The following is a 72,089-nucleotide window of genomic DNA, read 5'->3' on the forward strand; positions in this document are numbered from 1 at the left end:
TGTTAAAATCACCCAATAAAAAAGGAATATATGGATACTTTCTTTGTTTGTATGTTCCATTGGAGTGAAGGGAAGGCATGAAAGCCTAGTGTTTTATTAAAACACATCTCTACTGTTTAATTTGCAAAGTATATGCATGTATATATTTCTGATAATTTTAAAATATGTATTATAAAATAAAATATCACTCTTGCTGAAGTATCAAGAATGCATTAGATAATGGCAAAGGATAATGTAAGCCCAGTGTGTAAAAGGATAGTGGCTTGCGCTAGAGTGATGATTTTTTTTTAAACTTGCAATTTTATGGTAGCGATCTCTTACTTGTTAGAACGTGTAAAAGACTGAGTTCCTTGGTCTTCAGATAAAAGCAGCCTTTAAGTTCTGCTCCATTTTATGCTTCTTCGCTTCTCAGACATCCAAAACCACGTCTCAGATTGCATCATATTTTGGAAACATCGGAAAATAAGAGGTGCACGGCTTGCCACCCTCTAGGAAGGAGTGCTGGCATCTCGCAGTCCAGATCTGTGAAGTGAGAGGAAGAAGGGAAACCCACAGCTTGCCTTGGATTTCTCAAGTGCAGTGTCTTCATCTGCTGGTACACAACACAATTAATACCCTTATAGCTGTCAATACCCTAGGACAGTAAGAGAGATCTTGAACTTCCAGTAGAATCAATGTGTTTTAGCAATTTTACATCAAAAGAAAAACAAAATGTAACTCCAAAATTTTTGAAATGTAATTTAGTTCTTTCAGGGTGTGGCAATGAGAATTTTGCCATACAGGGCAGGTTTTAAAATAACACGCTCCTTAGCAAGCCCTTTTGCCAGTATATAGTCCTCATGGCTTCTGCTTAGATTTTCCTCTTTCTGCCTTATCTCTCTTCCATCTCCCTACCCAAAAATCTCGTCTCTTACTCTGCCTTTCTCGCAACACCCAGTTTCTTGCATTAAGTTAGCCTCTTTGGTTTCCCATTGCTTTTGGCTTGTATGTCAGATAAGAAATCTGTGTCCTGTCTGGTTCCTGTCCTTCTGTGTATAAATTATTTGTCTGTTAGCTTGTTTATTTTCTTTCTTAAAGGTTTGAAAGCAATTTTTTTGTCATTGTTTGTTTTTTCTTTGTTTCTGGTCTTATAGCAAAAAAACTTCATCACTATATATGTGACTATTGGTATATTTTCATTATTCTTGCTTGATGCCTTTAAATTGCATGAATCTCATCCATCCAAAGACTAAAATCTTCCCTTAGCTCAGGAAAAGGGTCTTCTACTACGTCTTTCATTATATTCTTTTCTACACTTATTATGCAGCAATTGGAGGTTGCTAAATAGAACTTCCTCAATATACTTTCTCAATTTTATATGACTCAAGGTAGCTAGAACAAAGGACCAGTTTTTCTTTGTTCTGTCTCTCCCATCCACCTATATTTTTACGACTATAGGACCATTACTTGAGCAGTATAATTGATAACCCTTACGTAGTACTTCTTCACCTGCCTTACAGAGTGCTCCCTCATTACCTTCAAGAATGAAAGCACTTTAAAATGGAACTATTTTAGCATTATCTTATTCTTTCCTCTCTTCTTTAATGATTCCAATATACATATTTTGCCTTCTTTGGCCTGCCTTCTGTATCAATCACTGTATCATTGGGGCAGACACACTTCAGAAAGACCAAATGGCTGGAGAATTCAGTCACACAAAGGGCACTCTCAGGAGATTGAAGGTGTGCCTCACCCATCCTCTCAAGTGTTGTCCCTCCTACATCCCAGCAGGGACCAACACAGAGAAGTGATTGTCTCAGAAAGATCAGTAGATGTGGATTTTGTCTAATGGAGTGAATCCCCAAAAAATTCACAGAAGACACACAAAATTTTTAAGAACTATTGCTGCCTGGACTGAAAGGGAGAAAGTACAAACTAAAAGGAGGATGTCAGGCTCCCCTATTCCACTGGCAAGAAGCAGTCTGATAAAACTACTCAGCTGCCAACAAGCGCTACCTTTCATGAAAAAGAAAGATGACTCAGAGGGTGGAACCAAGAAAATAAGAGAGAGAGCCAGGGGCCACTGAGGATTAGTCAGGGAAATAAGAGTTGATTGGGTTGCCACGCTGTAGGAAGGAATGCTAGCCTTTCCCAATTCAGACCCGTGAAAATGAGAGAGTGGATTATTTCCAATCCTGTAAATCTAATCAAGGAACCCTAGCTGGAGTTTTCCTGACTGGAATTCAGAACTGCCATGCACCACTGACTCCTTTTTACTTTCCATTTCCCCCCTTTTTGAACAAGAATACTTATCGTGGTTATCCTATGCTTGTCCCACAATTGTAAGTTGGATATGTTGGAGGCAGGTAACTTGTCTCTAGTTTCATAGCTCCACAGATGGAGAGGAATTGTACTCCAGGAGTTGTAATTAAATTACAACTAGGAGCCTTGTCATCATCTGGACCTGATTTAGATGATGAGATTTTGGGCTTTGAGCTGATGCCATAATGGAATGGAACTTTGAGAGACCTAGGGTTGGAATGGATGCATTTTGCATGTGGGAGGGACATGAATCATTGGGAGACAGAGGTGGACACACTTGAAGGTTACCCCCAATGAGTCATGCTCTTGTATAATCTCCTCCACTGAAACTTAATGGAAGCTGTGACTTGCTTTTAACCAGCATAATATGGCAAAGGTGGGGCCGGCCCTGTGGCTTAGCGGTTAAGTGCACGCACTCCCCTACTGGCGGCCCAGGTTCGGATCCTGGGGTGCACACCGACACACCACTTGTCCAGCCATGCTGAGGCGGCGCGCCACATACAGCAACTAGCAGGATGTGCAACTACGACATACAACTAACTATCTACTGGGGCTTTGGGGAGAAAAAGGGGGAAAAAAAGGCAGAGGACTAGCAATAGAAGTTAGCTCGGGGCCAGTCTACCTCAGCAAAAGGAGAAGGATTGGCATGCATATTAGCTCAGGGCTGATCTTCCTCACAAAAAAAGAAAAAAAAATATGGCAAAGGTGATAGATGTCATGTCCTTGGTTAGTTATGTTATACAGCAAATGTGATAGGAAAACATTTCCTTGATTAGGATGTTATAGGGCAAACATCATGGGATATCTATTTGTAATTATGTTTTGTTGTATAAGACTTCTTTTTAGCATGCTGGAGAGAAAGACTCTTTGCTGGCTTTGAAGTACACTCCATATTGTCAGAGGGCCTAGAGAGGGCAAGTGACCTCCAGGAGCTGAGAGTGGCCTCTGGCTGACAGCCAGCAGGAAACAGTGACCTCAGTGCTCCCATCTTTTTTATTTTTCAACTTGAATTCTTTTTTTCTTTTTATTGAGGTAACATTGGTTTATAACATTATATAAATTTCAGGTGTACATCATTATATTTCGATTTCTGTGTAGATTACATCATGCTAACCATCCAAAGATTAATTGCCATCAATCACCACACATATGTGCGAATCACCCCTTTCACCCCTCCTCCCTTCCCCATTCGCCTCTGGTAACCATCAATCTAATCTCTGTCTATATGTGTTTGTTGGTTGTAGTCTTTATCTTCTATTTATGAGTGAGATCATATGGTATTTGACTTTCTTACTCCGACTTATTTCACTTAGCATAATACCCTCAAGGTCAATCCATGTTGTTGTAAATGGCAAGATGTCATCTTTTTTATGGCTGAGCAGTATTCCACTGTGTATATACCATATCTTCTTTGTCCATTTGTCCCTTGATGGGAACCTAGGTTGGTTCCAAGTCTTGGCTATTGCAAATAATGCTGCAATGAACATAGGGGTCCATATATCTTTATGCATTCATATTTTTGCATTCTTTGGATAAATACCCAGCAGTAGAATAGTTGGATCATATATTAGTTCTATCCTTAATTTTTTGAGGAATCTCCATACTGTTTCCATAGTGGCTGCACCAGTTTGCACTCCCACCAGTAGTGTATGAGAGTTCCCTTCTCTCCACATCCCCTTCAACACTTCTTACTTCTTGTCTTGTTAATTACAGCCATTCTGATGGGCGTGAGTTCATATCTCACTGTAGTTTTGCTTTGCCTTTCCCTGATAATTAGTGGTGTTGGACGACTTTTCATGTTCCTGTTGGCCATCTGTGTATCTTTGGAAAAATGTCTGTTCAGATCTTCTGCCCTTTTATTAATTGGGTTTAAGTTTTTTGTTGTTGAGATGTATGAGTTCTTCACATATTTTGGATATTAACCTCTTATCAGATATATAGTTTGCAGACATCTAGTCCCAATTGTTAGATTGGTTTTTGTTTTGTTGATGATTTCCTTTGTTGTTCAGAAGCTTTTTAGTTTGATGTAGTCCCATTTGTTTATTTTTTCTATTGTTTCCCTTGCCTGGTTCAACATGGTCCTTGAAAATATGCTGCTGAGACTGATGTTGAAGAACGTACTGCCTAGGTTTTCTTCCAGAAGTTTCATGGTTTCAGATCTCACATTCAAGTCTGTAATCCATTTTGAGTTAATTTTTGTGGATGGTGAAAGACAATGGTCTAATTTCATTCTTTTGCATGTGGCTGTCCAGTTTTCCCAACATCATTTATTGAAGAGACTTTCCTTTCTCCATTGTATGTTCCTGGCCTTCTTGTCAAAAATTAGCTTTATAGATGTGTAGGTTCATTTCTCGGCTCTTGGCTCTGTTCCATTGAATTTTGTGTCTGTTTTTGTGCCAGTACCATGCTGTTTTGATTACTATAGCTTTTTAGTATATTTTGAAATCAGGGAGTGTGACACTTCCAGCTTTGTTCTTTTTTCTCAAGATTTCTTTGGCTATTCGGAGTCTTTTGATGTTCCATATAAATTTTAGGATTTCTGTGAAAAATGTCTTTGGAACTTTGATAGGGATTGCACTGAATCTATAGATTGCTTTAGGAAGTATGGACATCTTAACTGTGTTAATTCTTCCAATCCAAGAGCATAGAATATCTTTCCATTTCTTTGTGTCTTCTTCAATTTCTTTCAGAAATGTTTTATAGCTTTCAGTGCATAGGTCTTTCACCTCTTTAGTTCAATTTATTCCTAAATATTTTATTCTTTTTGTTGCAGTAGCAAATGTGATAGTATTCTTAATTTCTCTTTCTGTTACTTTGTTCTTAGTGTATAGAAAAGCAACTGATTTTTGTATGTTGATTTTGTATCCTGCAACTTTACCATATTCATCTATTATTTCTAAAAGTTTTTTGGTAGATATTTTAGGGTTTTCTATATATAAAATCGTGTCATCTACAAATAGTGACAGTTTCACTTCTTCCTTTCCAATTTGGATCCTTTTTATTTCCTTTTCTTGCTGGATTGCTCTGGCTAGGACTTCCAATGCTGTGTTAAATAAGAGTGGCAAAAGTGGGCATCCTTTTCTGGTTCCTGTTCTTAGAGAGATAGCTTTAGTTTTTCTCCATTGAGTATGATATTAGCTGTCATAAATGGTGTTTATTATGTCGAGGTACTTTCCTTCTATACCCATTTTATTCAGGCTTTTTACCATTAATGGATGCTATATCTTGTCAAATGCTTTCTCTGCATCTGTTGAGATGATCATGTGATTTTCATTCTTCCTATTGTCACTGTGGTGTATCACATTGATTGATTTGCACATGTTGATCTAACCCTGCATCCCTGGAATAAATCCCACTTGATCATGGTATATGATCTTTTTAATGTATTGTATTCAATTTGCTAGTATTTTGTTGAGGATTTTTGCATCGATGTACATCAGTGATATTGGCCTGTAATTTTAATTTTTTGTGTTTTCCTTGTCTGGTTTTGGTATCAGGGTAATATTGGCCTCATAGAATGAGTTAGGAAGCTTACCCATCTCTTCAATTTTTTGAAAGAGTTTGAGAGTGATAGGTCTTAAGTCTTTGAATGTTTGTTAGAATTCATCAGGGAAGCCATCTGATCCTGGACTTTTATTTTTTGGGAGGTTTTTGATTACTATTTTGACCTCCTCACTGGTGATTGGTCTATTCAAATTCTCTATTTCTTCTTGATTCAGTTTGAAATGTTGTATGCATGAAAGAATTTATCCATTTCTTCTAGATTCTCCAATTGGTTGGTGTACAGCTTTTCACACTATTCTCTTATAATCTTTTGTGTTTCTGTGGTGTGCATTTTAATTTCTCCTCTTTCATTTCTGATTTTATTTATTTGAGCCTTCTCTCATTTACCTTGGTGAGTCTAGCTAAAGGTTTGTCAATTTCTTTTCAAAGAACTCTTTCTTTATTTCATTGATTTTTTTCTATTTTTCTTTTTTAGTGTCTATTTCATTTATTTCTGCTCTGAATTTTTTTGTTGTTGTTGTTTATTTTGGTGAGGAAGACTGGTCCTGAGCTAACATTTGTTGCCAGTCTTCCTCTTTTTGCTGAGGAAGATTTACCCTGAGCTAACATCTGTGCCCATCTTCCTCTATTTTTTTGTATGTGGGACACACCTCAGTATGGCTTGATCAGCAGTGAGTAGGTCCTTGTCTGGGATCCAAACCCGCAGACCCCAGGCCTCTGAAGTGGAGCGCATGAACTTAACCACCACACCACTGGGCCAGCCTCATTGCTTTGATTTTTATTATTTCCTTCCTTCTACTGATTTTGAGCTTTGTTCTTCTTTTTTAGTTCCTTTAGATTCACTGTTAGATCATTTATTTGAGATTTTTCTTGTTTGTTGAAGTAGGCCTTTATTGCTATAAACTTCCATCTTAGAAGTGCTTTTGCTGTATCCTATAAATTTTGGCATATAGTATTTTCATTTTCATTTGTCTCCAGATATTTTTCAATTTCATTGACCCAATTGTTGTTCAGAAGCATTTTTTTTAATCTCCACACATTTGTGGCTTTTCCAATTTTCTTCCTGTAGTTGATTTCTAGTTTCATACCTTTGTGGTCAGAAAAGATGCTTGATATTTTTTCAATATTCTTAAATGTATTGAGACTTGTTTTGTGGCTGAATATGTGATCTATCCTGGAGAATGTTTCATATGCATTGAAAAGAATGTGTATTCTGCAGTTTTTGGATGGAATGTTCTATATATATCTACTAACTCCATCTGGTCTAATGTATCATTTAAGGCCAATGTTTCCTTGTTGATCTTCTGTTTGGATCATCTATCCATTGGTGTAAGTGGAATGTTAAACTCCCCTACTGTTATTGTGTTACTATCTATTTCACCTTTTATGTCTGTTAATAATTGCTTTATATATTCAGGTCCTCCTATGTTGGATGCATAGATAATTACAAGTGTGATATCTTCTTGTTGGATTGTTCCCTTTATCACTATGTAATGCCCTTCTTTGTCCCTTGTTACAGTTTTTGTGTTAAAGTCTATTTTGTCTGATGTAAGTATTGCTACCCCAGCTTTCTTTTCATTGCTATTTGCATGGAGTAGCTTTTTCCAACCCTTTACTTTCAGTTTGTGGGTATCTTTAGGTCTGAAGTGTGTCTCTTTTATGTAGCATATATATGGGCCTTGCTTTTTTATCCAATCAATCACCCTATCTCCTTTGATTGGAGCATTTAGTGCATTGACATTTAAAGCAGCTATTGACAAGTATGTACTTATTGCCATTTTCTTACTTTTTTTCTGGGTGTTTTAGTAGTTCCTCTCTGCTCCTTTCTTCTTCTCTTGCTCTCTTCCCTTGTGGTTTGATGGCTTTATTTAGTATTATGTTTGAGTTGCTTTCTCTTAATTTTTTGTGTATTTATTGTAGATTCCTGGTTTGTGATAATCATGAGGTTCTTATATATAATAACCTACATATATAGCAATCTATATTAGGTTGATGGTCTCTTAAGTTTGATCTCTTGCTAAAAGCTTTACTCTTTTACTCCCCTCCTCCCACATTTTATGTTTTTGATATCTTATTTAATCTCTATTTTATGCATGTGTCTATTACCCCCTTATCATAAAATAGATAACTTTAGTACTTTTTTCTTTTGGCCTTCATATTAGCTGCGTAGGTGGTTGGTCTGCTACCTTTACTGTATATTTACCTTTACCAGTGATTTTATTGTTTTGGGGGGGGGTTTGTTTTTTGTGTTTTTTTGATAATTTTCTTATTCCCGTTTGTGGTTTTTTCTTTTCAACTCAAATAAGTCCCTTTAGCATTTCTTATAAGTCTTGTTTCTTGGTGATAAACTCCTTTAGTTTTTGCTTGTCTGGAAAACTCTTTATCTCTCCTTCCATTCTGAATGATAAACTTGCTGGGTAGAGCATTTTTGAGTGTACGTTTTTTGCTTTCAACATTTTAAATATATTGTGCCACTCCCCTCTAGCCTGTAAGGTTTCTGCTGAGAAGTCAGCTGATAGCCTTATGGGGTTTCCTTTGTATATAACTTGTTGCCTTTCTCTTACAGCTTTTAGGATTCTCTCTTTAATTATTGACATTTTTATTATAATGTGTCTTGGAGTGGGCCTCTTTGGGTTCATGTTGTTTGGTGCTCTCTGTGCTTCCTTTACCTGGATGTCTGTTTCCTTCCTTAGGTTAGGAAAGTTTTCAGCTATTATTTCTTCAAATAGGTTCTCTGCCCCTTTGTCTCTCTCTTCTCCTTCTGGGACACCTATATTACAGATATTCGTGCACTTGGTGTTGTCTCAGATGTCCCTTAAGACAGTCCTCATTCTTTTTAATTCTTCTTTCTTTTATATGTTCAGCTTGGGTGATTTCCTCTAGTCTTTTGTCCAGCTCACTGATTCGTTCTTCTGTATCATCTACTCTGCTCTTGAGTCTCTCTAGCGAATTTTTCATTTCCATTACTATATTCTTCATTTCTGATTGGTTCTTTTTTATATTCTCCAATTCTTTCTTCAAGTTCTCGCTGAGTTCATCCATTCTCCTCCCAAGATCAGCGAGCATCCTTATGACTATTAGTTTGTACTCTTTATCAGGCAGATTGTGTATCTGTATTTCATTTAGTTCTTTTTCTGAGGATTTATCTGGTTCCCTTATTTGGAACATATTGTTTTGTCTCTTCATTTTGTCTCTTTCTCTGTGCTTCTATCTACATATTAGGTAGATCAGCTATATCTCTCTATCTTGGAGAGGTGGCCTTATGTAAGAGATGCCTTATGAAGCCCAGAAATGTCCTTCTTTCTCATTACCAGTTCCAAATGTTCCAGGACTGACCCCTGTGTGGGCTACATGTGTCCTTCTGTTGTGGCAGGGTTGCTCTTGCTGCAAGTCCCAGGGAGGCTTGGCTGTCTCCCTGGCCAGCTGGTTGTAATGCTCAGCTGCATGTGGCTTCTATGGTCCCTTCAATCACTTTATCAGGCATGGGAAGCCTCAGCATAGTTGGCTGCATGGTCTAATAGCACGTTCGTGCTGCAGTTTTTCTGTTAAGTGTGTAGGCTCCCAGCATGGCTGGTTTCTAGGCTCAAGGGCTTACAATTGCTGTAGACCTCCAGACTGCAAAGCTGTTGTCAGGTCTTTCACGAGTGCAGCTGGGTGGGTCCAGCCCCAGCTGTGGCAGCACACAATTTTTTCAGGTGTTGGAAGGTAGAGCTGACCCCCTCTATGGCTGTTTGAGAATCACAAGTCTGCTGTAGCTGACAAGCACCACCATCTGCAGGCCCACACACCCTGTCAACACATTCTTGACTGGTGCACCCACCCCGACCCACTGATGTGGACCCACTCGCCCCTCTGCAGAGGCCCCACACACTCCACCAACACAGGCCCACCCCAAGCACATGCCTTGCCCTACAGAGGCTGACCCATTCACCCCACTGCAGAGGTCCCACACACCCTGCCTATGTGGGCCCACCAGTTGCCCAAGGGCTTGCTGTTGGGTAGGACCAGTCCCTACGGCAGACTGCCTCCCCTGTCTGAACTGTATTAAATCAGTGCTCTAGTGGGTGAGGCAGACTCCTGGACTCACCGGCCAGGGGAAGAACTCCAATAGTGGCTGCTAGTGTCTGTATCAACACACCTGTACTAGGTCACAACAATGGCTGCCACCAATGTCTCAGTCCCTGGGGAGTTGGTCCCAGCCTGGGGAGGTCTCACCTCTCACCAAGATGTGTCCAGAGCCTATCAAGTGAATAATTTTCACTAAAGGACTGTGCAGCTTTCTTTCTGAGGATTTTAGGTTGATTTCTGAAATGAGTGAAGTACTGCATGGGCCCTTTAAAAGCAGGTTTCTTTTACCCCTTATCTCTGTAAGATTTTCTGGGGATATTCCCCATTGTTGTTAATAGCCAGAAAAGTCAGGTATTATGACACTCGTCTTAGTTGTGCTGAGTCCAAGAGCTGCTTATTGTGGCAAATCTCTCACACTCAGATACCCCGTTCCTCCAGGAAAAGCTTCATACCTTAAGATTGCTCCCAGCTGAAGTGTCCTGGCTAAAATGTGGCTTTTTCCCCCCAGAAAGGAATTTCTGCCTCTTCCACCTCAGTCAGCACTGTCCCTTGTTGTGGGGGTTCTTTTTATCCAGTTTTCAGTTCTCTCTTGGGGGTAATTTTTCCAAGAGTAGTTGTAAATTTGTTGTGCCCATGGGAAGAGGTGAGTTCAGAGTCCTCTTACACTGCCATCTTCCCAGCAATCTTCATTGCTGCCATCTTGATTAGATGAAATCTGCCAACAACCTGAATGAGCTTGGATGTGGATTTTTCCCCAGTCAAGCTTCCAGTTACGAACACAGCCTCCTACATCTTGATTGCAGCCTATGAAACCCCGTGCATAAGAGCCAGTTAAGTTGTGACTGGACTTCTGACTCACAGAAACCATGGGAAAATAAATGTGGGTTATTTTAAGCTGCTGTTTGTGCTAATCTGTTATGCAACAGTAGAAAACCAATAGAATCACTGACACCTGTTTACTTATTTTATTTTGTTATCATTCTCTTGACTCTTTTTATGCTATTTTGCCATGTGTCTTGTGTTTTAATTTGAATATGTTATCCATTTGTAATTTTAGTTTTCACTTCTGATATGATTTTGTCTTCTCTTAATTATTATTTTCTTTCCTCAGTTCAGTTAACTCACATTTCATGACTTCTTGTTTTCTGTCCATTTCATTTCTGGGTCTTTAGTTTTGAATTGGAATTTTTTTTCAATTCACAAAAGCCTGATTCAGTCTGAGACATCGTGTTACAGTTCTCTTCTGCTTCACTGGTGTTGAATACGTTCTTGTTGATCTTATTCTCATTCTTGTTTTGGAGAAAATGTGCATCATCTGACAGTAGCGTTAGTGGATCTCATCTGCAGTTTTGTGTTCTTTCTGGAATGTCCATTTTCCTGGACCAGCAAAAACAGTTGTATGGGGTCAGGGTAAGAATGTTGTGGCTTACTAGGTTCTTAATCCAAGATCATCTTCTACTGTTAGTACAGTGAAGTGCAGTTTTTTGTAACAAGAATCGTTGGGGAGTAAGAGAGGTTGACAGATCTTCTGATTTTGTGATCCTCTTTTGTTTCTGAAAGTAATTTAATTCCCCCTACTTGCTTCCTTTTTCCCTTTATTTCCATGCTTCTTAGGAACCCTCCTAGATTTAAGTCACCACTTCACTCCCCATAAGAACACCTTCCCAAGACTATCCCCTCTGATTCTCTATATGTTAAAGTTCCTTTATTTGGATTCCATAGCAAGCAGTGCACTTGTATACTATGTCCCAGACTTGCTTTCCTAAATACTTTACTCAGAACAAAATGCATTTTTGCAGAATGATTTTCTCTCTGCTCATCTTTCCCAGTCCCCACTCCACAGTTTTCTTTTCCAGTCATTCTGTCCTTTCTGACATGGTCTCCAAATTTGGCTTTGCTAGATTTGAGTATTTATTTCCCTGCTTATGTGTTAATTCAAGGTTCATAGTGTTTTCTGTCTTCTAGTTACACTGTAACTGGAGTTTACACATGATTTTATTGTCTGCCTTAGAGCATAAATCATAAGAGTACAGTTGGATGATCGCTAACAAAGAATACATTAATTGGATCAACATTCACATCAAGAAATGGAATATTTACCTCAAGTTCAGGAGTCCCCTCACACCGCCTTCCAGTGACTTCCTCCCCAGGGATAGCACTATCCTGACTTTTAGCAGTATGAGTTAATTTTACCTGTTTTGAACTTTATATAAATGAAATCATACACAACATAGTCATATGTATCTGGTTTCTTTCATTCAAAAATATTTTTGTGAGATTCATCCATATTCTTGCTGTTAGAATAATTCTTTTTTCTTATAACATAAATATCTGTTGTATACATATTCCTAAATTTATTTATATATTTTACTCTTGATGTATATTTTTTAGTCTCCCATTTGAGTTTACCATGACTAATTCCATTATAATCATTCTTTTATTTGGTTATGGGTGAGCATATAAACACAATCCTTTTGGATATGTACCCAGTAGTGGAGTCACTAGGTTTTAGGATGTGCACATGCTCAGCTTTAGTAGATTCTGCCAAAGAGTTGTTTTTAATTTTTTGCAGAGGAAGATTTACCCTGAGATAACATCTACTGTCAATCTTCCTCTTTTTCTTTTTTTTTTTTTGCTGAGAAAGATTAACCCTGAGCTAATATCTGTGCCAATCTTCCTCCACTTCCTCCTGCCACAGCATGACTGGTGAGTGGAGTAGGTCTGCTCCCAGGATCAAAACCCACAAACCTGGACCACCAAAGTGGAGTGAGCAGAACTTTAACCGCTCGGCCATGGGGCCAGGCCCCAAAGAGAATTTTTTAAAACTTCTTGTACCAATTTACACTCCCACCAGTGGTATGTAAGAATTCTAATTGCTTTACATACTTGCCAAAGCTTAATATTGTCTTTTTTTCCTTATAGAAATTCTGGTGCGTATATAGAGATATCACATTGTGAATCAAAACAAACACTTGTTTATCTTTGCAATAAGAATGCAGTCTCAGTTATTGTAGTTTTTTAAATTGGTCTTGATTCTTGGCAGTGTAAGTCCTTCACCTTTGACATACACCTTCACGATTGCATTGGCTATTTTTGGCCACTGATTCTATGATTTTTGCATTTCTATAAAAATTTTGAATCACCCTATTGATTTCTACCAGGAATAAAATCTCTTCTGGGATGTTGTTTGAGACTGTGCAAAATTATAGTCTATTCATGGAGACTAGACATCTTTAAACTATTCAGTCTTCCAGTCTATATATGTGACATATTCTTCTTTTATTAAGATTTCTTTAATTTTTCTCAAAAATATTTTGTAACTTTTCGATGTAGAGGTCACATATCTTTGGTTAGATTTATGTCTAGGTATTTGATGTTTCTCAAAGCTATAGTAAACAAACATATTTAAATTGTATTTTCTATGTACTTTTTATAGGCATATAAATTTGTAATTTATTATTATATATTGACTGTATCCAGCAAGTTGAAAATTTCAGTTCTTAGTTCTAATACATTCTGAACTTTTTAATGTCACCTTTTTATGTCATGCTATGTATGTATTTATGTATTTATTTCCAATAATTGTGTTACATGTTTTTCTTGACTTACTTATTGCACTGGCTAGGGTCTCTAATATAATAGCAAATATTGTTTTCTATTATGTATAAAATACATATATTAAATATTATATTATATAGTAAATATAAGGCATGAAAATAGGGAACATTGTCCCATTCCCAGTCTCAACAGGAAAGAAGAGGACAAGGAAGAGAGCAAGAGGGGAAGAAAAGAATAGAGGAACTACAAAACAGCCAAAAAGCATTAACAAGATAGCAGTGAGTATATGCCTATCAATAACTACTTTAAATGTAAATGGACTAGATTCTCCAATCAAAAGACATAAAGTGGCTGAATGGATAAAATAACAAGACCCATCAATATGCTCCCTACAAGAAACTCATTTCTAATGTAAGGACACAAACACCAAAAGTGAAAGGATAGAAAAAGATATTCTATGCAAATGGAAACCAAAAAAAAGCTGGGGTAGCTATACTTAGACAAAATAGACTGTAAGACAAAGGCTATAATAAGAGACAAAGAAGGTCAATACAGAGTCATCTGCCACATAACAACGTTTCAATCAATGATGGACCACATATACAACAGTCGTCCCATAAGATTATAATGGAGTTGAAAAATTCTTATTGTCTAGTGACATCCTAGTCATTGTAACACCAAAGGTTTTCATTAATAGAGAGGAATGTTCATGGTGCATTATCTGCTTACAAGCAAATCTATGATGAAAAAAAGGAACAAACCAAGCAAACCACCATGGACATATTTCTGAAAAGAGTGACACCTCCTCAAGAAGAGCCTCAGGCAAATCCTTCAAGAAGTATTTCCATAGAAGGCATTATCAGGAGGTGACAGCTCCATGTGTGTTATTGCCCCTGAAGACCTTCAAGTGGAACAAGATGTGGAGGTAGAAGACAGTGATATAAATGATCCTGACACTCTGTAGGCCCAGGCTGATGTGTGTGTTTGTGTCTTAGGTTTTAAGAAAAAAAAATTTAAAAAGTAAACAAAATAAATTAATAAATTTAAAAATAGAAAACAGCTTATAGAATAAGAATATATAGAAAGAAAATATTATTGTACAGCTGTACAATGTGTTTATGTTTTAAGCTGTGTTATTACAAAAGAGTCAAAAAATTAAAAAAATTAAAAAGTTCATGAAGTAAAAAGGTTACAGTAAGCTAAGGTTAATTTATTATTGAAGTAGGAAACTTTTAAAAGTAAATTTACTATAGCCTGTGTACAGTATTTATAAAATCTACAATAGTGTACAGTAATATCTTAAGCCTTCACATTCACTCAACACTCATTCACTGACTCATCTAGAGCAACTTCCAGTCCTGCAAGCTCCATTCATGGTAAGTGCCCTATACAGGTGTACCATTTTTTATCTTTTATATCATATTTTTACTGTACCTTTTCTATGTTTAGATATGTTTAGATACACAAATACTTACCATCATGTTACAATTGCCTACAGTATTCACTACAGTAACATGCTGTACAGGTACATAGCCTTGGAGCAATTGGCTATACTGTATAACCTAGGTGTGTAATAGACTATACCATCTAAGTTTGTGTAAGCACACTCTATGATGTTTGCACAATGACAAAATCACCTAAGGATGCATTTCTCAGAATGTATCCCCATTATTAAGTGATGCATGCCTGTATAATAATAAAGAGTTCAACCCAACAAGAGGATTATATCTGTATAACATCTGAACATATTTATGCACCCAAAGTAGGAGCATCTAACTATACGAAGCAAATATTAACAGACTTAAAGGGACAAATAGAGACCAATACCATAATAGTAGGAGACTTTAATACCATAAATTCATCAATGGATAGGCCATCCAGACAGAAAATCAATAAGGAACTATTGGCCTTAAATGACAAATTAGATCAGACAGACTTAACAGACACATACAGAACATTCCATCAAAAAGGAACAGAATACACATCTTCTCATGCACACATATAACATTCTCCAGAACAGAACATATCTTAGGCCACAAAACAAGTCCTAATAAATTTAAGAAGATTGAAATCATATCAAACATCTTTTTTGACCACCATGGTATGAAACTAGAAATAAATTACTGGAAAAAAACTGAAAAATTCAGAAATATTCAGATTAAACAACATGCTACTGAATAAGCAATGGGTCAAAGAAGAAATCAAAAGAGAAATTACAAAAATACCTTAAGACAAATTAAAATGGAAATATAACATACCAAAATTTATAGGAAGAGGGAAGTTCATAGCAATAAATGCTTATCTCAAGAAACAGGGAAAGTTGCATATAAACAACCAAAGTTTAGACCTCAAGGAACCAGAAAAAGAAGAACAAACAAAGGCCAAAGTTAGTAGAAGGTAGGAAATAACAAATATCTCACCGGAAATCAATGAAATCAAGACTAAAAAGGTAGTAGAAAACATCAGTGAAACTAAGAGCTAGTTCTTTGAAAGAAAAACAAAATTGACAAACTTTAGTTAGACTCACTGAGAAAAAAAGAGAGAGGACTCAAACAAAAAAAATTCAGAAATGAAACAGGAGATATTATACTGATATCACAGAAATACAAAGGATGATATTACTATAAAAAATTATACACCAACAAATAGGAAAACCTAGAAGAAATGGATATATTTCTAAAAACATAAAACCTACCAAAAGTGAAGATACAGAAAATAAAAATAAAGAAATAGAAAATCTGAACAGACTGATTACTAGTAAAGAGATTGAATCAGAAACAACCCAACAAAAAAAAGTCCAGGACCCGAGGGCTTCACCAATGAATTCTACCAAACATTTAAATAATTAATACCAATCCTTCTCAAACTCTTCAAAAAAACAGAAGAGGAATGAACACTTCAAAATTCATTTTATGAGGCCAACATTAATCTGATAGCAAAACCAGAAAAAGAGACCACAAGAAAAGAAAATTACAGGCCAATATCCCTGATGAGTATAGATGCAAAATATTAGCACACCAAATTCAACAATACTTTTAATTGATAATGGGATTTATTTTAGGGATGCAAAGATGGTTCAACATCAGCAAATCAATTAATGTGATAGAGGACATTAACAAAATAAAGGATAAAAATCATATGAACATCTCAATAGATGCAAAAAAATAATTCAATATCCATTTATGACAAAAACTCTTTACAAGTGGGTGTAGAGGGAACATACCTCAACATAATAAAGACCATACATGACAAGCCCCCAGCTAACATCATACTCAATAGTAAAAAAGTGAAAGCTTTTCCTCTAAGATCAGGAACAAGACAAGGATGCTCACTCTCATCACCTTATTCTTGATAGTATTTGATGTCCTAGCCAGAGCAATTAGGTGAGAAAAAGAAATAAAAGGCATTCAAATTGGAAAGGAAGAAGTAAAACTGTCAGTAATTGCAGATGACGTGATATTATATACAGAACACCCTAAAGACACCACCAAAAAGCTGTTAGAACAAATAAACGAATTCAGTAAAGTTGCAGGATAAAAAATGAATATGAGGGTATTATGCTAAGAGAAATAAGTCAGACAGAGAAAGACAAATACCATAAGATATCACTCATATGCAGAAGATGAAAACACACACGCATAGATAGGGAGAACAGATTGATGGTTACCAGAGGGGAAGAAGGTGGGGGAGGGTGAAAGGGGTAAAGGGACACATATGTATAGTGAAAGATGGAAACTAGACTTTTGGTGGTGAACATGATGCAGTCTATACAGAAGCCAAAATATAATAATGTATACTTGAAATTTACATAATGTTATAAATCAAAGTGACCTCGATAAAATAAAAAATAAAATGCAATGATAAAAAAAAAAAAAAATGAATATACAAAATTCTGTTGTATCTTTATAAACTGATAATAACCTATCAGTAAAAGAAATTAAGAAAGCAATCTCATTTAAATTGTATCCAAAAGAATAAAAAACTTAGGAATAATTTAACAAAGGAGGTGAAAGACTTGTACACTGAAAACTATAAGGCACTGGTGAAAGAAATTGAAGAAGATACAAATAAATAGAAAGATATTCCATCTTGGGTTGGAAGAATTAATATTGTTAGAATGTCCATACCACTCAAAGCAATCTACAGATTCAATACAATCTCTATCAAAATTCCAATGGCATTTTTCACAGAAATAGAACAAACAATCTTAAAATTTGTACAGAACCACATAAGATCCCTAACTGCTAAAGCAATCCTGAGAAAGAGGAACAAACCTGGAGGCATCATGCTTCCTCATTTCAAGCTATATTCCAAAGCTGTAGTATTCAAAATGGTATGGCATTGGCATCAAAACAGACACATAGATCAATAGAACAGAATAGAGAGCCCAGAAATAAACACATGCATATATGGTCAATTAATTTACCACAAAGTATCCAAGAATATACAATGCGGAAAAGATAGTCTCTTCAATAAATGGTTCTGGGAAAACTGGATATCTACATGTAAAAGAATAAAACTGGACCCCTATCTTATACCATACACAAAAATTAATTCAAAATTGATTCAAGACTTGAATGTAAGACCTGAAAACATAAAAGTCCTAGAAGAAAACATAGGCTATAAGCTTCTTGACGTTGGTCTTGTTAATGATTTTTTGGATTTGACACCAAAAGCAAAGGCAACAAAAACAAAAATAAACAAGTGGGATGACATCATACTATAAAGCGTCTGCACAGCAAAGGAAACCATCAACAAAATGAAAAGGCAACCTACTGAATGGGAAAAAATATTTTCAAATCATATATCTGATAAAGAGTTATTATCTAAAATATATAAAGAACTCATACAACTCAATAGCAGAAAAACAAACAATTTGATTGAAAAATGGGCAGAGGATCCAAACAGACATTTTTCCAAAGAAGACATACAGATGGCCAACAGGTACATGAAAAGGTGCTCAACATCACTAATCATCAGGGAAACGCAAATCAAAACCATAGTGAGATATTACCTCACACCTGTTAGAATGGCTGTCATCAAAAAGAAAAGAAATAATAAGTGGTGGAAAGGATGTGGAGAAAAGGGAACACTTGGGCATTGTTGGAGGGAACATAAATTGGTGCAGCTACTCCGGAAAACAGTAAGGAGTTTCCTCAAAAATTAAAAACAAAACTACCATATGATCCAGCAATTCCTCTCCTGAGTATTTATCTAAAGAAAAAAAAAAAAAACTAACTCGAAAAGATTTCTGCACCTCCATGTTCCTTGCACCATTATATGAAATAGCCAAGATATGGAAGCAATGTACATGTCCATCCACGGATGAATGGATAAAGAAGATGAGGTATATATATACCATGGAATATTATTCAGAGATAAAAAGAAGGAAATCTTGCCATTTGTGACAGTATGGATGGAGCTTGAGGGCATTTTGCTCACTGAAATAAGTCAGACAGAGAAAGAAAAATGCTGTATGATCTCACATATGTCGAATTAAAAAAGAAAAAAAAAAAAACGTGCTCATAGATACAGAGAACAGAATGCTGGTTGCCAGAAGTGTGTTTTGGGCTTGGGCAAAATGAGTGAAGGTGGTCAAGAGGTACAAGCTTCCAGTATTTTGTGCTGGTCTCATCCTATGGACAGGGATGCTATAGGCTAGAAATGCCTGGGGGAGCTCACCTAGGCCTGTGGTGAGCTCCTAGAGACATTTCGCATTTCAGAACCAATGTGGTGGCTGGCCAGGCCCTGTGGTTCTTGTTATGATTGCAAGATGCCCTCAGCAATAACCATCAAGAAACTTTGAAAAAAACAAGGTTTATTACTCACAAGTCCTGGAGTGTACATGGTGTGTCTGGGACCACACAGCAAAGTCACAAGGAGAGAGAGAGAGAGAAAGCACAGGCCTGGGATACTGCTTTCATTGGGGTCAAGTGTGGGGGGCCTAGAGTTTTGCGGGTTTACTCTTTATTGGAGAATTTAAAACATAAGAGTGGGAATTAAAGCACAAGATGGGAAAAACAAGAGGTCAAAAGTCAGTATCTAAGTCAACCAGAGATCTCTAAAACAAGGAAACTTTACAGTTTTGGTGGCCTGGCTCTTTATCTAGCTGTGTAGCTGGCAATGGGTTTATTTGAGATTGCTGTCTTTGACGTAGATGCCTTGGCAGTCAAAAGCTTAATGTCAGGCACTTGTACAACCATACGAAAATAAACTGTCAGCTGCTAATACTACAACCAGGTATAAAATAAATAATTCTGGGAATGTAATATATAGTATAAAGACTATATTTAATAACACTGTATTATATATTTGAAAGTTGCTAAAAGAGCAAATCTTAAAAGTTCTCATCACAAGAAAAAAAATTTGTAACTATGTGTGGTGATGGATGTTAACTAGAGGTACTGTAGTTACCATTTTGCAGTATATACAAGTATTGAATTATTATGTTGCATAACTGAAACTAATATAATGTTATATGTCATTTGCATCTCAATAAAAAATCATTATTTAAAAAAAAAGTCAGACACAAGAAGGTACATACTATAGAATTCTATTTATATCAAGCAAAACTAACCTTTAGTGATATAAATCAGATCACAGGTCATTTGTGATGAGAGTAGGGAGAGATTGAGCACAAAGGGGCAGAGGTAACTTTCCAGGGAGATAGAAATAGTCTATATGTTGATGAGGAAGGTGTTTACCTAACTGTCTATATTTGGCAAATACTATTGAACTGTACACTTAAAATGTGTAGCTTTTATTGTATGCAATACATCTCAATAAAGTTGATTTGTAAAAATAACATAATGTACAATAATATACCAGGCAAATAAAAATTGAAAAAAATAGGGGTTATCTTCACAGCATTCAGAACAGAACATGATAAGTAAGACTAAGATGGATGTTTTGTGATGCTTAAAGGCCATAATTCACAAAGAACAAATAATATTTATTAATATCTATCCATCAAATAGTACAACAGCAACTTAAAAACAAATAAGATTTAATTTTTTTCTCCTTTTTTTTTTGAGGAAGATTGGCCCTGAGCTAACATCTGTTGCCAATCTTCCTCTTTTTCTTTTTTCTCCCTAGAACTTCAGTACGTAGTTGTATATCCTAGATGTAGGTCCTTCTAGTTCTTCTATGTGGGATGCCGCCTCAGCATGGCTTGATGAGTGGTGAGTAAGTCCGCGTCCAGGATCCAAACCAGTGAATCCCGAGCCGCCAAAGCAGAATTCACAAACTTAACTGCTGTGCCACTGGGCCAGCCCAAGAAGATTTCATTTTAATAAGAGAAGATTGTTACACACCTCAGTCAGTCAAAGACAATAAAGTAGAAACAATAGTGAGGACCTAGAAAATTGAAAGAACATAATCAATAATGTGGAGTTTATACATATATTTTCAACTTGGTATATCTGTAACAAAAAAAAATCTTCTTTCAAGAGTTTATGAGATATATATGAAAACTGACCATATATTAGGTCATAAAGAAAATCACTATGAATTCCATAAAGTAAAAATAATACAAACAGTATTCTCTGTGTAAACAGTAGAAATTAGAAAATAATAACAAACAAACAAAAAGCCCTAAATGCCCTACTGTTTATAAATTTAAGAGTTTCTGAAAAATAATTCTTGGTTCAAAGGCAAAACAGAAAATAAAAGTTTTTAATTTCTGCAGGAAACGAAATGAAAACGTGCCATATATGCTGTGGTATTTAACTAAAGCAGTGTTTAGTATAAAATTAATAATAGTTTTACACACATATATCAATAATCAAATTTCCAACTCAAAAAATACAAAATGAATAACACAGTAAACTGAAAGAGAATAAAAAATTAGTATGAAGCAGCTGGTTCTTTCATCCTCTCCTACTCAAATTTCCTTAGTCTGGTCTCTGTGTCTGATCATAAATTTCTCCCTTCCCGGCAGACACTGGACATAACTATCCTTTCTGCTGACAGGGGCTCTGGTATTATTTTTAGCTCCTTTAAATCTTATCTTGGTTCTGGAATTGTAGAGAATTATTTTTCTTATGTCCAGTCTCGTAGCCCCCAGGAAATATCCACAAAAATGGAATTTCAGAGAAGAAGCTGCCCTTAAACTTAGTAGAAAATTTTTTCCTGCACCTTGAGTACATTCAACTCCATCTGCTCCGCATTGAAAAGGGTCCTTAGGCATCTGCAAAAATGTCTTTCCAGATATGAAGAGGAGAGTTGAGAAAGAGAACTAGCAGTCTAGATAGTGCCAACAGAATGACCAATATTCCCACATCTCAAAGGTAAGAATTAATACTTGACTTTCTCAAGTGCACGGACAGGGAGGAGAGACCAAATGAGTTCTGGATCTTATTCCCCTTCCTCCTTATCCTCTCTCTTCAGTGTGCACTCTAAGCCTTCTCAAGCTCTGCCATCTCTCAGGTACAAGATTGTCCCTGTCCAGATGTGGCTATAGATTATTTTTTTGGAATGGGATAGTTTTAGAGAAATTCTCCAGCAAAGATAATTTATAATAAATTTTTATTATTTTAAACAGAGTTTTACAAGATATTTCTTTTGTTTGAAGTATTTTACAAAATTCCCAAATTTTGCATGCATGTGAATTACTTTTCCCTAGTATTGTCAGTTATTGAAACAGTAGAATTCTACTAGTGTTATCATTTGTATTTTTAAAGTTCTGGTTAAATTACAATTTAAAATTTTCTAGGTAAAATGATTTAAATATGTATGTTGACATTTGTTTTAGATATATGTAATTTAAAATAAACAGTTGCTTTTAAGGTTTTTATTTAAGATTCTTTTTCATTTGTTTTCCTGACTAATGCTAAGTTAAGAGTTCTGTACAGTGAATGTTCCTGACAAGTACATTAGAATTGGAGAGTTCCTGGGAAGAGAACCAATCACCACTGGACGTGAAGAACATCATCTGTCTCTAGGCAGTCAGTTCTGTAACCTGATTCAAATGAAATAAGAGCTTCAGTTCAACTCAACAAGCATTTCTTTATTATATGCTATAATCTCAGCACAAAGTCCTCATCAAATAACCTATTCAGTTTAGCTGAAGAGTACTCTTGAGCTATGATGAAAGTAGATCTGGACATGGAGGTAACTTTGCATATTTTTCAGTGGAAAACTATTAGGGAGCGGTTTATTTGAGAGTCATTTAAAGCAACTAGTTCATAACATAGGAGTTGCTGGTGGTAAAGAATTGGTGGGAATTATATTTAATAAAAAATGGAATCATTGTCTTTTCAAGGCCCATCTGCTTCATTAATTTTATCATTATGAGAGGACATGTGACTGAATATCAGTACACAGGCCTTGTTATCAGAATAACATGCTTGGCGATCTTCAGATTACTTACAATTCTCCAAGTCTCTGTGCTTTCATCTGTAAAAATCTTAAAATTTTTTCTGAGAACAAATCATAGCACCTTGTGCATATTGTAATTTATCAGACCTTAGTTCAAATGTCCCTTGAGAAAGCTGTGCTGTGCTTTCAATGGGTATAAAGTAACTGGTGACAGGAAGGTGAGTGAGTGGCATTCACTTCAAATATGGAGGCACTCCAACTCTTACACACGGAACTCATTTACATACACTCAAAAGCCAGAGGATATTTGTGGTAAGTTACAAAAATAGCCACAAGACCTTTGCAATTCATTCTATCAAGAAATGCAATGTGTTAACACACCTCTTGATTTGAGCTGGTGCTGTGACTTGCTTTGACTAAGAATGTAGTGGAAGTGATGTTGTAAATCCAAGTTTAGACTCAAGAGGCCCTGCAGTTTTTCTCTTGCACTGGGGAGCCTTCCAGTACCTTGTGAATAAGCTTTAGTCAGCCTTCTGGATGATGAATCCACATACAGAGAAGCCCAGTAGTCCCAGCTGAACCAACCGAGGCCACACACATGTGAGGGAGCCCACCTGAGAACATCTGAGCCCAGCCTAGGACTTAAAGACTATCCAAGCAGGCCTAGAACAACTTGATGTCTTACCAAACCATGAGATAACAATGAAACATTGTTTGAAGTCATTAAGTTTTGGAGCAGATTTTTACATAAAAAAACCTAACAGATGCAACATTTTTCCAAGAAATGCTATTTCCCAGCAATTTCTTTTTTTTTTTTTTTTTTTGTGAGGAAGATCAGCCCTGAGGTAACATCTATTGCCAATCCTCCTCCTTTTTTTCCCTTTTTCTCGCCAAAGCTCCAGTGGATAGTTGTATGTCGTAGTTGCACATCCTTCTAGTTGCTGTATGTGGGACGCCGCCCCAGCATGGCTGGACAAGAGGTGCATTGGTGAGCGCCTGGAATCTGGGCCCGGGCCTCCAGTAGCGGAGCTCCAGCTCTTAACCTGGCTTGAGCACTTAACCGCTAAGCCATGGGGCCGGCCCCTCCCAGCGATTTCTTTTTTTTTTTTTAAAGATTTTAAAGATTTTATTTATTTATTTTTTCCCCCCAAAGCCCCAGTAGATAGTTGTGTGTCATAGCTGCACATCCTTCTAGTTGCTGTATGTGGGATGCGGCATCAGCATGGCCGGAGAAGCAGCGCGTCGGTGCGAGCCCGGGATCCGAACCCGGGTCGCCAGCAGTGGAGCGCGCTCACTCAACCACCAAGCCACGGGGCCGGCCCTCCCAGCGATTTCTTAATGCTTCTGTAGCTTACAGGCTCCCATGTACCTAAACTGCCACAGGGAGAAGGTTGGATGAGTGGGGGGAAAGTTACAGGCTATCATTACTGTTATCATTATTAATATTTGTCATTATATAGTAGTTATCATTTGGAAACACTTGCTATGTGCCAAGCACTGGACTGTATTTAAACCTTATAATTTGTACTTATTTATAATTTCATATCATTATATTAATTACCATGTAATAGTTTTCATCCCATTTGATAGAATAGATCCCTGAGGCTCACATATTTTGAGTGACTTGCCTAAGGTGATGCAGCTGATAAAATCAAAAGCAGTATGGAATACTTATTTATTTGATTACAAAGTCCATCTTTTTTTGCTTTGCTACTCTGAACTCTGTTACTACTGTGAAGCACCCTTAACTACTGCAAGATGGTAAAAGACTTGGCCTTTATACTAAAACCTTACCAAAGTATAATAACTAGGATTGTATCAGAGCAAAGTAGTTGAAAGTCAGAACTAAAAAATTTGAAAATACACAAGTTTTTAGAGACTGTCATAAATGTTAATTAGAACTAACATGAGTTCTGTCTAAATAAATTCTTAGGGAGCTCTCAATGACATAAGTTAAAATGACTCATCCCATTTATATTGACAGTTTTAATCACAAAATCAATGACGTAAATCAGTACATTTTAAGAAAATTGTTGGACGAAGTTGTATTTTAAACTCCAAATTTCATTTCCACCATTAATTTATAAAAGGGTCTTTCATTTCCTATTAGACAAAGGTAACAAATTAGTTTTGTCAGAATGGTACACCATTCCTCTATCTCAGTCTAAATCACTAATAATTTTACTTTACATTAAAATTATGACCTGAAGACAGAAGCTACTAGAACAAGGCTCATTGTGCGATAGCTGGATAAAGCAGGAAGAAGAGAGACAGTCAGGCTGAAGACAGAGAGCTCATCTCTAATGTTTTAATTAATGACAGTGCCTTGCTTGGACTTTCCATTCATCCCATAGGATATGAGATCTGAGACTGGACCTTCAATTTCCCGTCCAAGAAACAATTCTGATCCAGCAAGTTTAACACCCTAACTTCCTAATAGGAGTTGATTTTTTAAAACTGTTATATTAATAGGTGAAATTTGGAGCACCATCAAGAAAGGTTTTGTTCATTTGCCCGAATCTTGAGTAATTTCTGCAAGATACAAGGCAGGTAAGTCTAGAACCAGGAGAAAGCATAGAAACATGTTACTTATGGCAGAAATTTATTTATTTACAGAAATTTATTTATAGAAAGTATGGTAAATGGAGCACATCTCAAGTGAAACCTCAAAAACCCTCTTGGTTCACAATGGCAGATGCTAGAAAGAATGATAAGGCCACGTATAGGATCAAATAGCTATCCTAGTTATGTTAGGGCGCTGGATTTTGAATCCACAACAGAAGGGGATCCCGTCCCCCACAAAGGAACTGTGGCTTACCCTGTCATATTTTGACTCTGCCACTTACCAGCTGTGTGACCCTGGGCAAATTCCTTCATCTCTCTAAGCTTCAATGTCCTCCCTATAAAATGGGGAGGATATTAAAGTATGACAAGTATATTTAAAGAGTCCTAGGAATTTTCCATTCCATGTGCAGTATATCTAATATTCCTAACAAGCACCTAACTAGGTATTGTAAATGTCTCCAGCCAAAGACCACCAGGAGCACACATATTGATAAATAAGTTGGTTTTATTCTTTGCTGCAGTGAGGGAGAAAACTCACCATGGGGAATCATGGGGAATCTCAGTAAGAGAGGGTTGGAACCAAAGATGTAGAACCAGGAGGAGTTGTCTATTTAGAGAATTATTGCAAGGAATTAGTTTACACAATTGTGGGGATGGAGCAGGTAAGTCCAAGGTCCATAGGGCAGGCCATTGTCGGGAAGGGCAGGCTGGAATTCTCAGCACAGGCTGAAGCTGTGGCCTGCAGTGGAATCTCTTCTCCCTCAGGGAAGCCTCAGCTCTGCTCTTAAGACTTTTCAGCTAATTGGATCTGGCTCACCCAGAGTATCTAGGATAACCTCTCTTACTTAAAGTTAACTGATTGGGGCCAGCCCGGTGGCGCAAGCAGTTAAGTGCGCGCACTCCACTGCAGCGGCCCAGGGTTCGCCGGTTTGGATCCTGGGCGAGCACCGACGCACTGCATGGCAGTGCACTGGCGCCGCACTGGCGGCATCCCATATAAAGTAGAGGAAGAAGGGCATGAATGTTAGCCCAGGGCCAGTCTTCCTCAGCAAAAAAAGAGGAGGATTGGCAGATGTTAGCATAGAGCTGATATCCTCACAAAAAATAAATAAATAAAATAAAGTTAACTGAGTATGGACTTTAATCACGTCTGCAAAATATCTTCAGAGCTACACCTAGATTAGTGTTTTATTGAATAACTGAAGACTGTAGCCTAGCTAACACATAAAACTGACCATTAAATATTTTAGGGTTTGGGCTTGTGTTAGGTGATTTTGAGGACGGTTTAAGAAAGAGGGACTTTGCCCTTAATTGTATTCTGTCAGAAAGTGGGTAGTGGGGTGGGATAATTCTATAATTGGACATCTTAAATCCTAGAAGGAAGAAAGACTGTACTGGGGCTAAACTATAATTGGTAAAGAAGCAGCAGTCATTCATATTATCTAGGAGAGACGTATGCTCAGCCATTTTTGTGGTTTGGGCAATGTTCATGTTTTGTCTGTGTTCAGACATGATTACTGAGTGGCCTTGTTTTCTGTCTTGATCCATCATGGTCACAACGTGGCTGTCTGATGCTGCTGTTCTATGAAATTGTTTATGTTCAGGAAGAAAACACCAGAACCTAGCTGTGAGTACCAGGCCAGCTCCTGGTATCACCAAGGCCAACTAAATAGTACCAGGAAGCTCCCAAATGCCAGGGCTTTTTCTGTCTCACCCTTCTTTACAATCTCTGTCACTGTGAGATAAGACAGAGTGCTGAGAAACTGAAGGCCATCTAACAGGGACAGGCTAATTGATTATAAATGGAACCCCCATTAATTTGTAGCTTCCAGAACATGTAGAAAATGGATTATTCTGAAAAAAATAAGTCTCCCACTAATGACAGCCTTTGACTTTACGTCAATCCTTAGTCCTTCATAAATATCTGGAATTCTAATGTGGCAGGTTAAAGAATATTAAAAGATCCAGTAGGTTAAAGGAAGAAAACCAATTTTCTGAGTCACAGCAATTTCCCTCATTCCACTCTCAACATTTGACTTAACATTCTTAAATTAAAAAAAAAAAAATCATAGAATGAGGCAGCCAGTTCATCCTTTAGTGTAATCAGTGTCTCCAAATTTCCTTTCAATGTAGATAGGCAGCACAAAAACACAGAGCATAAAGAATATTCAAGACAGGGAAAAAGATTCAGATGAAAGATCATGCAGTTACTGTAGGAAGCACTCATGACATTCATGACATCCTTTTATTGCCCTGGCGACAAATATTGGAGCTTTTGAGGGCATGAGAAGAAGAACTTACTCAACTGGATTTATGTAAGTAGAAAAGGCAAAGCTATTCCTTGGTTACTGTCAGCAGAGATCCCCTTGATGAGTTGGTCAGCTCAAAATTAAGAGAATTCCATATGCACTATGGAATCAAAAAGAAAGACAGCTAACCCACATATGGAGGCCAGGGATGGGGAGGGGATGGGAACTGACAGGGAGGAGGATCAATTTAGGGGAGAATTCTTAGAGATTATAACCCAGAAAATCCTGGAGGACACCATTTTCGTGATGACCTCATCTATCCATGAGACTGCTCAGAAATTTCCACCTCTTTTGCCACTGGCAAGCATACACACATGTGAGAAGATTCTGATTTAATACTCTCTTTCTTTTCATAGAAAATTTCCTCAGGTCCACTGTGAGTGGAGCCTGCATCAGAACCAGGGGATTTCTCAATCCATTCCAGGCCTCTTAGTACAAAGTTCTCAACTAGCAACTGAAGTGTCATCAAAGGAGATTTTTCTGATTGGCCAGAACCTGATCTAGCAGGGTTTGGTTTGGATGTCTTTAGATTTCCGTCTCAGCTTGGTTCTCATCATTAGTCCACAACTGAGAACAGCAACTGCTGAGACCACCTTGAGAAGACAGTGATCCTAAACAGATCTCTGATTCTGGGTATCCTCACTATGACCACCATGATGAGCTCCTATGGAGGTCAAGACATTGTGGGTGGATGCATGGTTGAGGGATATGGAGACTAGACTTGGGAAAGAGGGAATCGGAAAAGAGAAAAGATAGAGATTGGCCCAGAAATAATAGAGACTCTTCAAAGGCATTCTCGATATTAAAGCAGATCTAAAAATTATGGTTGTTCTTCCTTCAGGAAACTAGAGTCCCAATCCACTCTGTTTGCTACCTGTGCCATTGCAGAGTTCACCAAGTACATTATTGTTTCTGTTATTGGATCCAGCGAATATAGCCTGGAGGGCTCTACGGCATTCATTCACGATTGCCTCAAAGATTAGGGATGTTTTCACAAGTGCTTGTTTTGTCACTAAAATTTCACAAACTATTGCTCCCAAATTTCTCTGAAAAACTTTTAAAGCTTTATATATATTTCTCCTATAGTTTATTGTGGAGCAAATAGCTCCATGAAACGTATACTATGTAGATATAAAGAAGGGTGACCTTTTCTTTCTCTCAGATTTACATACGTTTCCGTGCTAGGAACTGGCACAGGTGGGGAGGGGGTAAAAGAACCCAGCTGAATGCCTTTAGCCAAGTCATTTTACCACATAGTCCTCACTTAATCTCATATGTGTCACCTCACAAATAATCAAATACAATACATATGTAGATATGCTTTCTAAATAATGCAGACATGTAAACCATATGATTCTTATTTTTTATTATTACTATTGAGGTGTAGTTTCCTTTTTTTTTTTTAACAAAGCAAGAAATATCTTTATTTACTTATTTATTTATTGGTGAGGAAGATTGTCCCTGAGCTAACATCTGTGCTCATCTTCCTCTAGTTTGTATGTGGGATGCTGCCACACCATGGCTTGATGAGCAGTGTGTAGGTCTGCACCCGGGATCTGAACCCATGAACCCCGGGCCGCCGAAGTGGAGCATGGGAACTTAACCACTACGCCACTGGGCTGGCCCCGAAATATCTTTATTTTTATTTTAAAATTGAGAACTTTATGGTGGAAAACTTGGTGAATTAAATTATTCTCAAATCATCAGCCCAAATTACCTATTTTCCACTTCATCTAATGAAGACCTAGAAGAGGAAAACCGGGCAAGCACAGGGTAATTATTTGGTCCCTTGGGCCCCTCTACCTTTACTGTCCACCTCTTTCCATCCTCTCTTCATACATTCCTTTATTTTCCTTTCCTTCCAGGATCCATTCCTGGCTCTTTTCCTTGTTGTTTTATAGACATGAAGAGTGGGTTTATAAAAACCAAAGTAGAAAAGCCAAATAGTTAAAAGAGGAAGTGAAATGGAAGTTACTTTAATTTTCAACAACTTTATTAACCGTGGCTCCTCCCATTCTAATTTTTTCTTGGTAGTGGAAGTTTCAACTGCTTCTCTAAAGCACTTCCAAATTTCCTTTCTTCAGTGTCACACCATAGTGCTCTGCTCAGGCTCAGTTTATCCATTAGGAAGAGTGGGCACAGTGCTGAGGGCCTGTGATACATGTAGGGCTCCACGAACATGTTTTGATTTCTTTTAAAATTGTAAGAAAAAATGAACTTTTAGAGTAGAAGAAAATATTTTAGTTGTTAACCCAGCCTGAATTATATTTGTCTTATACGAATACAGTCATAAAATGTCATTTCTAATATTTTTATGGAAGAAGGATCCCACAGAAGTAACAGTGCTTAGACCCCACAAGTCATCATGCAGCTCTGGTCACCACTGATTCTGACTGTCATATGGTCCTGCTACCTCTGTGTCTGTCAGTCTGCCCCAAAATCTCTGTGATTCTCGAGAATAGCAATTGACGTTCAATACTCATTTTTGAGCACAAAGCAAGCTAAGTTTTGAGTATTCAAAAATGCTGCCTGCCCCCTAGAGGGTGCACAGATTAGTGATGGAAAGAATATGGTGCAGGAAAGCAGGACCCTTGCTGAACAGGACAGTGGCCCCAGCTGAGGGTTAAACTATAAAAGTGAATTGGGTCATTTGGCCCAGCAGTGTGATGTTCTTCATCAACAGTGAGCAGCCCAGGAAAAGTAACAGATCAAAAGAATAATTGGGGCCGGCTCCGTGGCTTAGCGGTTAAGTGCGCGCGCTCTGATGCTGGCGGCCCAGGTTCGGATCCCGGGCGCGCCCCGAGGCACCACTTCTCCGTCCAACGCGAGACCGAGTCCCACGTACAGCAACTAGAAGGATGTGAACCTATGACATACAACTATCTACTGGGGCTTTGGGGGGAAAAAAAATGAATAAATAAAATCTTTAAAAAAAAAAAAAAAAAAGAATAATTGCACATATTCATGTTTGAAAAAGGAATTAAGAAGATTCATTGCAAGGATAAGGAGGCTTCGTGGGAGGGCCCTTTAAGTGATCAACTGAGGGGGTCATGCTGAGTAGGGAAAAGGGTGAGCCAGGTGAGGAATAGACAAACTTGGAGAGCAGGGACATTGGAACATAGGGGTTGGAGGTCATAATATGGTCAAAAGCATGTTTAATGAGAGAACTTAGCTAAAAAATTGGTAACTAAGTAGAAACTTCAAGAAAATCGGACATGTCTGGGAAAACCTAAAAATGACTTCGAAGAGAAAAACAGATCCCTTCAACAGTCAAGGAACAGGAAAAGGTAATACAGTTTGGTTTGATTGGCAGATGAGGTATTTGTGGAGGATGTTGGATTTTAAGGCTCTTGATTTCCTCATCACTGAACTCACCACAGTATACCATATTGGCTCCTTTACTCGCCTGACTCTCCCACTATTCAATAAGCTCCTTGAGGGCAGAGACCATGCTGATTGGTGTTTTACTCCCTGCTCTGCAAGATGTCTGAAACCTCATTGATGCTCAGTGAATGAGGAAGAAAGGAAAGAGGAAAGAGTAAAAGGCTCGTATGTGTCTTGACAAAATTATCCAGTTAAGCTCCTTTGGGTGGAGTCAGACTGCACTGGCTGCCATTATGCTTTGGCATCCTCAGATAAGTACATTGTCCATTCAAGGAAAAGGACCATAGTTTACCTGGAGTCCTCAATGAATGTAAGTGTTAAGTCAGAAAAAGGAGAGGTTTTGTAACCTCCTTCAAGAAAAAAAAAGAGGGGTGGAGAATAACAGAAATCCAAAATCTAATAAAGCTTCCATTTTTTTCTTTCAGAAGGCATCAGATGCTCTCCTTTAAGGATCACTACTGTTCACAAAACAGAGACCTTAGAGGCATTGTTTATTTTTTATATATTTTGAAATATTGTTGCTGTCCTTGTCATAACCTTTTTTATACCTTATAATAGTTAGAGGAAACGCCTTTAAAATAATAAGATCCTGTGTGCTTTTCCTTATTAAAAAAAAAAAAAATGAGGAAGGAATCCCAGTGTGGAAAATATTCTGCTCTGTGCCAGTTCTGAAGAGAGAGTCCCCATAAGGAATATGTTATTAACTGATGAAAGGATTAAGTGAGAGATAAAACATCATAAAGCAGAGGGAAGTAAACTGAATCTCTGGGGCAGAAAGCCAATACAAGGATAATTCATTCACTCCTTCTTTCATCTCATTACAATACTTATCATAAGCCTATGCTGTGCCAGGCACTGAGCTAGGCATTCAGGGAATAGCAGTACATGCAGCCTGTGAAATTCTGCCCTCGTGGAGCATACATTATACTGGAAAGGCAGACTGGACTCTAACTGGACAACTACCAACACCGAGGGCAAAGAATCAGGTGCTAGGAATTTTGTCTAGAGACTATGCCAAAAATGAAGCCCACAACATTTGAAAGTCAGTTTCTTCTGTCACTTGGTTTAATAAGTTTCTTTTCTCTCCCTCTGTTTTTCTCCTTCCTGCTCCTCACCCTGACTCGTCGGCTGACCACGTTGTCGCCTATGGCATAAACGTCTACCAGAGTTATGGTCCCTCTGGGCAGTACACCCATGAATTTGGTGGAGACAAGGAGTTCTATGTGGACCTGGAGAAGAAGGAAACTCTCTGTTGGCTGTCTCTGTTTAGAGAATTTAGAAATTTTGACCCACAGTGTGCACTGAGAAACATAGTTCTAATGAAAAACAACTTGGATAACCTGATTAAATGCTCCGACTCTACCACTGCTACCAGTAGTATGTGTTCAACATTCTGCCTGTCTTTATTGAATCTGTCACTTCATACCAGCACTAGCTCCCTTCTTCCCTAAGAATAGATACCCTTCACTATTCTAGAAAACTGTCTCCTTTCAAAGAAAATCTTCAGATTTTCTCATGAAAATTACTAAACCCTCATCCTCTGCCTTCTTACAAATTACACATTTCTACGTAATACAAAGATCCTTACTCCTAAAGGCAAACCTTGAATCTTTCAAGGAGAGGTCCTATAGACTTCTTACTTTAACAAGCAGGTCCCACAGAGAGAAGGGCACAGGGATAAAGCAGAGGCACTGTATAGTGGCTCCCAAGCAGAAGGGAAGCAAGAGCTCTTCTGCTATCATATTGGGAAATGTTGGTGGGAGTGCTCCTCCAGGATGCGGTGCGGAACCTCAGGCAGAGCTATTCACAATTCATATCAGTGCTGTCTCCTCACCATAGAAGTTCCTGAGGTGACTGTGTTTCTCAAGTCTCCCATGATGCCAGGTCAGCCCAACACCCTCATCTGTCTTGTGGACAACATCTTTCCTCCTGATCAATGTCACATGGCTAGGCAATGGGCACTCACCCACAGAAGGTGTTTCTGAGACTAGCTTCCTCCCCAAGAATGATCATTCCTTCTTCAAGATAAATTCCTCCATTCTGCTAATTATATTTATGACTCCAAGGTGGAGCACTGGGGCCTGGACAAGCCACTTCTGAAACACTGGGGTAGGCATGAGTTCCACCCCTTTTGGAACATTCTTTTCTCTGTCAAGTCCAGAACATCTTGCCTATTATCCCCTAACTGTCATGGTCCTAAATTTAACACTTCAAGCATTTCTAATGATAGACTTCACTCTCCTCCCTAAGCCCCAAGCCCCAAGTCTTTGCAGACCAAACCTATCCCCACCGTCCCACGTACACGCACAGGAACACTCTGTATTCTGACTTCCACAACTTCACTTTCACAGAGCCTGAGATTCTAACCCCTATGTCAGAGCTGACAGACTCTGGTCTGCACCCTGGGGCTGGCTGTGGGCCTCGTGGGCATCGTGGTGGGCACTGTCTTCATTATCCAAGGCTTGCACTCAATTGGTGCCGCCAGACACAAGGACCCTTGTGAGTCGCACCCAGGAAGGGAAGGGAAGGATTCAGATTTATTAGACTGGAGACACAGTACAGGAGTAAGGAAAGCAGGAGGAGACTGTGGGCATAAATGTGGTTGAAAAGTTGTAGAACTGGGAAACAGCATGGTGACGGCATGGGAGCCCCCTAGGACCCATTGATCTCTTATCCGTCCTGTTGCAGGTACACTGTCGATCTACCAGAGCAGAAGAGTGGACATACTAGGTGACCTAGCACTACTTTCTGACCAAGTTCATCATATTCCTTCTCTCCTCCCACACTCCTCCTCTCACTTCTTCTCTGGGACTTAAGGTTCTGTATCTTCTCAGAGCTCACATACTCCTCAAAATTCTCCCTGGACCTCCTAAAATTTTTTTTCTTTTCTCAATTGTTACCTATTATGGGAACCCTGGAATATCCCCCCCAGCTACCTAATCCCTCAGTGACCCTGAACTAATATCTCCATGGAAGCAATAAATCCCCCTTTATGAAGTCTTTATTGAATTTTTTTCTGTCTTTCATCTCAGGGCTGACTGGAACCATGTTCCCTTATGTTTCATCTAATCTCATTTCCTAGATCATGTTTCATGCCCAGCAACACAGGAGCAACCAAGTATAGACTGATAATATTTTGATACCTTAGCTGACATTAATATTTGTCTCTTCTTTTTGTAACCACACTTGCCATCCACCCCTCAATTCAGACATCAACGAAGGTAATATATACCCTTTGCTTTTGGTGTAGATTTGTTGGAACAGAAAAACAAAACCCACAGCCTGGCCCCGCGGCGTAGCGGTTAAGTGCAGGTGCTCTGCTGCTGGCAGCCCGGGTTTGGATCCGAGCATGCACCAACACACCGCTTGTCAGGCCATGCAGTGGCGTTGTCCCACATAAAGTGGAGGAAGATGGGCATGGATGTTAGCTCAGGGCTGATCTTCCTCACAAAAAAAAAAAAACCCAAGAAATAAATCTCTACTCATTTTAATATAGCTTTTAAAAGATATGACAGAGAAATAAGTTAGGAGAAAGGAATTTTGAATCTCAAAAGTACCAAAAGTCAAAGTTGGTTTCCAAAATGTTTAACTTTTGAAGAATGAATGATGATAAGAGAAGCTTTCTTCTCCCCTCCTCACAATTGAAGAAATAATAATTCTCTAGGCAGGAAAAGAAATGGAAAAGAGAGCATTAGGAGAACATTATAAGAGGACAATAATGCAGATATCTGAGAAGGGTGAAATACTTTGTTCTTACATCAGGTTAGTAACAATAGGGAAAAGAATGAGAGTAGAAACCACAGAGATATTTAGGGTCCCTAGAACACAGATGTAGTTTGCCTCACCTCCTACATGAATCCCTGCAAGACAACCACATAGCCTTTCCTATGCCACCATGGCATGTCAGGGACAGTAGAGTAAATATGGCTGCAGGATGTTTCTAGCCAGATAAGCCTAAGTCAGGCTCACTGAATCCCTGTGCATCATCTTGTGCCCTGGGAAACAGCAAAACACCCCAGTATCCCCAGCCCCTTGCCCCTCACCTCTCCTCGCTAAGGAAAGTGTGAGCCTGTGAGAGAGAAATCCCGGGAGGGACAACAAGTTAAGATAATGTAGCCACAGCTATGGGTGATGCATCCTCCTCTAGATTCGCTGTCTCCTAGTGGAAACACTTGCAGAGGAAATGGATCAACAGGTGGGGTTCTCTGGCTCTCCTGAGTGTGTCCAAGACATCACTCTTGAGAGTGGATGTAACTTGACTCAGAGTCATTTTACCCTGTGAAACAGTTTTAAGCACGTTGCCTCAGTCTTTCCACTCTGCAATTACTGAGTCTATATATTGCATCTAGGAACATATGATGGAACAGCTATAAAGTGTATGAGGCTGTCCCTGTCCACGCCATCTGCACCAGTGAGCTTAAAATGTAATTGGGAAAAGAATAGATAAAACATTAACAAAATAATTGATAAATCATAGTTTGATGCAAATAAACTTCAATCCAAATCCAGGACTCAGCACTTTATAGCTAGTATTTTGAACTTTATAGTATTAGGTAAAGTATCTAACATTTCTGAACCTTATTTTTCTCATCTATAATGCGGGAGTGATAATACTTCCTTGCAGTTATTGACAGAATTTGAATAATCTTGACATATACGAGGTGTCTTACACATAGTGTACAAATACACAGAAAAAATTACTAGCTATATCTGTAATTAATTCATTAAAAAGAATGGATCATAGGGGCCGGCCTGGTGGCACAAGCGGTTAAGTGCACGCGCTCCGCTGCAGCAGCCCAGGGTTCGCCGGTTTGGATCCTGGGCGCGCACCGATGCACTGCTTGTAGAGCCGTGCTGTGGCGGCATCCCATATAAAGTGGAGGAAGATGGGCACGTATGTTAGCTCAGGGCCAATCTTCCTCAGCAAAAAGAGGAGGATTGGCATCAGATGTTAGCTCAGTGCTGATCTTCCTCACCAAAAATAAATAAATAAATAAAATAAAATAAAAAGAATGGATCATATATGAATGCACTTCTGTTTTTCTGAGCCCTTTAATGACAGGAGATTCAAACATGGAGATATGGATGAATTTCTTTCAATATGTTAATTGAAAGATTTTTTCCTAGAATGAGAGAGACTGAGTTTGGCTGAGGGTATAATGGTCAGTGACAGATCATTGGTGAAGGGGTTGCTGAAAGAACTCTTGGGGCAAGTTGTAATATTTGACTTTAGGTTTTCATTCTCTAAGAAAAGATATGTCTCTTCCTTATGGCCCATAAATTTTTAGTCAAGCTATGCTATATGCAACAGATCTTTATGCATGTTTACTTTGGGGAGGAGATGGTGAAGATTAAAGGCTACCTGTGAGGTAGAAGCAAAAGAATAATTAAAAATGGGGCCGACCCGGTGGTATACTGGTTAAGTTCACACACTCCGCTTCCAAGGCCCAGGGTTTGTGGGTTCAGATCCCAGGCATGGACCGATGCACTGCTTGTCAAGCCATGCTGTGGTGGCGTCCCATATAGAGTAGAGGGAGATGGGCACGGATATTAGCCCAGGGCCAGTCTTCCTCAGCAAAAAGAGGAGGATTGGCAACAGATGTTGGCTCAGAGCTAATCTTCCTCACACACACACACACAAAAGAATAATTAAAAATGCAGACTAGGAATTAGTAAATGCAGAAAATATGAACCAGAGGTGATCATGAAAATGTAGGTAATAGAAGGGCTGGCCCCGTGGTGTAGCAGTTAAGTGCACATGCCCCACTGCTGGTGGCCTGGGTTCAGATCCTGGGCGTGCACTGACGCACCGCTTGTCAGGCCATGCTGTGGTGGCGTCCCACATAAAGTAGAGGAAGATGGGCATGAATGTTAGCTCAGGGCCAGTCTTCCTCAGCAAAAAGAGGAGGATTGACATGGGTGTTAGCTCAGGGCTTATCTTCCTCACACACACAAAAAATGTAGGTAATAGAGCATAGAGGATTTTGAGGGCAGTGAAACTATTCTGTATGATAATGTAATAGAGGATACATGTCATTATATATCTGTCCAAACTTGTAGAGTGTACACATCAAAAGTGAAACATAATGTAAACTTATGGACTTTAAGTGATAATGATGTGTCAATGTAGGTTTATCAATTATAACAAATGTACCACTCTGATGAGGGGTGTTGCCAATGGGGGAAGTTATGCATGGTGGGGGCAGGGGATATATGGGAAATCTCTGTACCTTCCACTTAATCTTGCTGTGAACCTAAAACTGCTCTGAAACAAAGTGTACATATTTAAAACAAGAAAAGGTCAGCAATTATGGTCCCAAATGTATGAAATAAAAATTTTAGTATGGAAATAAAAATTTAGGTCACCTAAAAATGCACAAATATGCTGAGAAGTTTTGGGCAGAAGGAGTTCAAAAGAATTTTATGTAAATTTCAATAATTCATGAGATAAGAACCCACAATTTAGGATATGGTGTGTGTGTGTGTAATGTGTGTATGTGTGTGTTATAGTAATATAAGGGTTTTATTGAATGGCATTATGACCAATGTCCCAGAAATACACAAATGTTGTCCTACTCAGACTCCTTCCCCATGAAGTACTAAGGAAAGCAAATTTAATGGCAGTTGCATTTTATTAAAGAGATTCATTCATAAAGTCTTCATATGCTTTTAAAATAGCAGAATAAAAATTAACTTTATAAAGTAAGAGCAAATACTTCTTTTTAGCAGCCAAAAGTTAAAAGTGGGATCACCACATGATATTACTGTGAACAAAGTTGGACATCAGTCCTTATGATTTTAAATTATGTGATCCTTGAACAGTATTTGAGTTATTTGAATTATTTCAGATTGTGTGCATAAAGTATGACTTTATTAATACTTACTATCATGCTATTTAAAATTTACATAATTGAAAAATAACATAAAAAATATCAGGTTTGTACTTACCAAATACAAATTAGGGATTTTGAAAGATTAAATATTTTATTAGAAATCAAGTACTTCACACACAGCCCGGCACATAGTAAGCAGTCAATAGATGCTAACAATGGTGTTATTGTTATTTTCTGGAGCCCAAACCACAAATCCCATAATAAATGATATCAACAGGATGCAAGCAACAAGATCCGGAGGATGGGAAGTTCTACTAAACAAACAACTCTGTTTCTTCAGCAAATAATTTGCAAGGAAAAATAGACAACAGAGAAACTGTACATTAAAAGAAAAGAAATATATCAACCAAATGCTAGGCTTTGTTTGAATTCATAGTCAAACAAAACATCTGTTAAAAAAATTCTCGTGAGACAATCAGAAAAATTGAACACTGTATTAAGGAATTATTTATCTAATTTTAGGTGTGGTCATGACATTATTGTTATGTCCCTAAAAAGTAATTATATTTTCATAATAAAATATTCAGTTTTATATTTATAATTATATGATATCTGAGATTATCTTCAAAATAAGCCACTGTGCGTGTAAGATTAAGTAGATGGGTTTGAAAAATTTCACATGAATTAGTAATTTTTAAAGCTGGACTGTTGATACATGGTTCTATTCGCCCTACTACTGTATACAGTTGAAATTCTCCATAATACAGAGTTTAAAACATATATATTCCGGGAGAGCCACAAAAGTAGGCAGAGAAGCATTCTGTTTGAAGTTATGTTGGTTTTTAAAGTTTTCCTCATTTTTATCACACTTAGGAAACCCTGAGTATACAAATGCTACTCCAGACTATAGGAACCTCTCCGAAATGTAACCCTAAAGAATATGCATGCAACAAGGAATAATAGCAAAGGAAAGAAAAGTAACGCTCCTTTTATTGTAGGCCCCAAACTTTGTTAATATATTTGATAATTCCATAAATAATGCAAAAATGGTCATTGAGTACCAATGTTGTGATACATATCATACTACATTCTGAGTGTATTAAAATAAGTGAAAACAGATACATAGTCTTCAAAGAATTTATAGTCCAGTGGAAGGAAATATACACATATGAAATAATTCCACTAACTTATAATTACAAACTCTGAAGGATTTATAAAGGAAAAGAACAAGGTAACACGAGACAGTATTGCAGAGAAACCAGGTATAATTTGGTAGAGTTTAGAGGAGATTTGAAGAAATGTGTCTTGAGATGAAATAAGATGGTGGATAGCATGTAAAAAACAAGGTTAATGAGGGCAGAGCAAATGTTTGAGAAAATCTTGCAATATATAAGAGAAGATGAGAATAAAATGAAAATTATCATAGATTTAGTAGATAAAGTTCATGTAAGAGCAAACAAGTTATTTAAAGTCTTTTGAGTACCAATTAGAATTCTTAGAAGTGAAAAGACATTGCATCTATAAAAGTAAGAATAGGGGGAAAAATTGGAAAATATAATAGAAAGTCCATAAAATTAAATCAAGAAAATCTACCTGAAATTAAACAAGAAGACAAATAATGTTATATATGGTAGAAAAGATAAGACATACATAGAGAATAGACCCAGGAAGTCAACATCAAGTACCAGAGCTAGAGAGAGAAACAGAGAAAATGAAGGGAGGAAATTACCAAAACAAATAATAAGGGAAAATTTTCCAGATATAAAACCTAATTCATTACATAGAATGAGGCTTTCAGATATTTAGCAAAATTAATGAAAAAAGACTCATCCCTAAATACATCATTTTAAAAATTTCAGAACCTCAAGGGTTAAAGGAAGATCATAAAATATCCTAGTTGGGGAAACAAAATAAAACAAACTGACAACAGACAAAAAGCCAGACTGCCAGATACTTGTATTATTAAGATAATGAGAAAGGCCTGGAAATTCTAAAGGAAAATTATTTTCCATAATAGATGTACCTTTTCAAAATCATGATCAGGCATACAGAAAGAATAAAAATACCGTTAGACGTGAAAGGATATAAAACTTACCTACCACACATAGTTTTATTGGAAGTTGATTAAGAATATGACCTAATAAAGTCAGGTTGTTATTCAGGAAATAGGAAGGCAAGGAATCCAATGTGGATTCAACCCAGGACGTCACTGAAAAGAAATCTTACTACAGCAACTCCATAGCAAGCCTGAAATGCGTGACTACATCAGTGATATGCATAAAGTGATAAACAACTTTTTTTCAACTTTTAGAATTAAGCACAGCAACTAGAAGGATATGCAGCTATGACATACAACTATCTACTGGGGCTTTGGGGGGAAAATAAATAAATAAATAAAATTATAGAATTAAGCTATGAGCAAAGCCCAAAGACAATTATTGTTATAGCAGAATGTCAATATTTTAAGCCTTGATAATATAAAAAAAAAGTGCAGATACCTCAGTTTCGCAAGTAGGAGGGTAAAGGAGAGGGGAAAGAAAAGGTAGTGATGCCAATTCCTTTATCTTTCAAGAAAGAGGGTTAAGAGATATTGCCATACTTATAGGAAGAAAACAAATATAAATACATTTAAATTACAACAGAAACTGAAAGGAAAATTATGTAAGATGACTGATGAATTAAAGCAGGATTTGATAAGTTGGACTTTTATGCAGTCACAAAAAAAGTCCTCAGCCTAACACCCAGGGAGTTCTGAAGCTGAAAAAGCCCTTCAGAGTTGGCCCAAGTTAGGGTGGGGCTCAGGACCTTCATACCCCGACCCTGAGCAGTCACTGGAGGTGAGTTCCCCTGGAAAGTGGGGTGAGGACTGTCAGCCAGCAACATTCCCTGTGACTGAGAGAATAAATCCTTCAGACTCAAATGGAGGAATCTAGATGGTTCAGGACAGCAACCCCTACAGAAGCACTGTTCTAGGCAGTGGGAATATATATTTTTTCAGGCGGAAGAAAACAAACAGGTAGCTATTTTTAAAAATTCATCATTTCTTAACTTCCGTTAACTCAACTGACTGACCCTTTCAACTTATGAACTCTCTTCTTTCAGTTAAACATTCCATAATAGTCAGAAAGGGCAAGGTTATGCTGCAGTAAGATCTTAACCTGCAGTAAAAATAAAATCTCAGTGGCTTAGCTCAATAAAGAGGACTCAATTCCACAGTCATTCAAGGGACTCAGGTTATGGAGTTTCTAACATCTTGTACACCATCACCTCAACAATGGCTTCCAGGCTTGCCGTAGCAGGGGAGACAAAGCAGACAGAGCTTACACCCACTTTTAAGTTCCATTGGCTGGTACTAGTCACATGACTCCAACCTAACCACAGAAGAGGCTGGGAAATGTACAGAAGCTTATGGAATATTGGTGAGCTGATATGACTGAAGGTAAGACCAAATGCACATAACTAATAGGTTGTTGTCTAGTACACCTATATGCTTTTCTTCAAGGTATGTGGCTACTAAAACTCAGTTCTTTTTGTTAGAAAACTTATTTATAAAGGATATATTTGTTATTTTAGTTAAATTATCAATTAAAGATTACATTACCTGATGAAATCTGAGTGCAAAAAATAGTTGTAGCTATGAAACCATCACTGGAAGGAAGGGAAGAAGACTCTGATCCTCTCATTAAGAAAGAATCTTCCAGCATGGGGCCAGTGTGACAGTGTTAACTGCAAGATTTTCCTATAATATAGTCTACCACTCACCCTTATAAGAGGGCTTATGTTTCAACTAGAAAAATCAGATCTCAATGTCTCCCTAAACTCTGAGTCTGGTTCAATCTCCAGCCCTGCCTATTGCCTTTGAAGGGTCAAAGCAAAGAGCACATACAGAGACTGAGGGCTCCCTGGACACGCAGCACAAGTCCTCCCCATTTCCACAAGGGTGTCACTCACTCTTGATTCCCATGGTGAATGACAATGTCCACCCTGAGGAAGATGACAAAACCAGCACAGAACCTCAGACCACTCAGCACCTTGTTCTCGGCAAATTCAGATTATGACCTCGGGGAGCAGAATGCCAAGTATCACTGTCTGTCCCCACACCTCACAATGCCCCTACCTGATGACCTTCAGTACAGCATGGAGTATAGAAGATGAAGGTCCCAAGGAAACCTCATTCCCCATTCTGATCATCTAGAAGAGGGAAGGACCTGCCATTGGCTCTTCAGGTCCAATGGGTGGGAGTAGGGAGGAGGCGATGCCTGCTCCTCAGGGGCATGGCCCTCCATAATCTCAGCAATAAGCTCCTAGCCACCTGTCTTAATGACAAAACCCAGAGACTGAGATGGAGACCAGCTTTCAGGACTGGATCCATATCTAAGGAGCCACAGTGCATAGTGACCTCCCTAACACCTGGGAAGAGAATGTCATCAGGAATCAACAGGTCATTATGGTCACAGAAAAGGTGAGCTCTGTACTCTGAGACTTCCAGCTCAGCAGTGCCATCAGGTGACTGTGCGAGAGACAAGGGATGGGATGAGTGTGAGCTTGCTCCCCCGAAGGAGGGATCCTAGAACCAGAGGTAGCTCTGCTGCTTGTCTTGTGGGGTCCACAAGAAACAAAGTGCCCTTTATGCCATCCCACTCTGGAGGCTGGGGTGCTCCACGTGGCAGCTATAGACATCTCCATGCTGGGAAATCACTTCCAGCAACACAAGCATCTGGGAAATCCAATCCCTGTTCCTAATAAGAGTGATGGGCACAGCACAGCACCAGTCATCTGCATCCCATATACAGGATGATGTTTTTCAGAGGTGTGCATGTTACCCAGACTGGTCCAATCAGAATCTTTCCTAAATGGTTAAACTCTAGTAGACTCTCTAGAAACATACAACACACATACACAGAAACAGAGATGAGATAAAATGTGAGGTGATGAGAAAGAGAGATGCAAAAAGAAACACAGAGAGATAAAGAGATACAGACAAATAGTGACAAAGGTGCAGACAGAGAAAAACGAGAGAGAGAGAGGCAGCAATGCAGTGAAAGATACCTAACAATGGAGACAGAGACAAAGATGCAGAGAGACACACTGAAAGAAATACAGGGACAAAGAGAGACAGAGAAAGAGAGAAAGGTGCACAGATAGAGAGATTACAGAAAGAGAAGACAGACATGAAGATTTCATTGAATATATGGATCTAGTCACTTCTCAAATCAACTTGACCCCAGGCTTCCTTGTAACACGAACAAAATAAATTTGTGTTGGATTTCAATCATTTAAAACCAAAAATAGTACTTTCATTGCTGGTTGTATTTTCTCAAAAATAAAAATCGACCTTGATCACTGCGAGTTTCCAGGATACACTTGAAACATCAGTGGCCAGGGGTCACTATATTGGTCCACAAACAATCCCAAACAATCCCACATGTTTACTTATATAATACTTACAAACTGGAAGAGAGGCCGGCCCATCCTAAGGCCACTGCATTAACCAACAATACTAAAGAACCATGAAGGATGTGACAATTAAATTGATCTATCTCCTCTGCCCACCCCTACATGGCACCCCAAGACGCTTCTACTCTCCTTTCAAGGAACAACTCCTCCGTCTGCTCCCAGGTTGGCTGAGTCAACTCAAAATATGTTCCTTCATTCCACAGTGGTTTTCCACCTCTGCTCATTTAAGGAAGTTCAGGATACAGATAACTCATAATCATGTTTAATTATGATAAAATATTTACAGTCAGGTAAATGGTTTCAATGTGCTTCTCTTGGACAGTCTGTGAGGGGAGAACGAAAACAGAAGAACCCCTTGTGGTATGAGTAGACGCAGCGGGCAGCACACAGGCAGAGGCTCCGGGGTCAGTGCAGGAAGCAGTGTCGTAGTTGGATCCTCAGGATGAGGGTCACAGGAGGAGTGACTCTGTCAGAGTCACTGTAGGACTCTGATCTCAGAGGGGGACAGGCTGCCCGGCAGCTGGGATTCTGAGCAAGGATAAGCAGGCATTACAGAAGCACGAAGACCAATCCCAGTCCAAGTATTCTCAGGAGTCAGTGCAGGAGCCCTGTAGAAGAGAGACAGTGATCAACACAGAGCACCCTGAGGAACACATCTCTTCTTTCCTCTCGGGGCCCCTGCAGCATCAGACAGAGAAAGGTGAGGCCCAGGGCATATCATCATCCCCTCCCCTAATATCGATGTAAAGGTGAAATCAGCTAAAGAGGACACGCCCCTTCAGCTCCATGCAGATGTGTGGGAGGCGGGGGAGCAACTGTTATTCTTCTGGGGAATATGAAGATTTCACTCTTGAGTAAATTAGATGGTAACTTACCTTCTTTCCACCACTACTAGCCTCTTTCAGCCACTTATAAATGAACACAGGCCATAGCCACCAACATGTGGCACAAAGCAGGCAACATCCTGGTGTCTAACACCCCAGACATGGCTCTGGCCTCAAGTTTCACAGAAAGATGCCACCCAAGTTATGGCCTGGTTCTGGGAAATAACCTCTGAAGCTTCCTACAGAAACTGGGCAAATTTCTCCCCTAACCCTGATCCCCATAGCAGGGAATAGGCCATGAAATGAGACCACTGTGCCCAGGTACACTCACCTCAGCCCTTCTCCCCTTTTACCTGTCCCCACACTGCCCATTGAATCCGAGCAGAAATAGTACCTGCTGGGGGAGGCCCACGAGGTCCTACAAAAGGAAGTTATACAGAGAAAGGTCTCATTACACCAACAGCCAGTCCCTTACTCACCCCAAAGGGAAATGAAATATGTGAATTCACTGGAAATTTATCTCCTCCCTATCCATTGACCACAAGACCTTAACCACTCTAAGCTAAAATCCGCCAAAATGAATGAAACTGTTACTAGAAGGAAGGGAAGCCCATACTCTGATCCTCTTAAAGGAGGAGGGTTTCAGAGAGGAGCCAGTGAGACATGATGAAGTGGAAGGAAGTCCTAGAACACACTCCACCTGTTACCAGATTCCAACGTCTCCCCCAGGGCTCCTCCCACCACCAGCCCAGCCTCCTTCCTTTCAGGGTCAGGAGGAAGAGGCCTCTCTGAACATCTAGAGGCAGAGGACTCCCTGAACAGAGTGTCTCAGTCACAGCTCATCTTCCCCATTTCCCCACAGTGCCTTACCCTTCTGGCTCCTGTGACGGATGATAAGGCCCAGCCCAAGGAAGATCAGCCCCAGCACGAAGCCCCCGATGCCACTCAGCATCTTGCTCTGGGCAGATTCAGACTGCGCACCTGAGGAGCAGAGCCTGAGCATCAGCATGTGTCTCCACACCCCAGTGTCCCTTTGGGAAGCCTGAAGTCCAGTCTGAGGTACAGGTGGTGGAGGTGCCAGGGGAACCTAGTTCTCCATTCTGGCCACTCCTGGGGGAGGGACCAACCAATAGATCCTTGGACACACTTGGTGGGTGAGACAAAGGGGGGAAGTGGATCCCTGCTCCTTGGGACACAATCTTAATCTTAGACCCTAAGACCCCAGTCACCAGCCATAATAGTCAATCCTTCATAGCTATCAGGGCTGGGTTCTGGGGCCATGGTGTGTTAAGTGACCTCACTAGTATTTAGAAAGGCAATAAGATCAGATTTTTTCTGATGCTCCTGCCATGGAGGAAGAGGAGCTCTAGTCTCCTGTGATTTCCAGCTCAGTGGTGACATTGGGGATAAGGGATGAGATGGGATGGGCCAGAGGAAGCTCTGTCTGCCCTCTGTCTTGTGGGGCCCATGGTGAAAGGAAACAAACTGCCCCTTACGCCACTCCACTATGATGGAGCTCTGGAGGCTGGGGTGCTCCACGTGGCAGGTGTAGACATCTCCTTGCTGGGGAGTCATTTCTAGCATCACGAGGATCTGGAAGGTCCAGTCCCCATTCCTAATAAGTGGGGTGGACACAACACCAGCTGTCTCCTCCTGGTCATTCCGGAACCACCGAACTTTGATCTGGCCTGGATAGAAATCTGTCACCGAGCAGACCAGCAGGTTGTGGTGGTTTAGAGCCTCTGTCCTGGATGGGGAGACGGTCACTGTAGGCTCCACTGAGGGAGGAAAAGACATAGTGAGATGTGAGACCACACCTAAGTCTCCCCATGGGGAGAGTCCTCCTTGGTACCAGAGTGGAAAGATCCCTAGACTCTAAGTCTTGGATTAGGGTCTCAGCGTGGCCACTTTATTAGCCTGAATAAACACATTAGTCAGTTTACTTTTTAGTCTCAACAGATAATAGTAATCATTCTATGGGAGTTATTCTGTTGATACCAATTGATAAAAATGAAGCACTTTAAAATTGTAAATTGCTATATTATACAGGCCACTATTCATAAATTTTAAATATGAAAATAATAAACCTGGACTTCTTTTCCTCCACACCTGTTGAAGGTGACCATCAGGATTAGCTCTGGTGATTCACATTAGGACAGTGACGCTGTTTTCTGTTATTCCTAGTGCTCCCACAGTAGAGAAAACCCAGCAGCTTTGACTCTCTCCTGCTGCCGTGAGACCACTGACACTAGTCATGGCCCCGTGAATAGTAACATGGACTGAGTAACAAAGAATGTATAGATATTTCTATGTCCAACAAAGTCAGAAAACAGTGACCATCACATCCTTTCTACAAAGCAGTGCTTCTCAAACAGGTTGTATTTCATAATCCTCAGCCTGTAATACTAACAAAATCTGAGAGCAAGAGCACTTCTCACCAGTTGCGGATCAACAAAGCATCTTGCAGCTTTTAGCCTAATCTTTGCTCAAATGTCATTTTATGGTGAACTCCCACAAAAATGTATATTATTAAATACACGAACTTTCATATCTGCATCATATATTTTATTAATTTGTTGATTTGTTCATTTATCCATTCAACAAATATAAATTTGACAAGCACTGGGAATCCAAAGATAAACAACAGACCATGGTCTCTACCTTTACAGAACTTGCAATCTAGTAACAGAGACAAAAAAATGAATGTATTTCAAAAGTTTGTAACTTTTGAAGGAAAAGAAAAGGTACCTTGATAACAAATAGTGCTGATAAATACCACATTAGCCCATGCCTCAATTCCTATATCTTCTCAGATTGCTACTCATGGTCAATAAGACACACCTCTACTTACTGATTTTACGTATCTTATCCTTTACCTCTCTAGCATTTCCTTGCATCTCCCTTATTCACTTACTGTGATACTATAGTAAATATTTTATGTGTGTTTTATTTATCTGATAATATGTTATCTTGTCTCATTTTTTTTTTCCTAATTTTCTTTTAACATTCAAGTGACTTTACTAGCTTCCTACCCTACTCCATCCCCTTGCTATTAAGAATTACTCCCTTGTTCTGAAATCAGACATTATTATCATGTATGTTCTCTGTAGAAAATATTCTGGGATTCTTGCAGAGGTTGGCCTGGGTTAATGAGAATGTAACGTCAACATACAAGTATTACTGGGACTTGCTGAGGTCAGTCTCTGCACCCTGATTAAATGGCACTCATGAGCCATAATGTGGAAGGACTCATGTTTTCAGTTTGGACTTTAACTCTTGTTCAGGTTCTTCTTCCTGGAATCTGACTGAAATTGTGCTCAACTATATGGACTTATAAAATCTGTTCATCTTAAACAGATTGGGAGTAAAAATAGAGGGCATTAATTCAACAGAAAAATGTTAGAATAATTTTTATCAAAAAAACTGAAATAGCAAAAATATATGTACTTAGTGGCATTAGGTTGCAGGTAGGAGAAGGCAAGAGTATAAAGTCAGCTAAAAGTTACGTGAACGTGAATAGATAACACTGCAGTCAGACTAGAGATTAATCAGTGAGTTTTCAAGCCCCTGAAAGTATAATTTTGTCCAACATTGAAAATAGGCAAGAACAGACTCATATTTCTGCTTCTGGTCATAACTGGCTTTAACAAGGCTTTGCTTCCATTAGATTTTATATACATGTAATAAAGAACATAATGACAGTTGCGATTTTTGAGAGGCTCCAGGACTTGGTGAATAACTGTGGGCTAAATACTGCGTGTTTATTTTGTACCAACATTAGCATATATAAAGTGGTGATGCTAATCCCTAACAGTTGTGAAATTAAACGGCATAATATAGATGGTGTTTGGTAAGATAATTGTCTAGAAATACGTGCTGATTAAATGGATACTGTTAACTTGCAGAATGTCTACCCCTGAAGTGGATGGTGATGCTGGGAAGAGGGAAGGCAGGGTGAGGGAGGATGGGCAGGGTTAGGCCAAAAGAAACCTGAAATGATTTTTATTCAATAATTTAATAGCATCAATTTATTTACTTCAAAACTTCAGCTCTTTCTATTGTGCCATTTGTTGAGCTTTTCTAAGAAATTAAAATTCTGCCTTACAACACCATTCAAGTATTGTTTTTATTTTTAGCAAACACTTTTTTCCTCAGACTTTGCATTCACAAATTCTAAATTAAGATCCAACTCAATAAGAGTTGACTTTAAAGCTTTAAGCAAAATAAAAAAGAATAATAAAGTCACTTTTTAAGGCTTTATTTACCCTTCTGTTTTCTCCTGCGTCTAAGTGGATGGGTAGCTGAGTACCTTTATTCATCAATTTATCAAGGGTTTACTGAGCTCCTACTGTGCCACTCAATGTGTCAGGTACAAGACATACAAGGATAATTAAGCCAGTTCCTTGTCTCAAAGAGGTTCCAGGACTATTGATAGCCATTTAAGAAAAGAGAATTAAGCTGAATAATAATTTGAAACCAAAAATCAAAATATAATATATGAGGACTCTAATATACTACCACGTGTGCAAGGTACCTGTGGAGCAGCCCTAATGCCACCAGGCCGAGCTCCTTAAGCTTCGCAGCCCAGCGAGCTCTGAACATGGGGCTTGCAGGCAGAGCTCACAGCAGGATCGCAAGCAGGGACGAGGGAGGGCTCTCTGCACAGGGCACTGCTTAGGCCAGGGTGAGGAAGGAGGAAGCAAACACACCTAAGGCGTGAGGCGGCCACGTGCACAATTAATGGAAAGAAGAGCAGAAGGAGCAGGGCCCCAATAAGCAGGCCTGGTCCGCCTCTGCAGGGAACATTACAGGGCTGCGGACGTCCGTCCCTCATCCGCCCTCGGTCCCGCCCTCCGCCGCGGGACGCGTCCCGCCTCCTGGTCCCCTCACTGGGCCCGGGGCTCCGACGCCAGAGGCCGACTCTCCCTGCCCGCTCCGTCCCGCTGCCCCACCCCGCGGAGGGCGGCGGCCGGCGCTCACCTCGGCGCTGCAAGGTCGTGAGGACCTCCAACTGGTAGTTGTGTCTGCACAGTGTGTCCACTTCCGCCCGCCTCCGCTCCATGAGGTCCTTCTGCCGGTTCCAGTACTCGGCACTCGGCCGCCCCAGCTCGGTCACCGCCTGGTACTCCCCCACGTCGCTGTCGAAGCGCACGTACTCCTCCTGGTTATAGACGTATCTCTCGACATGCCGCACCCGCTCTGTCCCGTTGGTGAAGTAGCATAGGCCCTTAAACTGGTGCACGAAATCCTCTGCGGGGAAACACCGCCCGTAACTCAGGCCTCAGCCTGACAGCCCGCTGTGCCTGGCCCAGTGTTCGGGGTCCCAGGCAGTTGGGTCGGATAAACCTAAAACCCGGCCATGACGTCAGGTTCCTGCCTAACCGGGATCCTCCAGGCGGCTCTTCCCCTGGCCTGCGCACCCAGCTCTCAGGGCTTCCAGAAGTACCTTCATATAAGGAGGGGAGGTAGGAAAGCCTGTCTCTAGGGGCCAGCTCTGGGACTTGTGATCCCTGCCTGAGCCTCACAACCAGGTAAAGAGGGCAGTTGGGGTGATTTTACAGTGATGTCTATACTTAGAGGGATCAAGACGTTCTAGCACGAAATCTTATTTTCCAGAGAACTCCTGGGAACCTGAGAGACAAACAAGTATTCATATAAGCAAGAGATTTCAAGGGAATGACAAGAAAGGTCAAGAATTAAGCTTGCTCTTGTCCTGACAAACATCTTCTCTTGGTCCCTGGCAAAGTGCCTCTCTTCCCATGCCTGGGTTTCCTCTGAGTTTCTGTCACCCCCACCCCACCGCAGTGTGAGGCTCTCACTCCTGTTTGGTTAGAAGGGACTCACATGTCCTGAGTCCTAGAAAGGAGCATTTTATTCATGGAAAGAGCATAGGCTTTCGAATTAGATAAATTAGATTTCAGTTAAACTGTGCCAATTACCAGCTTGGGCAGGTTACTTAACAGAGTATCTATATCATAAGTATACTTGTTTAAAGAAATTCGTAAGGAAGGGGTATTGGGGTATTAGGAAGATTAAGAATTCATATAAAGATACTAATCCTGTGTCTGAAGTGAGTGGTTTCCCAATATGTATTATTTCCCTTCTTTACACTCTCCTTTCTCCTAAATTCAGTCCACTGCCAACTCAAGTCTCTGAATCCCACTCAAGTTACTATTTGACCACAAATTAGTGAAACTTGAAGACTCCCTGTCTGTGGTCACCCAGTCAGCTTCACTCAAATACCAAGAGTTTGCCTCCATGAACCCTCCACTCAGAGTCAGGAATGTAGAGTCCTTTTCCTCAAATATGAGACTACAGAGACCATTACTGCCCTCCATTTCCCCAACCCAGAATCCCATAGTATTCAGTCCAGACCCTGAAATGACAAATCCTGCTGTATCTTCTTTGGAGAAATTCATATCTTCAGAAATAACCCCATGCTCACTTTGTCCTGGCACAAGTGATAGATATGCACTTTGTCTCCTCCTCCTCATTATAACATCCCCAGTCTTCAGCTCATAGGATGGGTATTGTCCTCACCTCATCATTAGAAGGTGGAAGTGAGAATGTAACATACCTCCCTCTCCCACAGAAAGACTGTATTCTGAGATCATAGAATCCTCCACACTCCTGCCCAAGGGTCCCTCAGAGCCTGTTCCCCAGGGTAGTGGCTCTGGAGAGCAGCTGCCCTGCACTTACGTGGAGAGTCTCTGCCCTTGGCCACTGGGGTGCTCAGCACCACCAGCATCACCATCACAGCTGCTGTCCAAAGGCCTCTGGGGATCTGCAGAGCCGTCCTCCCAGACATAACTGAGAACCGAGGAAGAAGTAATGGTAGTCAACACAGCTCACACCTGGTGGATCTGATGTACCCACTTCAGAGAGTAAAAACCTGTGAAAGCTTCCATGCACCTTGGGATTGGAGAGTCCCTAGGAAAGGAACCAATCAGCACTGGAGCTGAAGTAACTCATCTGTCTCTGGGCAAATATTTTTTATGAAGGTTCTCAGTCTACTGCCTGGCACTGTGTCTTCATCAAATTGCACTGGAGGAACACTTGAGGTGAAGATTTTCTCCCAGTTATAGAAGATCTGATGATCGAATGCCTTACGGGTTTAAGCAACCAGAAGAAAAATGATTCAAGAGTTGACATCTTTGTGATATTTAGTTAAAAACTATTGTTCTTATACTTGGAATTTTTAGTAGGGGAAAATAAATGGGGATCATATTTCGGGGGAGAGAAAATTACTGTCACAGAGATGTTCACTTCTATTATCTTAGACATTCTGAGGAGCCTTAAGTTGTGGTGGGAGGAGCAGAGCTCTTAGAAGGAAATGGTTTTGAGCTACAGTTCTACCACTAATGTGCTTTAGGAGAGTCAACAAAGTACTGAAACTCTTTTTGCCTCAGGCTTCTCTTTGTAAAATGTGAATCATGCTTCATACGTCTTACATCTAGATCTTCATATATACAAACTTGAGAGTTTTATGACTTCTTCAATACTGCAAAATGTTCCTCAGCCCCCATGTGTAACTGTTGGGAATATCAGATTAATATGTGAAGCAAGAAAACAAGCAAAAAAAATCTACACCCAGCCCTGCTGGCAAGTGATTCTTCATTATGCCAGAATCTATTGCATTTGTGCTCTTTGAATGACAGTATTTAAAAAGTTAAATTGACTTTTCCCTTATAAGCTCTTCAGCTGCTTATCCTCCCTGAACCATGAAACATTGTCACCTGATATCAGCAAAGGCACAATCCACAGACGTTCACAGCACTGGGACACAGTCTCCTTTAGTTTCCAGAACAGAGAGCAAAGGATGTAGAGAAGCATTTCGGGGCCTGAATAGTGTTAACGAGGGAGCAGATGTTTAGCAGATGTACTGCGCCAATCCTAAGCATTAAATCCTGAATGGCAGAAATATCAATTTTTTTTTAAAAAAAGTGTGTTATGTATCAGACTCCTCTTGCCCATGACGAGGGGCAGTACTGAATGGTTATGGAGCAATTAGAACAGTGCCTGGCAACGTTAATAAACAAGACAATAAGTATCTCCCCCTGTCTTCTCTCCCTCCCTCTCTGTCTTCCTTGTATTTTATGTTCTCCTTTTAAAATGGAGGACAGGATCTAAGAGCAGAATAGAAGGAATTTGCCAGGTAAAAAGAAATAGGGAAGAGGCAACAACAAGAAGTTTCCGTTAGTGGCACATGGAGGCAGTGAGTTATTCCAATATTCTCATGAGGTGCATTGTTCCAGAGCACCTGAGACTGGAATATTTAATACTGGGCTTCCACCAGCAGTGGTGTATCAGGTTCACGGTAAGTCTAGAACAAGGACAGTTTCCACGGTGGGATGGAAGCAGAAAGGAGGAACATCAAACTCAGACCTGGAATAGGAGTGGGGGACCAGGAAGAACGGCCAGAGAGTGTGCCGTAGTTCCCTCAGTCCCCACCTCAGGCTCTGTCAGAGTAGACAGCGGCCTCTGGCCCATCCCCTGCCTCCTGTCCTAAAGGGGAAAATTCCCTCTGTTCCTGGGCTGTGCAGTAGAGGCTGCATCAGACCTGGGGATTTCCCAGCCTCACAGGCCTATTCACACAGACTTTTCAACTAGCAACAGAAGTGTCACCTTAGAATCCTTTCTCTGATTGGCTAAAACCACATCTGAGGGGCTCTTGTTTGTACTTCTGCCAGCTGCTTCCCTGGACACAATCAGCATTCTCTACATTTTCTAGAGTTCTCTGCACTGTCCATTTCCCTGCTGCATTCCTCAAGGCAGCCACTGCTGGCCTGTCCTGAGAGGAAGGTAACTCAGACAAACATCCTGTTTCCCGGCACCTCACCTGAATCACCCCACCCGGGCTCTATGGAGGCAGGACATTTAGGATGAGGGAAGTGTGTGTCCATATGGCTAGACAATGGGATAAAAAAAGCAGTCATTGATATGGGTCAGAGTTACAGTAGGGAGACTCTCCCCAGGGGACAGCCTCTATCCCCTCATGGTAGAAGATAAAAGTTGTGGACTTCTTCCTTGTGGAAATTCAAGGAGAAATCATCTTCCTTGGTCCACATCCCTTAAGATCTGTGCTTGCCAGTGGGGTTAACTGTGAACATAATGATCATCTTGTCACCAGAAGGGCCATCCAGGACCCTGTTTGGCACTCACTTCAGGAATCAAGAAACATTGTATATTCCAAAGTGTTCTGTTGCCTCCTTAATGCCAGTAGTAATATAACTAGAAATGCTGCCCGCAAAATATTATTTCCCTTTAATAAAAATTAGTCAAGCAATTATCTCTAAATTTCACTAAATCTGTGTGAACTAACTACATATGTCCCCTATATCAACCCTTAGGTAACCAGTTGCATGAATTTTCCATGACACATATAAAGTAGATCCTTTCTCTTTGCACAAAGTTACCTCTTTAAAATCTTATTTTAGAGAATCTGAAGAAAGAGGCAAGTTAGTAGCAAGTGACCATGGATAAGCCATTTTAGCTCTGAAAGACTTAGTTTTGTCTCATCTGTAGAAAGAATGCACACCTCATAGGACCACTATCAAGAACGCAGGTATAATTTGTAAAAGTCCTCTGCAATCTATGGTGAGTTACATATGCATTAGTTTTTAATATAATAGTGAGTTCATTTTTTTTAAAAAAATCATTAACAAACACAGAAAAGTCTTCCTGTTATTTCTCATCTCTATTCAGATGACGGACTCATTATGGTTTCAAATCACTACCTCTTACTTGATCATTATGGAGAGAAAGAATGTGCAGAGCACATTAGATGTATTCCATCATGAATCCACTGTATTTTCCCTCTCTGAAGCGACACGACTAGCCCTGCGCAGAGCTGCCATTTTACCTATAATTTCAGATCTCAGAACCTGGTCCTCCTCTCAGTGGGCTCACAAATGTGGAAACTTGGGTGCAAGACACAGACTCTTAATACAAACTGATGAAAGAAGAAGAAAGTGAAGGCAGCTTTGTGAGCTACATGGACTATTCTGGCAGAGAGTCCAGGATCGTATTTCACCATCTTGATTCAATTCAGAGAAGAGGGACTGGCCACTCACTGTAACTTCTGACAAACGTCCAAAAGCCTGTCCTGTGCCACGGCCCAAGTGCCCTGCATTCCTCACTCTCACGATCAGAGGTCCCCTGCATCTGAGCTCTGACACATCAATGTGGTTTTGTTTTCAGTAGTTTGGTCTCCCTTCCCAAAAATCCAACACATCCAGATAGTAGGTACTGCCACTTAACAGTATTTTTTATATACCTACAGAATTAAGGTCCTGGATTTCAAAGATAAAAATACAAGTATACACGTATAATACATGCCTTTTAGGAATTCACACATTGGAGGGGAGACATATATGAAGAAAAATAAAAGAAACAAAAGTTTGCAACAGCCACTAAGGGAAATGTCAAATACTGCTGACTAAAGACAAGAATGAACAGTGTTGAAGGTTCAGAGGACTCCTAAAACTATAAATTGATAGTGGTGCCCACTGGTTCAGTTATTTTCTTTTCTCTTGGAATGGGTTGGCAACATAGGACTAGAAGATGATTATTATTTGTGTATTAATTCATGAATAATAATTTTTCAAGATGCAGAGGATGAGGAGTTGACAGTGTAGAGGTCATGACAGAGTTGAAAGACAGGCTTTCTAGGTGCACTTCTCAGAGGAGGTGATGGATCAGCACATAAAAGGCTATGTTCATTCCAGGCAAAAACGATTACCTGAGTGCAGACAGGGAGGATTAGCAAGACTAGGGCAGGTTTTGGGGGGTCACTCATAGCATGTGTTTTGGTAGGATTAGAGGGTGGAATTTAGGTATTCTAGTCTTTGTGTTTGACTATAGCATCATTAAATCACCTGGGTTTTCTTCACAGTATGACAAGAAAAAAATAGAGGGAATTTAGGCAGAGGAGTGCCATGACATGCTTTCTCATTTATAAAGACACCTTGGAAACAATGTGGAGGGCACTTTTCAGAGGGTCTGTAGATTACTTTATATGATCCAAACAGGATCCCGGTTAATTTGATGAACACAATCCACCAAAAGCCAGTTTATGGAGGAACCAATTTGCCAAAATTATTAATGTACTCCAAACTCATTTCTTTTTTCTATTTCTAAAGTTTGTATCAATTCATATTTGAAGGTTTGGAGGTATATTAGAGGGCTGTGGATCATAGACCTCCAAGTTTCTGGGGCCCTCTTGCTCTCCCATGGCCCCCATTCTCTTGCTCTCTGGGGCTCCACTCCATCTTTCTGCCAACAAACAGGCCCCAGTTCCCATGAGCTTTATAACAAATGCATTTATAAAGACAAAATAAAAACTGATCAATTATACTTCATAGACAATTCAGAAGTTGTTTAAAGTGTTTTTAATATAAATTGGAATAAACATTTTAAATAGTTAAAAATACGTTTTGGTTGAATTTTTGAATTGATCTTTCAGGGAAATTATCCAAAGAGCCTTTAAAATGCTAAAATTTATAAAATAAAACATCACTTTCAAAAGAATTTTATACCAATATAAATATAAACTGAAAATTTTCTATCTGAAATGCTGACATTTTCGTAATGTTCTCTAGATAAGTGATGGACAAATTCGATCAAACTGTTCCTGGGCCAGCCCCAGTGGCCTAGTACTTAAGTTCAGCGCACTCTGGTTGGCGGCCCGGGTTCGGTTCCCGGGTGTGGACATACACCACTTGTCTGTTAGTGGCCATGCTGTGGTGGCAGCTCACATAAAAAGGGAAAAAAGAGGAGGATTGGCAACAGATGTTAGCTCAGGGCAAATCTTCCTCACCAAAAAAACAAACAAAAAAAAGACAAAAAAAAACTATTCCTCAAGCAAAGTTTTGGTAAATCACTAAATTTATTAAATCTGATTATATCGTGAGGCAAACTGATGCGTGGGCTAGTTGCCGTGATTTGGCCATTCATTCATGAATTGCTGACTGACTAAATTACCTGACTGACCCATAAGACACATCCTTGAGACTGGGCAGGAACCTCCATTCACAAGCTGTTTTTATCCAGTTCTTGTTTCTGGACCAGACTTCTCAAATATAATATCTTCCAAAGAAAACCCTGGACATCTGAGGCAACTAAGAGAAAAAGAAAGGAAATTGGCATTTTGTGGCCAGGCTTTGTCAAGAATGCGTTCCATTCTGATCGGTGTGCGTGCACATTGTCAGATCCACCCTCCTTTATTCTTACCCATCCTCTCCTCTTTTCATGCTCTGCCGTCTTTGATCAGTACCTAACCTCACAGGCACTATGGTACACTCTTTATGCCAGTTGCCCTACAATTTGGATTCAGATGACCAGTTCCAGATGGAACTTGGAAAAGAAGACCACATAGAAGCAACCTGAGATTGACAGTTTTGTAGAATTTAACCTCTTTGGAGTGCTGAGGAACACTACTCACTCAAAGACCAGTTTGGACATCATGACTGCATGTTCCAACTCTGTCCACACTCTCACCCCTGCCCCTCTGACAAAAGGACCCTTTCTGCATTGCAAATCCCCACAGGATCCTGTGCCTTTCTAATTCCATCATTTTATCTTTTCCCAGAATCCCTGGTACCAACACATTTTCAGAGAAGAGAGGGACACTGGCCTGTGGAGGTTGACATGGGCATTATGGAGACTCCTTCCTCATCAGCCAGGACTTGTGCTCAGACAATGCCTCCTCCAAGAAAGGGGTCATGAGGGAAACTCCACAGTGGACCTCAGGTAAAGACTTGGAGGATGAAAGGACCAGGACTGTGGGAAAAAGTTTAGCAGCAAGATAGGAAATCAGGTGACACAAGATATTTGGAAAATTTGAAGGTAAATGAGAAGAGTGAGTGTTCCTGGCTTAGGAGCTCAGAACTCACCATTTTCATGGTTCCTCTGGCTGCAGGGAAACAGCCCTTAAAAACAGAAGAGAAATGAGACAAAAACCCAGGCTGCCTGCTATGGACTTGCTGTATGACTCAGCTTTGTCTCCTGATCCATTTCTTCAGGTTCCTTTTTCCTCTCAGTCTCCTCATCCAATCCCCTCCTCAGTGGGACCACTCACTGGTAATTTAACCACTCAGAGCTCATCTGTACATGTCACTCTTCCCTGCTCACCTCTGGGTTTTTGTTTCTCTTATCTCTGCTTCTCTTTCCCCAGTGATTCCTGGGATATTTGCAGAGACCACTCTTCCCCCAGCTTCTAGATCTGTGGTCACCATGTTGCTTCATCTTCAGAAAAACCTTAAGTATCTCTCTGTAGGATCTTTATAATATCTCCTTTTTCTATAAGTTCTTGTCAATAAAGAGAGGCCCTAATATTCAGCTATATAAAAGATATTTCAGCCTGTTTTTAAACTCATACCCAAAGTCATGGTTTACACATAACAGCAACATCAGCAATAATACTTTGGTGACACTGATCTTGTCGCCTCAAATAGGAAAATTTAAGCTATTCTGAGGGATCAAGGACTGAGGTGGGTGTTATACTACATCCACCATTACTCTCAGCTCTCTGATAACCTTACTTGTAAAGAGATATGAAGCCAGGATGATATTTTACAATTCTAGATATATGGCCAAGCCCCGCACAAGACAGCGATATTATCTGGCTTGGAGGCAGTGGACTAAAGTCTGTCTGGATTCTCTCAAACTCCTCATCTCATCAAATATTCAGCATCTACATTGAACTTGGAGTGGTGCTTTGAACCACTGAGCGTTGGCAAAAACTGACACAATCCTTGCCCACTGCATTTTATTTCAGTGAATTAGACTCTGTTCAGAGAAAATAAGCAAAGGAAATATTTAAAGAAAAAGATATGCCTTATGGTGTAGACAAAAAACAAATATGCTTTGGTGTCACATGTTGGTTAAATATAAGCTCCATCAACTGGTATTTAGGGCAAATAAATATTTCAAGCCTCGCTTTCCTATTATAATGCAGTAAAACATAGTTCTTTTCATGGTTATTGCAGTAATTAGAAATAATTCTCACTATGCAAGACTATCTTGCATATAATATCTATTCTGAGGTAGTGAAGATATTAGTTATCATCACAATTACCTTTTAAAAAAAGTGAATGTTGCTCATAAATGCTCCTATGTTCATCTGTGTCCTGTCAGGAGTATGATGTGCATTCTGTGGATAATAATATAGGACTTATTTTTCAATCTAATAATGGAAAATGAAATTGAAGGGGCAGAGAGGGAGGAGGAGACAGTAAGAGGGAGAGGAGGGGGAGACAGAGAAAGTAATGAGTTGGAAAAAAACAAAGTACTGTAAGGAGTGGAGTAGTCAGTGAGGAACCTAAAATTAATTTAGACAAAAACATCTAATGTGCAATTTCAATTTTTATTTTTTGCATTTCATTTTGACATGTGAACCCTCCACATAAGCCTGACAACTTCAGTAAAAGATGCTCCATGCAACAGACTTGCCTTTGTGGTTGATCAGGGTGGGGGAGGGAAGAAATTCAAGATGAAGGGAATGTGATCCGTAATCATTACCATAAAACCATAAGTAAATTATTCTAATATTAGATAATATGCTTTGCCTTCATGTAATAAAAACACAAATTGAGACTGGCTCATACAGGGAGGACATTTATTATATTTCATAATAAAAAGGGCAGAAATAGGGAAATCTATACGGTCAATTGATTTAGTCTTTATCCACGTGAACACAGATCCAATTATTTCTAACTCTCTGCTTTTCTATCTACAGAATTGGCTTCTTCTTATAGTTGGTTCCCCGTGTGGTCATAAGGAGTATACTGATTATTTTTAGTTTGCCTGATTAGGCCCATTCTATGTCCTTACTGGCCCTGCCCTGTGCCCTAAAGACTGAGCTAAAGATTGTAACACTAGGTCAGACTTTCCAGCTGCTTTCTAGTTGGGACCAACCAGTAGATGGTACCATCAGGAGATTGGAAGATTGGAAGAGAGCAAGGTCATGGTGTTCTGTTTCTACTCCTGCCCTGCTTTGGTACACAATTGCTCTGGCAGTGGATGGTCCCACCACAGCTATAGCTTCTGTCAGCCCCCTTTGCCTCTTCAAGGTATCCCACTCTTTCTAGTCTCCAGGAACTTCAAAATCCTTTGACTTGTTCATACCTTAACACTGTTTATACCTCCATAAATGGTCCCATAATTAAAGTATCTTCATTTTGAATTATCCAAAGGAAAATCTCTTTCCCTGTGATCTAGATTGGTACAAACAGGCTTCCACAGTAAGGGTGGTAACATACTCTCTTATTTGTAAAACTGTGTGGAGAGAGGCAGGTTTTACTTTCTGAGAAGTCTTGAGCAAGACTCTCAACACACATCATTGCCCAGAATTGTTTAAGCCTTGTCCAACCCTGAACCAGTCAATGACACAGGAGATGACACATCATTAACTTAGACTAATCATTATGACATGGAAAGGATATTAGAGATTATATAGCATTTTCTACTACAATTATCAAGAGACAGAATACACATCAATTTGTTAAAATTGATAATTTGGGTCCCAAGTTGACCATGAAAGTAAAAGTGTCTTGGGATTTTACAATATTATTGAGTAAGAGTTTTGGACTTCCATAGGGTATGGGATGGTGCTTAAATAATCTTTTGTAGAGCTCAAGGGGTTTGAGTCTCCAGATGCTATTTGTGTAAGATTTATAGGTAGATGAAAAGAATAATATTGCTAAATACCAGATACATAGATATATTTGTGTCTATTTATTTATAAACAGGTTTGCATATATTTTGAGGTTTATTTTTTACTTTTTTCAATTAGTACTTTTGACATCATACCCCTAGTCCTTGCTTTCCTGTAGCTTATAATCCAACGGAGAGAGAAAGAAGTTCAATGAACCCTAAGGATGAGAAACTGTTATGAGAAGTTTGGGGATTCAATTGGAGACGTAAAAGAAACTTTTCATTTCAAACAAATGGATTGGAGGTATATTTTATTATATAGAGGATAGTAAAGGCGATAGTCCACAAACAGATCTGAATAGGTCAAACAATAAGAGGGAAAAACACCAGCTCTATCGGAAAGGGAAACACCAGATTGGCTGAGATAGCAGCAGATTTGAATAGGTCATATAATAAGAAGGAAAAACATCAGATCGATCAGAAAGGGAAACACCAAATCGACTGAAGAGAAACAGCACAAATTAACTGGAAAAAGAAACACCAGGTTTCTTGACCAAAAAGAGAACATATCAAATCAATTATTTACAACAAATCAATTACTTCACAACAAATTAATTATTTACAGTATTTATGCCCCACTGCCGGTAGAGTCCTTTCAATCGACACGACTGGGCAGGGATCACACATCCGGGCAAGGTGTCCCTTCCACAGGTGGAACACTCACCAGGCCTCAGTCTCCAGCAGTTTTTTATAGCATCAATAATTCCCAGAGTAAACAGTTATAGAGCTTTTACAGAGCAAGCATTTAGTGTTTCCATGCACAAACGGTTATCAGTGGCATACGTGCACTGAGCCTCCTGGCTATCGTCCCAGCCTGAAAGTTGTGTATGTGCATTGTTTTCCCTGGCTATCGTCCCAACCCAACACAGATGGCCAGTCTGCCCCAGGCTGCGACGCCCAAAGGGCCTTGAAATTTTTACACATTGCAACTATCTCCGTGGGAGAAGGGCCTGTTCCCACCATGCAGAAAGCAGCTTTTATATTTCTTTTTGTGCTGGTGGCTGTAGGTCAATGGAGTGGCCAAACATGGCTGTACTCATGTCTAAAAAGAAACATAAAGAAAACCAAACATGAAGAAAACTAATGCACATCATAAGCAAATTTCTGGAAGAAAAGAAAACAGTGATAAAGAGAAAATATTAAAAGTAGCCAAAGTAAAAAAAAAATTCACATTTTGCCAGAGGAATGAAGCAAAGCGTAACTTCAAAAATCAGAATCTATGCAAGCCAAAAGAAAATGGAGCAATATCTTTATGTATTGAATGTAAAAACTTGTCAACCTAGAATTCTATATTCAGCAAATATATCTTTTTAAACTTATGGTGATGAGAGTTCTGATTCCAAAAAGATGGAGTGGATGTACTTTTCCCTATTTCTCCCACTAAGTACAATTAAAAACTCTAGGATATATATTCTAGAGTTTTTAATATATATATATCTAATAATATATTTTTACATAGAGAGAATATATATATAATGTCACATAACAAGATTCTGAAAGGTGGAAAGAATAAGATAGCCTGGCTAGGGACCTCAGGAAACAAGAAACAATATGGCAATGAGTTTCATAGTTCTATTTTAGCCTTATATAATCCAGACTGGTTGCTGGAAAGGCTGACAAACAAGAAATGCCAGTGGGTGCAGACTTTAAAAGCTCCAGGGAGAGCCTTATCTCTCTAGCTAAAGAACCAGAAAAAGGGCAGCTTGGCAAAACAGAAAAATCTTTGGAGAATAACCATTCTATTTCAGCCAGTGCCACAGAAAAAATACTGAGGCCTCACTTACCCCATCCAGGAAAATCTGAGTAGGGAGCCTAGATTTCCACCCTTACCATGCTATAATGAGTCACCCCACCTCCACCACTGCAATGGTGTCAGAGAAGGCTGAGTGGGAAGCCAGGATTTTCATCCTTGTCAATTGATGTTGAGATCCTCCCTCAAACCACAGTATCAGCGGAGACCACGTGGAAAGCCTTGACTTCCATCCTTATCTGGTCGTAACTAGGCACCCCTCCTCCTCTCCTGCTGAGGTAGTATCAGTGCAGGGCCAATAGGGAGCCTGAACTCCCATCCCCATTCAGCAGTGACAGGGAGTTGGTACCTCCTTGTGTGTCGACAAAGGCCAAGTGGGAAATCTGGACATCCACCACCACCTGGCAATGTTGAGGAAACCTCTTCTGTCTCCCACCAGAATGGTGTTAGAGGAGGCCTGCTAAAAGAGAAGACTTAAATGACCTCCAGAGTCTCATAACATAATAGATAAAATGTCCAGATTTCAATCAAAAATAACTTATCTTACCAAGAACCCAGAAAATCTCAATTTAAATGCAAAAAGCAATGAACAGATGCTAACTGAGCTGACACAGGTGTGAGAATTATCTGGAAAGGATTTTAAATTAGCCATCATAAAATTGCTTCAACAAGCAATTATAAACACCCTTGAAACAAATGACAAATACAGTAAATCTCAGCAAAGAAATAGAAATTACAGTGAAGAACCAAATGGAAATTTTAGAACTCAAAAATAAAATAATAAAAATTTTTTTAAAAAAAGGTGGATCGGGTTGGCCCTGTGGCTTAGCAGTTAAGTGCGCGCGCTCCGCTATTGGAGGCCCGGGTTCAGATCCCGTGCACAAATCGACGCACCGCTTCTCTGGCCATGCTGAGGCTGCGTCCCACATACAGTAACTAGGAGGATGTGCAACTATGACATACAACTATCCACTGGGGCTTTGGGGAAAAAAAAAAGGAGGAGGATTGGCAATAGATGTTAGCTCAGAGCCGGTCTTCCTCAGCAAAAAGAGGAGGATCAGCACGGATGTCAGCTCAGGGCTGATCTTCCTCACAAAAAAAAAAAAAAAAAGTGGATAGACTCACCAGCAGAATGGAGAGGACAAAGTAAAGAATCAGTGAATGACTTCTGGTTTCCAGTCCAGCATGTAAGAAGCTGTAAGTTGCCTCTCCATTCTGAAAACAAATAACAAGCTGAACAAACTGAAAAATCAACAACTATTCTTAGATTCTTAAGAAAAGTGATGTCACAGGGCAAACCACTGCCCCCAAAGTTGGAGAGACCAATAGGCAGATACAGACAATTACAACTTACCAGAGCAGAAGGTCATGAGCACAGAGCACAAACCTCCATCAGAGCCCGGTGATGAGGTAGGGAAACCTGAACTGTAGTTAAGAAATGGCTGAGAATCAGCATGGACAAGTCTGAGAGTTAAAAACTCCAGGGGGCCCCAATCATTGAGACCCTCATACTTTGTGAAGTTTACCTCCAGGAGGCTGATCTGATTCTCACAGTGCTCATTGAAGAAAAATCCCCTCATGCTTCCAGGAGGGGAAGGGGACAAAGAACCATTTTGAAATACTCTAGAGTATTCTTTTCTTCTTAACAAGGCCTGCCCACTGGAGAAACTATTTAACTAGAGCCTAACCTCCTGGGGGTTTATCAGAGCATAACTAACCAGGCGAAGGGAAATATCCAGCCCACTCTAGGCATCCTGTCCCACTCAGGGGGGAAATAATCTGAGAAGCATATGTGACGTTCACAGCCAGAGAGCGAACTCACTAAAAGACTAAGAACTAATCATAGGACTATAGAATGATTCCCCTCCTCCCACACCTTACTATCACATTACTAAAAGTCTATTTACAGCTGTTCCTCTTACCCAGTACATTACATGCAGCTAACTGAAAAAATTATGACATGCTAAAAACCAAAAAACACAGTTTTAAGAGACAAAGCAAGCATACAACCAGACTCAGATTATGGCAGGGATGTTGGAATTATAAGACTTGGAATTTAGGGGCCAGCCCCGTGGCTTAGCAGTTAAGTGCACGCTCTGCTGCTGGCGGCCCGGGTTAGCATCACGGGCGCACACCAATGCGCTGCTTCTCCAGCCATGCTGAGGCCACGTCCCACATACAGCAACTAGAAGGATGTGCAGCTATGACACACAACTATCTACTGGGGCTTTGAGGGAAAATAAATAAATTAATTAATTAATTAATTAATTAAAAAAAAAAAGATGTAGACTCAAAAGCCTTAAAAAAAAAAAAAAGACCAGGAATTTAAAACAACTGTGATTAAGATCTTAAAGGATCTAATGGATAAAGCAGACAGCATGCAAGAACAGATGGGCAATGTAAACAGAGATGGAAATTCCAATAAAGAACCAAACAGAAACACTGGAGAACAAAAACGTTGTAACAGAAATGAAGAATGCCTTTGATGAGCTTAATAGTAGACTGAATGAGAATCAATGAACTAGAAGAAAGAACAATAGAAAATATCCAACCTTAACAACAAAGAAAAAGGTACTGGAAAAAAAAATTAAATAAACCTCAAGACCCTGTGGAACTCTAACAAAAATTTAACATTCATGTTATTGGAATTCTGGAAAAAGAGGAGAAAGAAGATGAGGCTGAAAAAATATGCAAAGAAATGTTTACTGTAAGTGCTCCTGTTTAGCAAAAGACTAAACTTACAGATTCCCTAAGCTGAGCAAACCCCAAACAATTTAACTACAAAGAAATTCATGCTAAGATACATCATAGTCAAACTTCTGAAAACTAAAGATGAGCAAAATTATCGAAAGCAGCAAGACAAAAAAACCCCACTTTACCTATGCGAGAAAAACAATTTGAACAACAGTGGATTTCTCATTAGAAACAATGAAAGCCAGAATGTAGTGGCACAACATTTTTCAAGTGAAGAAAGAAAAGAATTGTCAGCACAGAAATATTTATCAAGAGAAAATATCCTTCAGGAGTGAAGTGGAAATCCAGAAATTCTTAGATGAAGGAAAACTAAATGAATCTGTCACCAGCAAATCTACCACAAAAGAATGGCTTAAGGAAGTTATCTATATATATATATAGCGATTAAAGAAGGAATCTTAGTGGGGCCGGCCCCATGGCTTGTGGGTTAGGTGCGCGTGCTCTGCTGCTGGTGACCCGGGTTCTGATCCCGGGTACGCACCGACGCACTGCTTCTCTGGCCATGCTGAGGCCACGTCACACATACAGCAACTAAAAGGATGTGCAGCTATGACATACAACTATCTACTGGGGCTTTGGGGGGAGAAATAAATAAATAAATAAATAAATAAATAAATAAAATCTTTAAAAAAAAAGGAATCTTAGGATATTCAAAGGAAGAAAGAACAATGAAAAGAGGAAAGAAAAATGGGTAAATACAATAAGCTTTCTTTCTTCTCTTAGGTTTTCTAAATTAAGTTTAGTGGTTCAATCAAAATTGCCTGATATAGAGCCAGCCCTGGTGGTCTAGTGGTTAAGATTCTGGCGCTCTCACTGCCACGGCCTGGGTTCATTTCACCACATGTCTGTCAGTTGTCATACTGTGGTGATGACTCACATAGAGAACTAAAAAAAAAAAAAAAATGCTAACAATTAAGATACACAACCATGTACTGAAGCTTTAAAAAATATTGCCTGATATAATTGCCTGATAATATTGTCTGATATAGTTCTCAATGTATGTAGATGAAATATTTATGATAATTACATTGTATGTAGGTAAGGGTAAAGACATATAAAGGGAAGTAAGGTTTTGCATGCCACGCAAACTGGCAAAATGTGGACTTCAGTAAATTTTAATGCTAAGTACATAAATGTAACACCCAGATCAACCACTGAAAAAATTTATACACAGAGATAAAGCCAAACACTATAGATGAATCAAAATGGAATTCTAAAAAATGTTCAAGTAATCCACAAGCAGTCAGGAAAAGAAAATAGAAAAACAAAAAACAAAAAGACAAAGAAACAACAGAAAAGAAAATAAAAAATAAGCCCTAACATGTCAAGAATTACATTAAGTGCAAATGGTCTAAATACACCAATTAAAAGATACAGAAATGAGCAGAATGGATAAAAAAGAATGACCTATTTATATAATATCTAAAAGAAACTCATTTCAAATATAATGATATGTGTAGGTTGAAAGTAAAAGGATGGAAAAAAATATAACATGCAAAATTTAATGAAAAGAAAGCAGGAATGGCTATATAAACTGGAGATCAAAGGAAAGAAAATTACCAGAGACAGAGAAGGACATTATATAATGATAAAAGGGTAGATCCACCAAGAAGACGAGGCAAACCTAAATGTGTATCACCCGAACAACAGAGCTGCAAATTTGTGAAATTAAATTGATTGAAGTGACAGGAGAAATAGAAAAATCCACAATTCTAGCTGGAAACCAACACTTTTCTCTTAACAATTGATATAACTAGATGGAAAATCAGCAAAACATGAAAAAATTTTACGCCCCAACTATCAAGATATAATCAGCACATAACATTCTACCCAAGAACAGCAGCAGCCATGTTCTTTTTAAGTGCTCATGGAACATATACCAAGATAAACCATATCCTGGGCTATGAAACACACCTAAAAACTTTTCAAAGAATTGAAATCATACAGAGTATGTTCTTTCACGACAATGAAATCAAATAAATAATCAATAACAGGAAAATCTCTAAACCCTTAGAAACTAAAGAATACATCTCTGTATAATCCATGGATCAAAAAGGAAATCTCAAGATAAATAAAAAAATGAACTGACTGAAAAGGAAAACATAATGTATCAAAACTTGTGGAATGCAGCTAAAGCAGGGAAATTTGTAGCACTAAATACCTAAGTTAGAGGGGAAAAAAAGTATTAAATCTACAATCTAAGCTCCTTTCTCAAGAAATAGACAATCATGTCTAGGCAAAAGAACAGAATAAATCCAAAGCAAGTGAAGTAAAGGAAATAATAAAGATAATAGCAGAAATCAATGAAATTGGAACTAACAATAAAGAATATCAAGAAAACAAAAACTGGTGTTTTGAATATATTGATAAAATTGACAAACCTCTAGCAAGACTGACAAAGAAAAAAAGAGAAGAGAAAGATTACATCTATTAGGAATGAAACATGATATCACTACAGACCCTGTAGACACGAAAAGGATAATGAGGGAACGCTACGAATAATTTTAAACACGTAAATTTGATGCCTTAGACAAAATGGACCAATTTCTCAAAAAGCATAAACTACCACAAATCACCCAACGTAAAATAATTTGAACAATCCTATAACTATCAACAAAATTAAATTCATAATTAAAAAAGAAGTCTCCAGGCCCAGATGGTTTGAAGAATTCTACCCAATGTTTAAAGAGGAATTAACACCAATTTCACATAATCTCTCCATAAAATAGAAAAGGAAGAAACACTTCCCAATTCATGTTATGAAACCTGTAATACCAAAACCAAACAAAGTGCAAAACAAAGAAAATTACATTTCAGTATCACTCAGGAATATAAATGCAAAAATCCTTAATAAAATACTAGCAAATATAATTTAGCAATCTATAAAATGAATTATATGTACTCCATGACTGAGATTTATTCCAGAATGGTTCAATATTCACCTATCAACCATTGTAATCCGGCAGATAACAGGCTGAAGAACAAAAAAATCACATGATGATATACTTGATACAGAAAAAGCGTTTCACAAAATTCGACACACATTCATGATAAATACTCTCAGAAAACAAGAAATAGGAAACTCCTTAACTTGATAAAGAACATCTACACAAAACCTATAGTTAACATCATATTCAATGGTGAAAAACTGAATGTTTTTCCCCTTATGTTATGAAACAAAGCAAGGGTGTCTTCTCTCACCACTGCTATTCAGCATAGTTCTGGAAGACCTAGCCAGCTCCATAGGCCAAGAAAAGGAAATAATAGGCATAAAGATCAGAAAGGAAGAAAGAAAACTTCTCCTATTTACAGATCCTGTGATTGTTTATGAAGAAATTCCCAAGGAATCCTAGAAAAAACCAACTCCAAGAATAAGTGAGTTTAGCAAGATTTCAGGTTATAAGATCAACTTACAAAAATCAAATTAATTTCTATATACTAGCAATAAATACAAGAAAACTGGAATTAAAAATACAATATAACCTGTAGCAGTTCAAAAACTTGAAAACTTAGGTATAAATAAAACAAAACTTATATGCTTTAATTTTACTTAATGTATTTTTATTTTCTTTGAGTTAGTGGTTCCCAGGGATTAGGAATGTTGGGAGAAAGATGGGCATGAATATAGAGAAGTAGCATGAGGGAGATCTTTGTGGTGATGGAATAGTTCTGTATCTTGATTACAGTGGTGGTTACACGAATCTTCACATGTGATAAAATGACATATACACACACATTGTACTGATGTCAACTTCTTGGTTTGACATTGTACTATAGTTACATAAGACATAACAATTAGAGAAAACTGGGTGAAGACTATATGAGACCCCTCTGTACTATCTTTGCAAATCCCTGTGAATCTATAGTTATTTCAAAATACAAAGATTTTTAAAAAGCCAATCACAATAAAATGTTTCTTTTCTTTCTTTCCCTTCCTTTCTTTCTCTTCCTTCCCTCCATCCTTCCTTCCATCCTTCCTTCCTTCCTTCCTTCTTGTCATTCTCTCTCTTTCTTTCCTTCTTTCTTTCTTTCTTTCTTTCTTTCTTTCTTTCTTTCTTTCTTTCTTTCTTTCTTTCTTTCTTTCTTTCTTTCTTTCTTTCCTTCCTTCTTTCCTTCCTTCCTTTCTTCCTTTCTCTTCCTTTCTTCCTTTTTTTCTTTCTTTTTCTTTCTTCCATCAGGCAGATTGGCCCTGAGCTAACATCTGTTGCTAATCCTCCTCATTTTGTTGAGGAAGATTAATATCTGATAATTACCTGAGCTAATACCTGTGCCCATCTTCCTCTATTTTATATGTGGGACACCACCACAGCATGGCTTGATGAGCAGTGCATAAGTCTACGCCCAGGATCCAAACCTGCAAACCCTGGGCTGCCAAAGCAGAGTGTGCAAACTTAACCACTAAACCATGGGCTTGCTCCTAAAATGTTTATTTTTAAAAAATTTAACTCTATGATACCTAATAGAAATTGCCCACAATGAAACACAAAGAGAAAAAAAAGAGTGGAGAAAGAAAAAAGAATATAGTATCCAAGAGCTGCATTATCATATTGAATGGATTAATATATGTTTGCCAAAAAACAAGTCTTACATTGCCTTCACTTTAAGAATTTTTAGGGCTGGCCCTGTGGCTTAGAGGTTAACTGCGTGCACTCCGCTGCTGGTGGCCCAGTTTGGATCCCAGGCACGCACCGATGCATCGCTTCTCCAGCCATGCAGAGGCAGCATCCCACATACAGCAACTAGAAGGATGTGCAACTGTGACATACACCTATCTACTGGGGCTTTGGGGAGAAAAAGGAGGAGGACTGGCAATAGATGTTAGCTCAGAGCCAGTATTCCTCAGCAAAAAGAGGAGGATTGGCATGGATGTTAGCTCAGGGCTGATCTTCCTCACAAAAAAAAAAAAAAATTATTTCTTTACTCTTTTTTTCTCTCTGTGATTCACTCTGGATTATCTTTATTGATTTATTTCAAATTCATTGATTCTTTCCTTGGCTGTGTCAAGCTTGCTCGTGAGCTTGTTGAATTCTTCACTTTTGTTAATGTGTTTTTTATTTCTAGCATTTCCATTTGATTCTTTCTTATAGTTTCCATTTCTCTGCTGAAATTACCTCTTATCTTGCATGTTGTCTACCTTTTTCACTAGAGATTTTAACACGTTAATCATAGTTATTTTAAATTAACTGATCATTCTAACATCTATGTCACATGAGTCTGGTCCTAATGATTTGTCCCTTCTGATTGTGTTTTGTTCTCGACTTTTGGTATGCCTCATAATTTTTTGTTGAAAAGCCAGACATGTTGTATAAGACAAAAGGTAGTGGGGTAATTTTTTATGCTTGGAGATGAGCATGCTCTTCCTTCTGTTAGGCCTTTACTGTGGCGATTTTTGTTAATCTAGTCAATTAATTGAACTGGGTTTGAAGTTTGTTGTTACCATAGTCACCCTCAGTGAATCAGTGGCTTCATATTTCTCTGGTGATACCTTGCGTTTGTCTCCCCACCTAGCTTTGAGTCTTCCTTTTGTGCCACTTCCCAGAGAGAGTCTGTCTCTTGAAGCTCTCCCAGCTATACTCCACTTTTACTCATTATTTTCACTCAGCAGCTGTTAGTATGGTGGTGGGATGTGGGTTGGGTCATTCTCTGACGTTGATTATGCATTGGTCTTAAGCAGGCGCTGTGGACTTAGGTCTCATCATGGTAGCCTTCACAAGTGTTTTTGCTCCTCCAGGGGGATAAGGCTTCTTTTACTCATTCCCCTCCCCAGATGCAATTGGTTTTCACCAGTATCCTCAGGCTATGATTTTGATGCCCTTCCCCTTGCAGATTAAAGCTTTTGTTACTTAGGGGAGATAGGGGAGATGGATCCACCCAGGGAACTTTTTATTTCAGATATTGTGCTTTCATTTCTAGACATGTCTTTTATTATTTTTATATCTTTATTTCTCTACTCATCATGCTTTTTTTCCCCCATAAATCCTTGAGCATGTTTATCATAGGTGTTTTAACATCCTTGTCTGCTAATTCCGCCTTCTTTCTCATTTCTGCTTCTTTTTCCACTGAATTCTTTCTCTCCTCACTATGGTTCATTATGGTTCTCTTTCTTGGTGTGTCCTGTAATTTTCATCAGAGGCTGAACATTGTGGATTTTATTTTGTTAAGTGCTTGTATTTCTTTAAAGGATATTGTTATTTATTATAACAGGCTGTTAATTTATTTGCAGGACAGCTTAATCCTTTTGAGGTTTCTTTTTAAGCTTTATCTTGAGTTAAAGTGGTACTGGTCTAGGACTGTTTTTGCTCCAGTATTAAGGCGTGATCTTCCTAGTCGCCACTGATTGCAGGATATCCAAAGAGTCTCTACACTCTGGCAGATTAAAATTTGAATGCCTCTAATGTGTATCTTTTAGGAACACTTCAGATTACAGCTACTGGATCACTCTTTTCTAGGCCTTGCAGTTTCACTCGGTGAATATCAGCTTCATATTAAGCAATAGACTCAAAGGGACACTATGTAGATTTCTGGAGCTCTTTCTTCAGCTTTCTTTCTTCTCTCAAACTCTGCCCTTCAGATTCCATCCTCCTTAGCCTCCCCAAACTCAAATCACTTTCTCTTCAATTCAGGAAATTCACCTTGTTCTGCTTGTGACCTCCTCCTGTGCACCATGTTTTCAAGAGGTCCTTCAGGCAGAAATCCAAGCCAATCGTGCTTATGTCCCTCTCTCAGGAATCACAATGTTTTAGGGCCTGTTGTTCAATGTCTGAAAACAGTCATCTTATATATTTTTTCCTGTTTTCTAGTTGTTTCCATTGGTAGGCTATTTCTGTTACCAATTACTCTATCATGGCCTAAAGTGGAAGTCACAACCTAAACTCTTTTGAGCACTTCCATCACATTACATGTTCCAAAATATGACTATAGGAAAATTTCTCCAACTGTAACTTTGCATGAACTCCTGTGTTCTAAATATAAGACCAAGTGTGCATTTTCTTCCTGACAGGCACTTAGTAGACTAGGTGACTATGTGACTTATTGCTGGATGTTATAGGATTCATAGAGTCACAGTTTGGGCATGCACAACCCAATCCATTGTGAAATTTGAGTGGTACATTTGGAACCAGACCTGAAAAGATCTAAAATATATTACTAAATTTCATAGTAATTTAATAACAAGTCTAAACTCCCATGTCTTTCCTACTTCTGTCATCACCTTTCCCTGAACCTACATCTATGTCATCATGAGAATTTTAACTAAGTAATGAAGGAAGAAAGAATTCTGGCTTAGTTCCAAAAGGGGTTGGATTACGTGGGGATGTTATTTGGAAGTGGACTGCTGCTATATTACAATATAACTTGGTGATGACTTTCAATGACCTGATTACCTCTTTTGAATGTAGGAAGAGATGGCCTCAGGTATAGATAATTACTCTTGGACAGTGGTGAATAGCTCATCTGAATGATCAAGCTCCTAAAAGAAACAAGCCTAGTATATCTGGAACAGGAGGAATGTGAAAGAGGTATATAGGTGGACTTCTAGGAATGGACTCAAAGTGTGTGGATCTTTCTTTGTCTTTCACATTAATCCTCACCAGGAAGGATCCACCTCAGAGGTGGCTCTCCAAAGTTACAAAGACAACTCATCCTGCTTCTCTCCTCAGCCACCACGACGAATGTGCAATGAGCCCATGAACAGCACGGTCCTTATTATAGGGAAGAGAGATATACATAGGCTCAACAACAGGGACTATCA

At 39.1% G+C, this 72,089-nt stretch overlaps 1 protein-coding gene and 1 pseudogene across 3 annotated transcripts; one reads left to right on the plus strand and one right to left on the minus strand.

Annotated features, from left to right (window-relative positions):
• Positions 1–25,967: 25,967 nt before the first annotated feature.
• On the plus strand, positions 25,968–33,823 carry LOC147915685 (HLA class II histocompatibility antigen, DQ alpha 1 chain-like; annotated as a pseudogene).
• A 9,714-nt stretch (positions 33,824–43,537) lies between these two features.
• LOC101405854 (HLA class II histocompatibility antigen, DQ beta 1 chain-like) lies at positions 43,538–51,023 on the minus strand. Of its 3 annotated transcripts, none has more exons than XM_014782852.2 (6): positions 50,821–51,023; positions 49,102–49,371; positions 45,618–45,899; positions 44,992–45,102; positions 44,475–44,539; positions 43,538–43,905 (listed from the first exon to the last, which is right to left on the minus strand). In XM_014782852.2, exons 1-6 carry the CDS (start codon positions 50,927–50,929, stop codon positions 43,885–43,887), a joined length of 858 nt encoding a protein of 285 aa, XP_014638338.2. In that variant the 5' UTR covers positions 50,930–51,023; the 3' UTR covers positions 43,538–43,884. The 3 variants fall into 3 exon arrangements, with proteins under 3 accessions (XP_014638338.2, XP_004424361.2, XP_087294542.1); XM_004424304.3 differs by having other exon boundaries at positions 44,516–44,539; positions 50,821–51,022; XM_087438416.1 differs by lacking the exon at positions 44,475–44,539 and having other exon boundaries at positions 50,821–51,022.
• Positions 51,024–72,089: the final 21,066 nt, after the last annotated feature.

Source organism: Ceratotherium simum, chromosome 13 (assembly GCF_057802395.1).
Source record: "Ceratotherium simum simum isolate JZ-2026a chromosome 13, ASM5780239v1, whole genome shotgun sequence".
NCBI lineage: Eukaryota > Metazoa > Chordata > Mammalia > Perissodactyla > Rhinocerotidae > Ceratotherium > Ceratotherium simum.

Excerpts from the sequence above, each read along its gene's own strand:
- LOC101405854 (XM_014782852.2), bottom strand. The coding sequence starts at position 50,929 with ATGTCTGGGAGGACGGCTCTGCAGATCCCCAGAGGCCTTTGGACAGCA. Across the intron at positions 49,372-50,820 it reads CAAGGGCAGAGACTCTCCAC|AGGATTTCGTGCACCAGTTT; the intron begins GTAAGTGCAGGG and ends GTTTCCCCGCAG. Across the intron at positions 45,103-45,617 it reads CTCCATCATAGTGGAGTGGC|GTGCGCAGTCTGAATCTGCC; the intron begins GTAAGGGGCAGT and ends TCTGCTCCTCAG.